This window comes from Magnolia sinica, chromosome 16 (genome assembly GCF_029962835.1).
Source record: "Magnolia sinica isolate HGM2019 chromosome 16, MsV1, whole genome shotgun sequence".
NCBI classification, from domain to species: Eukaryota; Viridiplantae; Streptophyta; class Magnoliopsida; order Magnoliales; family Magnoliaceae; genus Magnolia; species Magnolia sinica.
In genome coordinates this window covers 24,231,571-24,303,659 of record NC_080588.1, presented here as the reverse complement: position 1 = coordinate 24,303,659, position 72,089 = coordinate 24,231,571, and the positions used below count along the sequence as shown (strand labels likewise).

Sequence of the window (72,089 nt, the reverse complement as noted above, 5' to 3'; positions counted from 1 at the left end):
ACCAACTTAGACTAGCACGTGCGGACAGCGACTTTGAGGACGAAACGACCCCTCCTTTCACGGAAACGGACTGGGTACTCCCCTGCCACCAGCCAATGGCGGATGGTCGGTGGTCTGTGGGCCCCACCATGATGTATGCTATTCATCCATGCCGTCCATATATTTTTCCATATCATTTTATGTTATGCGACCAAAAATGAGGTATATCCAAATCTCAAGTGTACCACATTACTGGAAACAGTGTTGAATGAGCGTCGACCATTAAAAACTTTTTGGAGGCCCACTGTGATGCTTGTGAGAAATCCTCCCTATCTAAGTTCATTCATAGGTCACAAAGACCTGGATGAAGAAGAAAAACAAATTTCATAATGATCCAAAACTTCTATAACCTCTAAAAGGGTTTCAATGGTAGGAGTTCAATTCCCCATTGCATTTTACAGTGTGGTCTACTTGATAGTTAGATCTATCTTATTTTTCGTCTCAAGCCTGAATATGAGCTCGCCAAATAGATGGACGGTTTGGATATAACACAGACCTCATGATGGGACCCACAAAAGGCAGTGGGGATTACAATAGGAAAAGAAAAAAAAGAAAAAAAAAAACCAGTAACTTATGGCTACGGTTTTTCTATGGCTACAGATTATAACCGTAGCCATAACCAAAGCCCGACGATCAATTGCAGCTCCCGCGATTCCACCGCAAGTCGCTGTCTGGAATTGGTGGTTCCAACTTCGGTCTATGGATACGAATTATAACGTAGCTATAGCCGTATCCCTATCATATTTGTTTGAGTTTTTTTTTTTTTTACATGGAGAATTTTATTCTACCTACATTTTTCTCTAACACATATTTATATAAATATGTATATATAAGCATATAAAAAAAATTTATCTCTTTTTTTCATTTCTTTCTTTATTCATATAACAAGAATATCTTCTAAACCAAAACTAGTTACTTGACGTACCATATATGATTTTAGGGCTAAAAGTTGGGCAGGCTCAACCCGACCAACCTGATATTGGGTTGGGCTTGGGTAGGGTGTATCAAGTTTGGTCTTGGGGTTGGGCCATACAAACACCAACTCGATAAAACTTGAGTTGGGCTCAGATTGAGGTCTCGGGTTGCCTGACCCAACACGAACCCGATTAATATATAAGTTCCTTATAAATTAATTATAATTGAGTGCAGATAATTTGTGTTGATGGCAAAAGAAATTTCAATGCCTCCCCTCAAGCTAACAAGATATGCCAGATTTCCCTCTCCCAAATCAATTGCTTGATACAAAATGTGACTTGTAATGGAGTAGTTGTCCTATATTTTAGCTTATTTGTTTAGAAAAAAATGCATGGAAATGATCGTGAAATGAAACGAAATCACCGGTATTGAACGTGAAATGTAAGGAAATGACCGTGAAGTGAAGGGAATTGACCGTGAAATGCATGGAAATGACCGTGAATCAACACGGAATCGCCGGGATTGACCGTGAAATGCATGGAAAAATGACCGTGAAGTGGAGCGAATTGACCATGAAATGCTTTTATTGGTCCACATCATTTTCGGTGACTCATCTCACATGTAGACTCCTACATGTCAATATCACATCTGGGGACAATATATACATTGACTTCCTATTCCAGAGTGAAATGAGAAATGGAATCGCCAGGATTGATCGTGAAATGCATAGAAATGACCTTGAAAATTGATGAGGGTCGAATATTACATATCAGACCCCAATTATTACCTGATTTTACATACATGATAATGTTTAACGGAGTATTTTAATTATATTTTTATTACAGGATAAAATCAGGAGCGTTGATGGAAAAAGAGTACTACAAGCATGAATTTGACACTCCGAACTCACCAGAGCAAGGGACGCACTCCAGAGAACTAAGACTGAAGAATTTACATGCCAGGGACCCGACGAAATCAAGCCGTTCACATTAAAATGGCCCGAAAATGGTCCAGAATGCAAGATCACATGGTTTCCGCCATCCGATTGACTCGAAACTTCATACATGGGATGGGGGGCATAAATAAACCGTACACATAAAATTTCAACCATTTCATATCTCGGGAAGTGGTCCAACGGCCAGATCAGCCCTTTAATTCCTTAAGTGGGGCCCACCTGGTCCCTGGATATGGCTCATCTTTGGCATCAACGCTTTAAATTATATGGAGAACCATATGGATGGAAGAGATTTGGTGCATACATCATGATGGACCTCACATGTGCACTGCATGCACACAGTGCGGACGCACACCAGCAGTGCACCCATGAACTAAAGGTCGGTCAGCAGGCGCTGACCGACAAAATTTAAAAAAAAACGGAAACTGCCGTTTCCGGCTTAGCAAAAACGGAAACAGGGACTCGCGGTCCCCTGTTGTGGGCCACCATCACGACTCGACAGTCCAATCTGGACTGTCTATTAGACCATAATGGCCCATATTACCATCGCCTAGGTGGCGGTATTTCAAATGGCAGTAGAGATCGGTTTTGAACCGTTCAAAAGCAAAATGGATGGCAAGAAGCGAAATCACATGGGCCGCATCAGAAGACAGTGAAAACAGTCCATTCTCGACCAAAATTTTGTGCTGCATCCAATGGACGGCTTGGATTTATCTATATAGCAATGAAGTAGGTCCCACCAACGTCACAGCGCGGTCAGTGCGAAAGAAGACGCCGGACGCTGTCCGACTTTTGCAGCGGTTGTGGCCCATCATACTTGATCAGATGAAAAATCTGATCCGTCCATCATGAAGATAACTCGGAAACGTCCTAAGAGACGATATTATTTGGAAACTGAGCAAGGAAAGATGGGCCGTTTTGCATCTGAACTCGGCAGCGAAAAGGAGCACGCACCGACTTCTATTTCTCAACCAACCGGTTGCTATTTTCGTGCATAGCTCTCCACCGCAGCTGAGAGCTATAAAGGAGAAAGAAAAGGCTCGTTTTGAGGGGGTGGCTGAGAGATCCAGAGAAGGGGAAAGAGAAGAAAAGAGAAAAAAAGGCAGATCCAGGGCAAATCCAGGGAGAGCTTGAAGAAAGCAAAAGAGAGAAAGCAAGAGGGAAGAGAGGATGGAGTTTTTCTTTTATAAATATTATTTTTCTGTCTTCCTACTTGATCCCATGAGTTGCTAATCTTTTAGCTAGGGCTGAGATGAAGCCCCTAATTTGAATAACTTTTGTATGTGTTGATTTTATCTGAATCTGATTGGATTGTTTCTTTCTCTAGTATGATTAACCGAAATTTCCGTATTTCTCTATGCTAAGAGTTCAACCAAAGTCTAGTTATAGATGTTGTTTGGAATAATATTCTAGGTGCTTGTGTCTGACCAGGAACAGGTTCCTATAGAGGAAAAAACAGGAATCTACATCTCTCCATGCCTGACCATGGATGGAAAGATGTGATCCATATGCTTTAAGGAATTATACATTCTGTGTGCCTGGCCAAGGACATAGAGTGCGCTTTATTTATTTTGATATCAATCTGAATTAGGGTGAATCATCAGGTAGAATAAGGTTTATGCTAATTAGGGGTGGATTCGAAAGTCCTAGTCTTCTCCTTGATTGAACTTTCCTCATTATTCTTGGTTACTTTTCCATTGATTTTTGTTTAGTTTACTCAATTACTATCTCAAATATTTGTTGGATTAGTTAAGAAGAGTCTTTAATTTTGAATTGTGACAACCAGTCCTCGTGGGAACGATCTCGTAATACGTACCATATCTACATCTGATTCGTATCATCGGGATTGATCGTGAAATGCATAGAAATGACCTTGAAAATCTTTGAACTGGGGGGTTATTTTAAAAATCCAAACATGATGGGAACTTGAAAATCTTGAAAGTTTGGATAAGAAACAAAAAATTAGAACATGATGGGACCCACGACAAGAACACATCATTATGGGCTATTGTGTTAAGCTCATAATGAGCGGGCCAAACTGGAAATTGAGTGGGCAAACATGGAAATAAGCGGGACAAACTAGAATTTTAGCGTGCCAAATTGGAAATTGAGTAGGACAAACTGGAAATTGAGCGAGCCAAATTGAAAATTGAGCAGGATAAACTGGAAATTGAGCGGGCCAAACTGGAAATTGAGCGGGCAAACATGGAAATGAGCAAGATAAAGGAAATTAAGCAGAACAAACTAGAAATTGAGAGGGCCAAACTGAAAATTGAGCGGGAAACATGGAAATGAGCGGGACAAAGGAAATTGAGCGAAACAAACTGAAAATTAAGAGGGCCAAACTGAAAATTGAGTGGGCAAACATGGAAATGAGCGGGACAAACTAGAATTTCAGCGGGCCAAACTGGAAATTGAGCAGCCCAAAGTGAAAATTGAGCGGGCCAAACTAAAAATTGAGTGGGACAAACTAGAAATTGAGCGGGCCAAATTGAAAATTGAGCGAGATAAACTTGAAATTGAGCGGGCCAAACTGGAAATTGAGCGGGCAAATATGGAAATGAGTGGGACAAACTAGAATTTCAGTGGGCCAAATTGGAAATTGAGCGGGACAAACTGAAAATTGAGCGGGCCAAACTGGTAATTGAGTGGCAAATTGGAAATTGAGCGGGCTAAACTGGAAATTGAGCGGGACAAATTGGAAATTGAATGGGCCAAAATGGAAATTGAGCAGGCAAACATGGAAATGAGCAGGACAAACTAGAATTTCAGTGGGCCAAATTGGAAATTGAGCGGGACAAACTGAAAATTGAGTTTGGCCCGCTCAATTACTAGTTTGGCCCGCTCAATTTCCAGTTTGTCTCACTCAATTTTCAGTTTGGCACGCTCAATTTTCAGTTTGGCCCACTCAATTTCTAGTTTGTCTCGCTTAATTTCCAGTTTGGCCCGCTCAATTTCCAGTTTGGCCCGCTCAATTTCCAGTTTGGCCCGCTCAATTTCCAGCTTGTCCCGCTCAATTTTCAGTAAATTTCCTTCACTTCATGGTCATTTCCATGCATTTCACGGTCAATTCACTTAACTTCACAGTCATTTCCACACATTTCATGGTCATTTCTAACAATTCTGTTTAGATTCACGGTCATTTCGATGCACTTCACGATCATTTCTAGGGGTGCACACGGGTCGGTTTGGTCCGGTTTTGGGGTGAAACCGGAACCGAACTGTTCCTGATGGTTCCACAGTTTTTGGAACCGGAACTGGACCGTTAGCACCATAGAACCGAATCGGAACTGGACTGTGAAAAATGGTTCGCTTCCGGATCAGTTCCGCAGTTCTGGTTATTAAATGGTTGGTCAAAAGCTGGCATCCCTTTGACTCTCACCTTGGTTGGTTTTCTCTTCTCCATTGTCATCAGAAGCAAAGCCCAATCACCTCAACAACATCAAATGAACGGTCTCGATGAAGAAGAAGTCGAAGAAGATCACTGCCTTCTACAAACTCAAGGTTCGAATTCTTTGAAAATCTCACAGACTCAATATCAAGATGAAGCCAGGGAGGAGGAAATCAGACAAGTCGTTGGCAAAGATGGATCTGACTTGGAGGAAGAGATCGATGGCCTTAAGAACCAGCTCGAGGCACGTTTCCTTCATTATTGTAGCTTGCAGGAGTATGGTTCCACTCTTAAAGAACTCCAAAACGCTTTGGAATTGGAGATGACCCACATCGAATTCTTGGGTATGAAGGTCGAGGCCATGGGAGTGGAAAACCAGAGGCTCCAGGTTGTGGTGCTTGTTAAATTCAGCGACGCTATCTATCATGAAATATCCATTCAGCGACGCTTATATGAGATTTCTTAGCGAATTTTCATTTTTAACTCCTAGTGCGGGTTTTAAGTTTAGGGAGTGCTTAAATTTGATCTAATGTACAATGTAATGGGTAAGGAACTGCTTACAATGCCTAAACTCATTTCACCTACTGTCTACTGAGTGTCTTCACAATGTCATTTCAACTAAGGAAAATTATGGGAAAATTCAAACTAGAAATTGAGTGGGCCTAACTAGAAATTGAGCATGACAAACTTGAAATTGAGCGGGCCTAACTGGAAATTGAGCGGGATAAACTGGAAATTGAGCGGGCCAAACTGGAAATTAAGTGGGACAAACTGGAAATTGTGAAATTGAGCGGGACTAGCTGAAAATTGAGCATCATTCAAAGCATTCCTCAGAAGATTTATAAAGTATTCTTTTGGGACACCTCCATAGTTTAGTAGTGAAATTAAAGTCTTATTTAGGTACGTTTTCCTTGGCTGGTTGCTAAAAAAGGAGAAATACAAAATGACGTGCGTGGGGTCTGTATTCTCAACCGGACAAAGGGGAAATACAAAATGAAGAAAATGGAGGGTTTTACTGGAAGGTTGACAGTCACAGAGGGGGGAGAAGTAATCAAAGAATTAGATTCGGTTGGCTAGGATGAAGGAGCAGGGAGAAGATAGAAGAAAAATTCAGCGGGACAAACTGGAAATTGAGCGGGACAAACTGGAAATTGAGTGGACCAAATTGGAAATTGAGCGGGCCAAATTGAGCAGGTTAAACTGAAAATTGAGTGGGCCAATCTGGAAATTGAGCGGGACAAACTCGAAATTGAGCGGGCCAAGTGATGTATACTATGACGTTCTTCCCTCCTTTGTACAGTACTTATACACTAACACCATTTTGTTGTTAGTGAGTCCATACATATTTATGTTGAAAGCACTAAAAAATGAGAGTACCAGACTTCTTTAAGCTACCTCAATAGTATGTAGAAAACGGGGACATAAAACACGCATATGAAAAAGATTTTGGTCAGTTGGGGTTCTCCCCAAGTTGATGAAAGAAAGAAAATTGATGGATTCTTGCTTCTTCCAAGTTGCATTTGCAGTTCTACAGACAGTTCTTGGCCTTAGCACCATGATCTGATGAACATTTGCATTGCATGGAGTCTGCAATACTTATCCATTTATGTCGTCAAAGCTGTACTTTTTTCTTTTAAGTTGTTTCTTTATTTCTTAGCATATACTTTGAAGGACAAAAATCCTTCATATCAGTGACCTTGCTTTGATTTTGTATTATGATTCAATAACAGTCACTTGAATGGGTTGCTTTCGAGTTTCAACACTTGATGTAAAAGTGCATTTAGATTTCATAGTTCCCATGGTTGTCATAATTCATTGCAGAACATACTGACATAGGATGGTCTTGGTGGTGTGGGCTGTTTTTCACCTATTTTGCATTTTCTATTTCTCTTGATTTGGTTACATTAGGTCACTCTTTTCTAATCTTGCTGGCTAGAAGATAGTCTCTTCTTTGTTTGGTTGAGCTATCAATGCTAGCAACAAAGAGGTTCATTTTTTTTTACTGGATTTCATGATTTTGTTCATCATCCACATGATTTAGTGATTATGTTGTTGTGGTACGATGCAGTTAATAGAGAAGGTGAAACTCTCATGGTATAAAGCATCAACAAGTCTATTTTTACGCAAACAAGCATATGGTTTTAGTGGAGGTTAAACACATTGAACCTGATTTCCTAAACCTAAACCTTAACGTATTCTCAATTCCCTAAACCTATAACCTATAACCTAAAACCTAAACCTAAATCTAAAACCTAAATGTATTCTTAAATCCCTAAACATAAACCTACACCTAATCCTTATCTCAACTCCCTAACCTAAACCTAAACCTAAACTTGAAAACCCAAACCTAAACCCGACCCTGAACCCGAACTTGATTGATGTAATAATGTAGCCCAATCACATGGCAACAAACAAGAAAATCTTGCTTTGTTGGCAAGCATACTCGAACTCAAGCATTACAATGCATCAATTTCCATCTCCACTATCTCTTATAGCATAGATTATTTGAGATTTTGGATTTATCTCATTTTTAGAGTCATGTCCTAACACAATATGATAATATTAATAGACAAGGTGGATTTGTCACCAACATTATTCGAAGACCCATATAACTTTTCCTTATAAGAAGTTGGGTGGGGCACATGCAGCTTGAACCATCAAAGGAGATAAGGATCACCTCTCATATGTTCTCTCTCTTTTCATTTGTTTTTTCCATAGGATTGTATATATATATATATTAAAACTAGATTAGGCTCAACCTAGACTCAACCTAATTGAACCCAACCAATTTTAACTAGATCTAAGGTGATGAACTCGTCTAGTCTCAATTTCGAGTTTGGCCCGTTCAATTTCGAGTTTCGGGTCAAATTGGAAATTGAGCGGGACAAACTAAAAATTAAGCAGGCCAAACTGAAAATTGAGCGGGATAAACTGAAAATTGAGCGGGCGTCACTCAATTCTTCGGTTCCCTCGTTGAATTTCTAGGTTCCCTCGCTAAATTCCTAGGTTCCCTCACCAAGCACACCGAAAGGATTGCAAATCTAGGGGGTTTCTAATCCTGGGGGTTCCAAATCCAGGGGTTTACAAATCCACACTCCCAAATAGGCCCAAATAGGCCCAAGGATTGTTAAGTAGCTGTAATTTTTGAGGCGTAAACGATCCATGCTGATTAGTAAATATGGACGGACAGATTTGCACCTCACACTGCCAAGTGTACTGGGTATAGATGGCTTTACCATACTCCGATTTTTTCCTCTCCTCTATGTCATCACCCTTTAGATTCACAGTCATTTCGATGCACTTCACGGTCAATTCCCTTCACTTCGAGTTCATTTCCATGCATTTGACAGTCAATCTCGGCAATTCCATTTCCAAGTTTTATCAGGTTGATGTTTGTATGATGGCATATCGAGGGTTTAGAACATATGGAAGCCTAATGGACAATAGGGTATTTTCTCGTATTCCCCTTGGTTTTTCCTCTCTGTTGTTTCGGGATGCCTCTACACTGAGAGAGTTCCTCTTTTTATAAAGAGAATCTGAGAGGATTAGGAAGAGTTGGTTTACAATAGGGATAAGGTCTTTGTATCCAACCTCATCTCTATCCCCTTTCAATTAGATCCCAATTTGAGAGAGGCGCATGCACATAGCTAAAAGGATATCTACTCGGAGATATTCCATGGGAAAACCATGTAGGACCCGCTCAATTTCCAGTTTGGCCCGCTCAATTTCCAGTTTGGCCCGCTCAATTTCCAGTTTGGCCAGCTCAATTTCTAGTTTTTCCTGCTTAATTTTCAGTTTGTCCCGCTCAATCTCCAATTTATCCCGCTCAATTTTCAATTTGGCCCGCTCAATTTCCAGTTTGGCCCGCTCAATTTTCAGTTTGTCCCACTCAATTTCTTGTAAATTCCCTTCACTTCATGGTCATTTCCATGCATTTCACGGTTAATTCACTTAACTTCATGGTCATTTCCACTCATTTCACGCTTATTTCTAGCGATTCCGTTTAGATTCACGGTCATTTTGATACACTTCACGGTCAATTCCCTTCACTTCACGGTCATTTCCACGCATTTTACGTTCAATTCACTTCACTTCACATTCATTTTCATGCATTTCACGGTCAATTCCGGCGATTCCATTTAGATTCACGATCATTTCCATGCACTTCACGATCAATTCCCTTCACTTCACGGTCATTTCCATGCATTCCATGGTCAATTCGCTTCATTTCACGGTCATTTCCAACGATTCCGTTTAGATTCATAGTCATTTCGATACACTTCACGGTCAATTTCCTTCACTTCATGGTTATTTCTACGCATTTCACGGTCAATTTGCTTAACTTCACGGTCATTTCCATGCATTTCACGGTCAATTTCGACGATTCCATTTAGATTCAAGGTCATTTTGATACACTTCATGGTCAATTCCCTTCACTTCACGGTCATTTCCATGCATTTGACGGTCAATCCTGGTGATTCCGTTTCCAAGTTTTATCAAGTTGGTATTTGTATGGCCCAACCCCAAGACCAAACCCAATACGTCCTGCCCAAGCCCAACCCAATGTTGGGTGGGTCACAGGTTGGTCGGGTTGAACCCGCCCAACTTTCAGCCCTAAAATCATATATGGTACATCAAGTAACTAATTTTGGTTTAGAAGATATTCTTGTTATATGAATAAAGAAAAAAATGAAAAAAGGAGAGAAATTTTTTTTATATGCTTATATATACATATTTATATAAATATGTGTTAGAGAAAAATGTAGGTAGAATAAAATTCTAAATGTAAAAAAAATTTAAAAATTTTAAAAAAAAAAATTAAAAAGAAAACTACACGGGATACGGCTATAGCTACTGTTATAATCCGTAGCCATAGCTTTTTGTTTGAATCGGGGATCAATCGTGGATTCCGCAATTCATCCCCAAATCGTACAACAAGCTGCGGTGGAATCGCGAAATCCGTGATTCATCGCTGATTTTTTTTTTCTTTTTTGAAATTTTTGTTGCTCCTGTGGACCCCACCATGAGGTTTGTGTTATATCCAAACCGTCCATCTATTTGGCGAGCTCATATTAAGGCTTGAGACGAAAAATAAGATAGATCTAACTATCAAGTGGACCACACTGCAGTAGGAAAATGAACGTCTACCATTGAAACCTTTTTAGGGGTTACAGGAGTTTTGGATCATTATGAATTTGTTTTTCCTCTTCATCCGGCCTTCGTGACCTTATGAATAGATTGGATGGAAAATAAATGTTATGGTGGGCCCAACAAAAGTTTTAACGGTGAAAATCAATTTCTCCGCTGCTATTTGTGGTGTGGTCCAGTTGATCTTTGGATATGATATTTTTTGGGATAATGCTCCGAAATGATCCCGAAATATGGATGAACGTTCTGGATATAATAAATATATAGCTGTGGGGCCATGTAACTTTGATCTCTTTAAGCCGTTCGTACAACTCTCAGTTGGAGGAGCGTCAGCGCTCGTCTTCGCAGTGAAATGGAGGGGTAGTTTCGTCCTCAAAGTCGCTGTCCGCACGTGCTAGTCTAAGTTGGTAACTAAAGTTTGTATTCCTTCATAAATACCGCTGGATAAAAGGTTTGTCTACAGTGGTCATTTTCTCCTGTAGAGCTGTTATGCATACATAGTTGTAATTGGATGCTCCAAGAGAGTACGGAAATCCATGAACATGCATACAACACTGTACATACACCCCGAATAAAAAACCGTCCAAATCATGGCCCCCACCAGTGACAAATAAGATCAATTGGATGATTTTGTCTCTGATTAATTGAATTTATTTGTTGAATTTGGACGATTCACTGCTTTTCATTTTTAACCATTGATGTGATGGTTACTAATCAGACAATTAGGAAGATCCAGTCCGTGTACTTTTTTGGATTATAATTCATATAAAATGGGTCCCACTATCTAGAACGTTTTGACAAGTGCATGCCTATGGATCTTCGTGCTCTCCAGACTATCAATATTTTTGTATTTTGGAAATGGAAAATTTGTGACTGTACGAACCATTTATGGCCCTATTTACGAGACCAAGCCCACCTTATTTTTCCATGCGAGAACACGCCCCAGCTGTACGGATGGCTTGCCAAAGGTCGAAAATGCCCCTGCTCGAACTCCGAGTTGTACGAACGGTTCAAAAGATATCAAAGTTACATGGGCCCCACAGTTACGTAGCTATTATATCCGCAACGTTCATCCGTATTTCGAGATCATTTCAGAGCATTATCCAAGCAAAAAAAATATATCCAAAGAGCAACTGGACCACACCACAAAGATCAGCAGAAATTTGATTTTCACTGTGGAAACTTTTGTAGGGCCCACCATAACATTTATTTCCATCCAATCTACTCATAATGTCACAAAGACCTGGATGAAGAGGAAAAACAAATTTTGTAATGATCCAAAACTTCTGGGACCCCTAAAAGGGTTTCAATGGTAGACGTTAAATCTTCCACTGCCTTTTACAGTGTGGTCCACTTGATAGCTAAATCTATCTTATTTTTCTTCCCAAGCGTTAGTACGAGTTCGTCAAATAGATGGACGGTTTGGATATAACACATACTTCATAAAAGGACCCACAAAGGCGGTGGAGATTACAACAGGAAAAAAAAAAAAAAAAGCCTGGTATCTATGGCTACGGATTATAAACGTAGCGATAACCACAGCCAATGCTTTTTCAATATGTCCTCTACTATGCATCGAAGGTCTTTCGATATGTACTTCGATATATCGAATGTCTTTCGATTAATCGAAAAAGGTCCAAAACTATCCAGCAACTTTGCATAAAAAATCTTACAATTTTCGATTAATCGAAGTGTATTCGATATGTATCGAAGATATAACTACAGATTATAGCCGTAGCCATAACTGCAGTCCGTAGAAGTCTATGCAAATTTTTTTATTTTTTATTTTTTACATGGAGAACTTTATTCTACCTACAATTTTCTCTAATACATATTTATATAAATATGTATATATAAGCATATAAAAAAATATTTTCTCTTTTTTTCATTTATTTCTCTATTCATTTAACAAGAATATCTTCTAAGCCAAAATTAGTTACTTGATGTACCCTATATGATTTTGGGGTAGGAGAAGATACTTTAGCCAACTAACCTAGTTATTTTCCAAGATTCCATCAGGTCGATGGTCGAAAATCCATTTCATTCACTTTGCGGTCAATTTCAATCAATTCGTGGTCATTTCCATGCATTTCACCGTCAATTCCCTCCACTTCACGGACAATTCCATGCATTTCACAGTCATCCCAAACTATTCCGTGTTGATTCACAGTCCTTTCGAGGCATTTCACGGTCAATTCCCTTCACTTCACAGTCATTTGCATGCATTTCGAAATCAAAACGCTTCAAACCAAGATCATTCCCAGGCACTTCACGGTCATCCCAAATAAATCCGTGTTGATTCACGGTCGTTTCAAGGCAATTAGCGGTCAAATCCCTTCACTTCACGGTCATTGCAATCGACCGTGAAGTGAAGGGAATTGACCTGAAATGCCCTCAAACAACCGTGAATCAACAATTGTTTGGGATGATCGTGAAGTGTATGAGAATGATCATGGTTTGAAGTGAATTGCCGTGAAATGCATGCAAATGACCGTCAAGTGAAGGGAATTGACCGCGAAATGCCTCAAACGATCGTGAATCAACATGGAATTGTTTGGGACGGCCAGTGAAGTGCATGGGAATGATCATGATTTGAAGCAAATTGGCCGTGAAATGCATTTAATCCAGTGAAGTGAAGGGAATTGACTGCGAAATGCCTCAAAACGACCGTGAATCAACACGGAATTGTTTGGGATGACCGTGAAATGCATAGGAATGATCATAGTTTGAAGCGATTTGACCGCGAAATGCATGCAAATGATCGTGAAGTGAAGGAAATTGATCGCGAAATGCCTCAAAATTGTCTGTGAATTAATACGAAATTGTTTGGGACGACCGTGAAATGCATGGGAATGATCATGGTTTGAAGCGAATTGACCGCGAAATGCATGCAAATGACCGTGAAGTGAAGCGAATTGACCGTGAAATGCCTCGAAACGACCGTGAATCAACACGGAATTGTTTGGGACGACCGTGAAGTACATGGGAATGATCATGGTTTGAAGCGAATTGACTGCGAAATGCATGCAACTGACCATGAAGTGAAGCGAATTGACCGTGAAATGCCTCGAAACGACCGTGAATCAACACAGAATTGTTTGGGATGACCGTAAAATGCATGGGAATGATCATGGTTTGAAGCGATTTGACCGCGAAATGCATGCAAATGACTGTGAAGTGAAGGGAATTGACCGCGAAATGCCTCGTAACGACCGTGAATCAACACGGAATTGTTTGGGATGACCGCGAAATGCATGGGAATGATCATGGTTTGAAGCGATTTGACCGCGAAATGCATGTAAATGACCGTGAAATGAAGGGAATCGACCGCGAAATGTCTCGAAACGACCGTGAATCAACACGGAATTGTTTGGGATGACCGTGAAATGCATGGGAATGACCATGGTTTGAAGCGATTTGAGCGCGAAATGCATGCAAATGACCGTGAAGTGAAGGGAATTGACTGCGAAATGCCTCGAAACGACCGTGAATCAACACGGAATTGTTTGGGATGACCGTGAAATGCATGGGAATGACCATGGTTTGAAGCGATTTGAGCGCGAAATGCATGCAAATGACCGTGAAGTGAAGGGAATTGACTGCGAAATGCCTCGAAACGACCGTGAATCAACACGGAATTGTTTGGGATGACCGTGAAATGCACGGGAATGATCATGGTTTGAAGTGAGTTGACCGCGAAATGCATGCAAATGACCGTGAAGTGAGGGGAATTGACCGCGAAATGCCTTGAAACGATCGTGAATCAACACGGAATTGTTTGGGATGACCGTGAAATGCATGGGAATGATCATGGTTTGAAGCGAATTGACCGCGAAATGCATGCAACTGACTGTGAAGTGAAGGAAATTGACCGCGAAATGCCTCGAAACGACCGTGAATCAACACGGAATTGTTTGGGATGACCGCAAAATGCATGGGAATGATCATGATTTGAAGCGATTTGAGCGCGAAATGCATGCAAATGACCGTGAAGTGAAGGGATTTGACCTCGAAATGCCTCAAAACGACCATGAATCAACACGGAATTGTTTGGGATGACCGCGAAATGCATGGGAATGATCATGGTTTGAAGCGATTTCACCGCGAAATGCATGCAAATGACCGTGAAGTGAAGCGAATTGACCGTGAAATGCCTCGAAACGACCGTGAATCAACATGGAATTGTTTGGGACGACCGTGAAGTGCATGGGAATGATCATGGTTTGAAGCGAATTGATTGCGAAATGCATGCAACTAACAGTGAAGTGAAGCGAATTGACCGCGAAATGCCTCGAAACGACCGTGAATCAACACGAAATTGTTTGGGATGACTGTGAAATGCATGGGAATGATCATGGTTTGAAGCGAATTGACCGCGAAATGCATGCAAATGACCGTGAAGTGAAGGGATTTGACCGCGAAATGCCTCGAAACGACCATGAATCAACACGGAATTGTTTTGGATGACCGCGAAATGCATGGGAATGATCATGGTTTGAAGCGATTTGATCGCGAAATGCATGCAAATGACCGTGAAGTGAAGGGAATTGACTGCGAAATGCCTCGAAACGACCGTGAATCAACACGGAATTGTTTGGGATGACCGTGAAATGCATGGGAATGATCATGGTTTGAAGCGAATTGACCACGAAATGCATGCAACTGACCATGAAGTGAAGGGAATTGACCGCGAAATGCCTCGAAACGTCCGTGAATCAACACAGAGTAGTTTGGGATGACCGTGAAATGCAAGGGAATGATCATGGTTTGAAGCGATTTGAGCTCGAAATGCATGTAAATGACCGTGAAGTGAAGGGAATTAACTGTGAAATGCATGGAAATGACCGTGAATCAAAACGGAATTGCTAGGATTGACCGTGACATGCATGGAATTGATCGCGAAGTAAATGAAATGAATGAAATTGACCGCGAACTGATTGAAATTGACCGCGAAGTGAATGAAATGGATTTTCGACCATAGATCTAATGGAATCTTGAAAATAACCAGGTTGGTTGGCTAAAGTAGCTTCTCCTACCCCAAAATCATATAGGGTACGTCAAGTAACTAATTTTGGTTTAGGAGATATTCTTATTAAATGAATAAAGAAATAAATGAAAAAAAGAGAGAAATTTTTTTTTATATGCTTATATATACATATTTATATAATATGTATTAGAGAAAATTGTAGGTTGAATAAATTTATCTATGTAAAAAAATAAAAAATAAAAAAAATAAAAAAATTCATAAACCAGCACAGACTACAGTTATGGCTACTGTTATAATCCGTAGCTATTAGTTATATCGAATACTCTTCGATATGTATCGAAAATTGCAGGATTTTTGAGGTAAATTCGCTGGACAGTTCTGGACCTTTTTCGATTAATCAAAAGACCTTCGATACATATAAAAGGACATATCGAAGCGGCAAGGGCTACGGCTATGGCTACGGTTATAATCCGTAGCTATAGAAAACACCGTAGCCATAAGTTCCTGGCCTATTTATTTATTATTATTTTATTTTTTACTTTTGTAATCCCCACCACTTTTTGTGGGTCCTATGATGAAGTATGTGTTATATCCAAACCATCCATATACTGGACGACCTTGTATTAAGGCTTGAGACGAAAAATGAGACAGATCTAGCTATCAAGTGGACTAGGCTGTAAAAGGTTGTGGAGGATTGAATATCTACCATTGAAAACCTTTTAGAGGTCACAGAAGTTTTGGATCATTATGAAATTTTTTTTCCCTCTTCATCCGGGCTTTTGTGACCTTATGAATAGGTTGGATGGAAAATAAATGTTATGGTGGGTCCTACAAAATTTTTAACGGTGAAAATCAATTTTCCCGCTGCTCTTTGTGGTGTGGTCCAGTTGGTCTTTGGATATGATTTTTTTTTTTTTTGATAATGCTCCCAAATGATCTGGAAATATGGATGAACGTTGTGGATATAATAAATACGTAACTGTGGGGCCACGTAGCTTTGATATCTTTTGAACCGTTCGTACAAATCGGAGTTCGAGGGGTGTCAGCGCTCGTCTTCGAGCACCACCGATCCGCTTGACGGAACAAGCAGGGGCATTTTCGACCTTTGGCAAGTCATCCGTACAGCTGGGGCGTATTCTCGTAAGGGAAAATGAGATGGGCATAGTCTCCTAAATGGGCCATAAACGGGTCGTACAGTCGTAAATTTCTCTTTTGAAAATTCTCTCATGTTTTTTTTCCTTTTTTATTTCACATCAAGAGCCTCCAATAAAGGTGAAAAGAAAAGGAGAGCGGGAGACAAAATTCCCTAGCTTTATGGATGATTTTGGTTTGAGGAATTGTACGGTCTTGATGCAATGTCACATATTAGTATCCTAATGAATTATTATATATACACCAATGGGGGCCATGGTTGGACCATCCAGACCGTTGATCTTATGTTTGTAGTGTAGATGGAGGGCCCAAAATGATCTCCCTTACTAGAATGACATAAAGTATAGATGGTCAAGAAAATCCATACATCACTGGCTGAGAGGAAAGGACAAAGATTTTATCGCTTAGATATTTCAATCTGTAGCTGGATGCACTAAATTAACGGTTTAGATCGACGAGCCATGGGCCCCACATGTATTAAATGGGCACGCTAGGACACTATTTACGCTGTGATGAATCAGCACTCATTTGAAAGATAAAAATAAAAGCGATTAAACGAAAGTCGCTATCTAAAAGAAAAGCTTTTACCAAAAGTCGTAGGCGCGTGACGGCTCAAAGCAAGCCTTTTTAAGCCGTAACCAAGGTTTAAAATATCGTGGGAAACCGGCACGTATGGGCCGATACATGACTGTATCATCTATAGGCGATTGGGCGGGGATTGGATACTGACAAGGTCAGCTACTGAAGTGACGTCACCAAGCTCTGTGGATCCCACCATGATGCATGTGTTGTATCCATACCGTCTAACCATTTTAAGAGATCATTTCATTGCATTACAAAGAGAATGAGATAGATCTAAATTTCAAGTGGACCCCACCATAGAAAATAGTGGGGACAGTAAAATTTACGGTTCAAAACTTCTTAGGGGCCACAGTAATTTCCGATGAAGCTGATATATTTTTTTTTCACTTAATCTATCTCTATGTTAACTTATGAATAGGATGGATCCCAAAAATACATCACTGTGGGCCTTATAAATGTTTCAACGGTGGGTATTACAGCTCCAACGGTTTTCTGTGGTGGGTTCACTTGAAATTTAGATCTATCTCATTCTCTTTGTAATGCATTGAAACGATCTCTTAAAATGGTTGGATGGTATGGATACAACACATGCATCATAGTGGGGTCCACAGAGCTTGGTGACGTCACTTTAGTAGCAATTTGGCTACTGACCTTGTCAGTATCCAATCCCCGCCCACGCGATTCGGCTGGACGCCGAATTCTCGGGATCTCTTGTAACGGTTGACATGACCAGATGGAAATGCATCTCATGGACGTTAGTTGTGGGGGCCACAGTGAGAAGGGTAAAATCGTCATTTCCCGCACGAAATCTACAGGATACGAAATGCCTGTAACCAGGGGACGCGGTTTGGCTGGTGATCCCAACTCCAGCCAGCTAGTTGGTGTCAAAGCTCAGTGGGCCCACCATGATCTATGTGTTTCATCCACACTGTCCATCCTTTTTGCCAGCTAATTTTATGGTACGAGCCCAAAAATGAGGCAGATCCAAAGCTCAAGTGGACCACGCCATAGGAAACAGTAGAGAGAATAATGTCCACCATTGAAACCTTCCCTGGGCCCACAGTGATGTTTATTTGTCAAAACTAACACAGACCTGATGAAGGGAAACACATATATCAGCTTGATCAAAAACTTTTGCAGCCTGGGAAGTTTTCAATGGTAACCGTTCAATCCCCCGTGTTTCTTGTGATGTGTTCCACGTGAGCTTTAAATCTGCCTATTTTTTAACTCATGCCCTAAAATTAAATGGAAAAATGGATCAACAGCCTGGGAAAAAAACATATACATCATTACAAAATGGCTTGACTATTATAAAATATTGTTTTTATATATTTTTTAAATAAAAAATATATTATATATATTAAAAAAATATTTGCAAAAAAACTCATTTTCAAGTGTTTTGGGAATAGTCACACAGTGAAAAAAGAGAAAAAAATTCTTTAGTATATATGAGAATGGTTAAATATTATTATGATTACCCACTTAGTCAGAAATGTATTGGGCTTGTGTGTAACACCCGCGCTCGGGCTCGATCATGGGTACGGTGCGAGGGCGTGGGCATGTGAGGCAGTGCGGCTGTAGAGGCGCTAGTGGCGCACTTCGCACTTCCCTTCGAGTCTTCATGTTTGTTGAACGCAGGCCCACATCAGGCTCGTCCTGTCCTAGAAGTGATTTGCATGTAACCTTTTAGCATACTCAATTTATTTGAGCAGGGGCAAATTACAACAACGTTTCATACATGCTTCAGCCTGTCCTGATTCTATATCATTTACAGTTTTTTATAATTTACAGAAAATCATTATTTCTATATTAGTTTCAACATCGACACTATGGATGATCATATGGGCACATCCCTCGTGTGATCCATTTCTATTGTTGGACACTTTGGACAATTGTTTCATCCAAAACTTTTGTAACCTATTAACAGTCAATCATCACAGTTTCCTATTTTATGGTCTACTTGAGAAATGGATTTGCTTCATTTTTTGTTTCATACCCTCAATTGATACGGCAAAAATGGATCAACGGCGTGGATATAAAATATATACATCAAGGTGGGGCTCATGGTAGTTAGGGGCCGCACCTAATCCACTCCCCCTAGAGACACCCACCACGTGATGTGCACGTAATAACCATCATTGCAGGCCAACCCTTTATTTTTTAGGAGACCCACTGTGATGAGTATCAGATATCAACTCCGACCATTAAATACCACACCAAGACATAGATCTTGGCTTAAAAATTAGGTCTATCCATTATTTAGGTGGGCCACACATAGGAAAATAGTTTGGAGGGTGAGCGTTGCCCTATACACTATTTTTAATTGTGAGGTGCACATGAAATACGGATGGGGCTGGTTTTTGGGCCCTAGGCCTAGTGTGGTGTGACGCACCTAGCTGTTGGGGTGGATTTTATGAAAATACCATGGTGGGCCCACCCAAGCCGGCAACTCCTCTTGCGCTGTGAAGTAACATTGCCTAATTTAGAACCGCACGAAAGATTAAGCCCGAGCCCAGCCCGACCTGGCCCTTGGGCCTCATAGTCCTGTCCAAACTCAGGCCAAGGTAGGCCATGCCTGAAAGCCTGAAGGGCCAGCCTAGCCCAATGACACCCCTAGGTAGAGCCATACACGAGTCGAGTTAGCTCGGTCAGCTCATTCGACTCGACTTGAAAAAGTTCGACTCGCCTGGGAAATTGGATTTGGACCAAGTCGATCTGATTTTTAGAGCTTGAGAAAATTTCAAGCCGAGTTCGAGCTTGCCTAAGTTCGAATCGACTCAGATCAAACCTCAACTCGAATCGGCTTGATGACTTAGTTATTATATATATATATATATATATATATATATATATATATATATATATATATATTAATGCTGCTCGTCGAGTGTTTGATGAAATAACTCAACGAACTATTATTTCAGGGTGTGTACATTCTCTGCGGGATTAGTCTATGGCGAAGAAGGAATGAATATAAAACAAACTACTAAAAAAACTTTACATCATAAAGTTGCTTCCATATTTTGATTTTGATTTTGCTCACCAAGTGTTTGATGAAATGCCTATAAAGAATTGTTATTATTTTGCATTCTATGAGAAATTGAAGATGCATTCAAAGTGTTTGAGAAAATGTCGCACATGCTCGATGTCGGCTCGAATTGGCTCGAGCTGTTGACCGAGCTGAGCTGTGCCAAGCTCGACTTGGATAGACTTGTGTACAAGTCAAACCCTAGGAAATAATGTGTTGTTTGTGTTGTCTGCATCCAACGTTGAAGTTAGGCTGTTCATTAGCCGGCGTAAATGTCAATTCATCCTTGCACAACACACACACACACACACACACACACACACACACACACACATATAGCCACAATGCTCAGCTGTGCACCTATTCGGACTGAACTCGTGCGAACTTTTTTGAGAACTCATCATACGTTTTGTAATTCCAAAATCTGAAATTAGAAGAGTGATTGGACTTGGCTTCGACTTATAAAAGAGAGGCTGCTAATTACACATGACCCCTCCATGTGCTACCACATGCATAGATCCAAGCAATTAATTTAGTGGGTCTCTCCATGTAGATGGTCTGGACCCGAAATGTGGTTAGTCCATTCATCAGATGGGGCTCAATGTTTAAAACAAATGAACAACTTACAAAATTTTTCTTGGTTTTTTCAGCTACCAATTGTTTCATGTACTATATAGCCTTACATCAAGTTGGCAGCTGGTGTATAAATTTTGGCCACATCTTTTTTCTCATAAACCTTAAGTGTGAACAAGATCCATGTAGCCGATCCCAATTAGTTAGGATAAGGGTAACGATTATGTTATTGTTGTTAACAAGGAGCTCACCGGATGAACAACTCCAATAATCGCACGTGTGCCATGCATAGTTGGCAAAACGCAATGCGGAAAAAAAAAAGAAAGAAAGGTTAGAACAATAAAAATTATCTTCTGTTTATCTGTCATCAAGGTATCGTTGTCACGTGGCATCATTCATTAAATTTAATAAGTTCGGATCAAACATTAACAATTGCATGTCCCACTCTCAGTTTGTTTATAATTTTTCTACAGGCCAAGTTAAGCTAAGGTTGAAAATAATCACATGTACTTGGGTCTGAGTCTGGTTAGATAGGTCGGCTTAGATTGAGTATAGAGGATTTCAGGGTGTGGTCGAGTTGTAGCTTAGATGGGATTGGGCCGAGGTTGACTTGCGATGGATGACTGACCCGTGAGCTAAAAAAACAACTTAGGGTAAGAACGGAGCTCAAGAATATTTGGCTATTCTTTGATTGAATGGATTTTATTTTTTTTCCCGTGCGTTTGTTTGTTTAATTAATTAATTAATTAATTATTTATTTATTTATTTGGGTTAGCTTGTTACTACACCCATTGTCAGTTCACACCCCATTGTCAGTTCACACTTCCCTGTTAGCCACCCCTACTAAGGAATCGATACCAAGACCTTAGTGTTGAAACGAGGTATTATTTTTTTTTCTGTGCAATTGAATTGGAACCATGTAGTTAGGCCGGTCATTCCACCCCGGCTCAGGTGAGATCCTGAGTGGACTTGGGACCGGATGAGTCAATCCTAGCCGCTGAGTCTTTTCAACGAATGGCCCACATCTCACACAGGAGTGTTACATTGACACACGTGTCACGATCTAAACCTCAATCCTTCGTTGCCAATAGCATTAACATCTCATAATCAGAGTGTTTGGTTGGCACTATGCACCACATTTTTTTACTACTACAAACGCTCGGGAAAATCAACAAATCCATGGTTGAGAAAAAAAAGTCAAACATTTAGCAGATTGGATCTTCCTCTGTGGTTGGACGCACAAGATCAATGGTCTGGTTCAATGAACTATGGGCCCCACTTATATTAAATGGGCGTATTAACACGAAGAATCCAAAGATCCTCCTAAAGTGTATTTAGTGAGAATTGTGTGGCCTGAAGAATGAATGGTTCGGATCATTATATGTTACAACGTCAAAAGGGTGTTTCAGTGGCACGTTTACTCAGAATTTTACTTGTGGTTTAATCAAATATTTTTTTGGACTAAAACACCTTCAATGACGTGTTTAGATCACAGCCGTAACTGATATGGGACACAGATGCCGATTTTCATTTCTTTTTCACTAGTGGAGAGTTTAAAATTTTGATTTGTATTTTTCAAATGTATATGATGCAAGTGGGCCCCACCGTAATGTGTACGTGAAATCCACTCTGACCATCATATGCATCAGCAAACATTACCCCCAAGGCCCAAAATTCAGCCACATCCACTCTTCAAGTGGACCACACGAGTGGAAACAGTAGGCAGAGATGCCAAACCTACAAACTATTTCCCTTGGTGTGGCCCACACTAATCAAGGATAGACCTAAACATGGTGACCACTGGCATAACATTCCACAAGGCAGCCAATGGTTGGAGTTGATTTCACATAATCATTACGGTGGGCCCTGTAAAAAAATAAAATAAAGGGTGGGCATCTCTCTCCCAATTGTTTCCTTTAGCGAGGCCCACCTGAATAACGGATCATCCTGATTTTTGGGCCGACAAAACTGACGGTTGGAGTGGATTGTACATAGGTGGGCCTAAAAAAAATAAAATCAAAGGCAGGCAGTTAATGTGAAGGATCTTATGAAAAGTGACAAAAAAAAAAAAAACATTTTGTTTGTGGTTATTTTTCATAAGAAGTTTCACTTTAACGGCTTTCCAAGCCGTTTTGGGCCCATTCTGGTAGGCCCCACAAAGTTGGAATGGATATTCAGTTGAAACACCTGAGCCATAGCTATGACTATGGAGAAAATGTATCTTAGTACATCCTAAAGTGGACATGGTGATCAAAGAGGAGGGCTTTCTTGAAACTTTCATAACCCTTTAATTCGTCGGAGTTCTTGAACAACTTCCTTCATTGTAGGCCTCTCTTCCCAGCTTCTCGAAAGGCATCTCCTAACAAGCTGTGCAAATGCCATCAGTTGATCTTTCTTCACTTCTTGAAGAAGACTTGCCTCAGCAAAGCCAACAAGCTTCTCTTCTGTGTATTCAGCAAACTCAGAACCCGACCCCCTAACCTCTCTGTTCTTCTTTCCTGTTAAAATCTCAAACACAACTGCCCCATAGCTATAAACATCGCTTTTTTCTGATACTAGCCCCGTCTCAATATAACATGGATCCGAATACCCAAAGGTCCCCATAACAACGCATTCTATCTCTGTTTCACCCAAGGGTATAGGCAGTGACAAATCAAAACCAATGATTTTGACATTACAATGTTCGTCCAACAAAATTTTTCTTGATTTTATATCCCTATGAATGATTGGTGTCGCCATGTCTATGTGCAAATAGGTAAGTCCATACGCCACTCCTGTAGCAATCTTTAAACAATTTTCCCATGAAATATAGCATGAACTTCCAGCTTTGTGGATACGGTCGGAAAGAGTCTCGTCGGAGAAGAATTCATACACTAGTGTTGGAATTTTGATCTCGAGGCAACATCCGAGTATCTTCAATATGTTCACATGGTTAATTCGGGATAGTAGTGCAACTTCATAGGCTCTGGAGGAGGAAATTAAATCGGACTGTTTTGACTTAGAAACAATAATAGCTCGACCATCGATGGTTCCCTTATACATTTTGTACTCTGAATCTTCATGAAAAAATAGGTCATCTGCATAATTCTTAGTTGCCTTCTCAAGCTCTTTCGCAGAAAAGATGCGGATTGGGCTACTTTTACCTTCGGAAGAAGTAATTAACTCTTCTAATAACTCAGCTCCGTTATTTAAGAAGACCTCATCATCCCATTTTGGTTTCAAGCTAGAACCAAACCAACTTTTGTAGCCTGCGAGAATGACCACAAAATTCACTTTTCAAAGATTAAATCCTATCCTTTTTAATTGTTAGAGTACAGTATATCTATGTACAACTGTATATAATATAGATAAGTATGTGGATGGATACATGTATATCTATTAAGATTTTTTTACAGATCTTCCATCTCTTTCATACATTCTACTTATTTTAAGTGGAATAATGACACAACAGTTCTGTAAAACGTAGTTCCTAAAATTTAACATGGTATCAGAGTTATGATTTGATCCTAGTCATCCATCTCTCTTCCCTTCCAACCTCCAGCACATTGATCATTATTTGTATCTATACTCTAACATTAATAAAATTTAAAAAGAGAAAAGGGTACAAAAAGAAGATCAACTATTAGTTGGGAGAACTTACATTGTCTGAGTGCCATGTTACTTCGGTGACTTCGAAGTGTGTACACAAATTGCCCTTCCTTTTTTCTTCTAAAAATCTCCAAAAAATAATAAAAATAAATAAATAAATGAGAATGAGTTGAAACAGCATACAATGGGAAAGAGATTCAAAGGTTGTTGTTATATGACTTGTGGTGCCTTCGATCGCATTTTTAGAGAAACATATAGGGTTGTGTTTGGATCATGGTAAGTACTCCATTTTAAACTCCATATTTTTTTAAAAATACACATGTAATTGATAAAATGTTTTAAACTCCGTATATCTTAAGATTGGAAAATTTTAGTTTGTGGGCAAACTGAATTAAACAATTTTCTTTTCAATAAAAAACTTTCATTAAAAAAACCTTTTTGAGGCAATTTATATATTTTAATTAAAGTTTTTTTTAATGTTATTCATCTATGCTATCTACACACATATATGGATGTATATAGCCATTTTTTTCATTTCATTTTTAATCTAAATTATATTCATCCTGAACTTTTCATTTACCAAAATTTTGGCATTTTTATTTTTTTTTACCACATTTTTTAATGATCGAGACTGAATTAAACACGAACAATTTTATTTTTTATGTTTTTTTGCCAAATTTAAACTTATTGTGATTGGAATTTGAAGCTGACTTCCTCAGTACCAATTCCAAGGAAAATACAAACTTTTTCCCTTTGATTAAATGGGTGTGTTTGGTTGCATTAAATATCATGAAATTTCATAATTAATCAGTCTAATTCCATGATATTTTGTGCAACCTAACACAGACTATTATTAGACTGGTAACTGCAATTTAGTTTGACAGTGCTACATCCAAAAGCGTTCAAACTAATGGTTTCTTGATCTCCAAGTCAAGGGTTCGCGGAATTGGTGCCATCATAAATAAAAATTAAAAAAGAAAAAGAAAAAAAAAGGTGCTCAAAATGGGAAATTGTAAAATCTCAAACGCCAAGAAGAACAGAAATTGCAGATCAGGGAATCCCTGTTAAATGAACAACGACTTGAGAGAGAGAGAGAGAGACTGGTACTTGTTTCTACTTTTACAAACAGAGAATATAGAAAAGTTCTGTTTATAAAAGTAGAACAGTACAGTAGTCTGAGAGACAAGCACAAAATATACACCGTATCAACAGATCCAGTCTGTAGAATATTTATCCTTTCATTCGGAGATTTTTGGTGCATGGGCCATACAATGGGGCCCATGATATCAATTGTTTAGATAAGGGAACAAAATTCTTGAGTCATTGCTAACTTATCCAAACCATTTGGAACCGTTTGATGTTGTGGGCCTCATAACCACAAAATATACACCACACCAACAGATCCAGACTGTAAAATATTTGTCCTTTTATTTGGAGATTTTTGGTGCATGGGCCATACAATGGGGCCATGATATCAATTGTTTAGATCAAGGAACAAAATTCTCTGAGTCATTGCTAACTTATCCAAACCATTTGGAACCGTTCGATGTTCTGGGCCTCACAACCACAAAATATACACCACACCAACGGATCCAGACCGTAAAATATTGTCCTTTCATTGGGAGATTTTTGGTGCATGGCCATACAGTGGGGCCCATGATATCAATTGTTTAGATAAGGGAACAAAATTCTTGAGTCATTGCTAACTTATCCAAACCATTTGGAACCGCCGGGCCTCACAACCACAAAATATACACAGCACTAACAAATCCAGACTGTAAAATATTTGTCCTTTCATTGGGAGATTTTTGATGCATGGCCCATACAATGGGGCCCATGATATCAACTGTTTAGATCAGGGAACAAAATTCTCGAGTCATTGCTAACTTATCCAAACCATTTGGAACCGTTTGATGTTCCAGGCCTCACAACCACAAAATATACACCACACCAACAGATCCAGACTGTAAAATATTTGTCCTTTCATTGGGAGATTTTTGGTGCATGGGCCATACAATGGGGCCCATGATATCAATTGTTTAGATCATGGAACAAAATTCTCCAGTCATTGCTAACTTATCCAAACCATTTGGAACCGTTTGATGTTGTGGGCCTCATAACCACAAAATATACACCACACCGACAGAACCAGACTGTAAAATATGTCCTTCTATTTGGATATTTTTGGTGCATGGGCCATACAATGGGGCTCATGATATCAATTGTTTAGATCAGGGAACAAAATTCTCGAGTCATTGCTAACTTATCCAAACCATTTGGAACCGTTTGATGTTGTGGGCCTTACAACCACAAAATATACACCACACCAACAGATCCAGACAGTAAAATATTTATCCTTTTATTGGGAGATTTTTGGTGCATGGGCCATACAATGGGGCCCATGATATCAATTGTTTAGATCAGGGAACAAAATTCTCGAGTCATTGCTAACTTATCCAAACCATTTGTAACCGTTTGATGTTCTGGGCCAAACAATGTGGATGCACAAAATGAGCATCATGCCACTGCAGTCATGAATCTAGAGCTGTAAACGTGTACCAAAATCCATGGATTTTTTAAACGATTTTCTTCTTATTGGAAATATTATGTTTGTTTTTTGTTCTTTTATCTTTATCGATTTGTACCTCTTTTGACTTTCATTTATTTTGTTATTTAAAAAAAAATAAAAAAATCTGACTTTCTTTATTTAACATAATCCCTGTCGCCTACTGCGTGGATGATTCTCTTGATCTCGAATTGAGTGAGGCTACACCCCAAGTATATGACCCAATTCACATGATCTTGATCCGTACAGTTCTTGGGCCTTATTAATAGTTGTCACACAATTTCAGACCCGATTGATACCATGATAGAAAAATTCAGTTAGGATTTGGGAACATGCCCAAAAATTGCACAAACTCTACTTTTTGTACGGCTCAGAATGGTTAGGCTTTCAGTTGGATGTTAGGTTGGGTGTGCCTTAGCCCCATACTTAATGTTAATCAATAAAAATAATTTATAATTTCAGTTCAATTTCGTGGTTGTTTGATTTCTTCTTTTTCTAAAAAAAAAAACCTTTTTTTGTTGTTAGTGTGTTTGGTTGCAAAGAATATCATGAAATTTTACACCAAATTAGACTGTTTATTCATGAAATTTCATGATATTTCGGAGCAACCGAATGTGCCCTCAATGTTGGTTAATGGGCTGGCTTTATTTTTAATTTTCTTTGAATGGAAAAATCATGACAGTTTTCTATCAATTTTGAGATTTTTTGGACTGACTAATGATTTTGTTTGGAAATGTTCTTTTTTTTTTTCTTTTTTCTTTTTTTTTGTTTATTATAATTGGTCAGGTGTTTCTTCCTTTGTTGACTATGTAAATGGGTTGAGCTGGGGAAGGTCTAAGGAGAGGAGGTGATGGGCTTATAAGCTTTGGCTGCAATTCAAGAGGTAATGGGTTGTCCGTTTTGATATTTAGAAGATACCTAGATTATCTTATTTCTTCATAACTATGAAATCAAATTTGTCTGGTGTTTTCCCCCCCAGATTTTAATGATATTTTGTGGTTGGTAAAGGTTGATTGATTGCATTTCCATTTCCCAATTGCTTGTCTTGATGTGCTAAGTTGTAGATTGCAAGTATTCCAGAACCCCATCATTTGTAGACATCCCCTGCTGTTTTCCTCTTGTAATTTTCGGTAACAAGTGCACTTTCTGAATGTATTCCACTTCAGTGCAGGTTCTAAAAACTGGCATAGAAGTTAAGCTACAAAGAAAGGCCATTAGTGTGATTGAGGCTCCGATTGCTAATGAGGAAGACGGTGATCTTGAGTGTGAAAATATACAGTGGAATGGTGCAGATATGGGTGAATTTGATGACCTGGGCCCTTCTTTTGCATGCTTCAAGGGCATATTTTTCTTTTCTAATGGCAGTCTTAGTGGCATCCGTTGCAGATTAATTTATATGTTTATAGATGAAAATGGTAGCTTCTAGCATAACTCACAAGTTACGCATGTAGGACCGAAGATGTTAGAAATAGTCTTAGACAAACGTGGGATAGGAAAACTATACCCGGGTTAGTTCAAATCTCACGAAGAAAGTTAATGGATGGGATGTAAATGATGGAAAGAAACATGAGCAATGTTTTTTTGCTTCTTTTTTTGAGAATTTGAATCATGGGCAATGTTATTCATGGTTTTGTTCAGACATGGAATTCCCTTGAAAAAGAAATTGTCCTTGTTACATTGGATATAATAATTTTGTATTTCATCTATAACCTTTACACTATTCCTAGAAGCTTTGTTGGTTTGCCTTTGTCTTTCTTCTGTAATTCTTTTTTCTTTCGATTTTTATATCGTGTCATTTTCAATTGCTGATTCTTGCAGCATCTGACTCTTTTCATTTTAAACATGGATAGTCTTCTCAACTTTTGAATAGTCAAAAGGGTTGAGACATTTCAATCTGATTTTTTTTTTTTTTCTTTTCTTCTAGTATTATGCATCTGAGATGACTATATAAACGGTTTGAATCAATGAAGAGACCCTATGCAATAACCAAAGTTGCATAGGTATCTTGTTGTGGGATTATTGTAAGATAGCTCCTTTTAGATTCTCATTCCTGAACTTAAAAGACTCTTATCCAATCGACAAACTATTGAAGTATTGGGGATGCATTGGAATGTATCCTAACAAAATTTAAAAATAGCTCCTCTTAGATTCTTCTTTTTTCATTCATGAATCTATGTTTTGTATCATGTTCTTCTTTACTTATCAAAGGTATTGAATAAAAATACACCATTTTCTATTAATTATGGGCACTTAAAAGTTTCTTCGTGTAAGTATAGAGAGACCGGCTGAAGCCTTTATACTTAGAAATTTTTTGGTGCCACTTTTCCAATTTGTTGAGTTCAATTCAATGTTGATCCAATTCAATATATTTGGAATTTGTTTACCCCCCACAAAGATCTGCCCGTTCAAAGCTAGAGATGGGTAATTTGTTTCCAATAATTTGCAAGTTTTCTTGTTTATTTAATGAGAAATGCCGACAGCTTTTAGGCCGTTTGGGGGGGAGGGGCGGCGCGTTTGGCGCATGGTATTATATGGGATTAGGTGGGATGGAATTGCATTTGATTCCGTGCCAATTCCACTCAATGTTTGGGAAGAATGGAAAAGCTTGGAATTAGATTAGATGGAATTGCATTGGGTCCTGTGCCAATTCCACTCAATGTTAGCAAGTTGTGTAGGTCCCACCATGATGTGTGGGCTATATCCACACCGTCCACTCATTTTTCAAGATCATTTTAGAGCATGGGCCAAAAAATCAGGTAGATCTAAAGCTCAAGTGGACCCCACCATAAAAGGCAACGAGAATTGAATACCTACCATTGAAAACTTCTTTGGGGCCACATAAGTTTTGGATCTGCCTCATTTTTAGGCCCATGCCATAAAATGAGGTTACAAAACAGATGAACGGTTTGGATATAACACGTGTTATTCTCAATAGTTTCAAATGATGGTGGGTATATCCATTCAATGTACCACCATATTACAAACATGGTAAGGAATTAAGCTTATCTTAGGGTAATAGGGGACAATCCCTGCCATATGTAATAATTAAGTTTTTTGAATCCCATCCCACCTAATCCTTCCCAATGCCATGCGCCAAACACCCCCTTAAAGCCATTGGCAATCGGTTATGGCTGTCGGCGGGCAACACCGACACCCCCTTTCTCGACGGCCATTCGGATGGCGTTTAATATCGGGCAAGGATTACGTTGATGGTTTTTAGCCATCGGTGTCGTCATGTTTTTTGGTAGTGTTCCACAAATGAAGCAAAACATATGACAATGATGAAAGCATTCAAAGAAGCTATTTGACTGAAAGGAATGATCAATGAGTTGGGGGCATGAAGTTGTGCATGTACATTGTGATCGCGAAAGCATGATCAATTTGACAAAGAACTCGGTATACCATTCCCAGACTAAACACATTGATGTTCATCATAATTTTATCTAACAGATGTTAGAGGAAGGCGATATTACTATTGAGAAGATTTACACTAGTGAGAATCCGACAGATATGCCTAAGAAGGTGATTTCTGTAGAGAAGTTCAGGTTTTGCTCGACTTCTCTGAGCTTAGAAAATGAATGAAGACAGAGTGTGCACAAGAAACGACAATGATAATGCTATAATGAAGATAAGCAGAGATGGTAATAGCAAGTTAGAGCAGTGGTGCTTTAGGATTAAAGTCATGGTGGGGATTGTTGTTAGAGTATCTTTAATCTATTGCAGTGTTGTTCAATCGACCGAGGAATTCTTGTGTCGACCGAAGCACGCTGTGATATTCCCAATTGACCAAGATTTGCTTCGGTTGACTGAGAGACTGTTGATGTCTCGGTCGACTGAAGGTGTGACTAAGCGGGACATGAAAGTACGCTATTTTGTTTCTAATTTTATACATGAGTTATATAAACCGGGTTAATACATGATTAGGGTGGATGAGATTAAGAGAGCATAAGAGCCAAGAGTTTTGAGAGGAAGAAAGCCAGGGTTTTGACATCTGTAAGTTGTTCTATCTCTTGTAATTTTTTGTTAGTAGTGGATTGTTGGTCGTTTGGTGTTGTGGTTTTTTACTGCAATGATTTTTTCACTTAAAATTCATGTGTTCTCTGTGACTGTTTGAATTTTTATTTTTCTATTGCGTTGTGTGATTCCGTATATGGTTGCTTCCACACTAGATAAGTCGTGTTAGGGCTTGTTGCGTCCCCAAAATATTTAACGTAAACTTCTCATTTACCAAATTTTTAGCATTTTTGCTTCTTTTTTTACCACATTTTTTAATGATCGAGACTGAATTAAACATGAACAATTTTTTTCCAAATGCCCAAATGCCATTTTGCTATCTATGGCTCGAGTGCACAAATGAAGTGAAAAAACCAACTTTTTAATGAGGAAGTAACCTAAAGAATTTGAACTTTTTGATTGGAATTTGAAGCCGACTTCCTTGGTACCAATTCTAAGGAAATTACAAACTTTTTCCCTTTGATTAAATGGGTGTGTTTGGTTGCATTAAATTTCATGATTAATCAATCCGATTCCATAATATTTTCCACAACCAAATACCGGCTATTAGACTGGTAACTACAATTTAATTTGACAGTGCTACATCCGAACGCGTTGAAAGTAATGGTTTCTTAATCTCCAAAGTCAAGGATTCGAGGACTTGGTGCCATCATCATAAAATAAATAAATAAATAAATAAAAATTCAATTAAAAAATTTGCTCAAAAACAGAAATTTGTAGAATCTAAAAAACAAGAAGAACATAGATTTATTTCACTTACGGAAATTGCAGATCAGGGAATCCCACTTAAATGAAATACAGACTTGAGTGAGAGAGAAGAAAAGATGGCATTTGTTTCTACTTCCATAAACAGAGAATAGAGAAGAGTGGATAGGATTCCGTTCAGCACTCCCTTCTGTCTATAAAAGTAGAACAATACAGTAGTCTGAGAAACTCCCACAAAATATACACCACACCAACAAATCCAAACTGTAGAATATTTGTCCTTTCATTGGGAGATTTTCTATGCATGGGCCATACAATGGGGCCCATGATATCAACTGTTTAGATGAGAGAACAAAGTTCTCGAGTCATTGCTAACTTATCCAAACCATTTGTAACCGTTTGATGTTATGGGCCTCACACCAAACAATGTGGATTCACAAAATGAGCCTCATGCCACTGCAGTCATGAATCTAGAGCTGTAATCGGGTACCTAAATCCACGGATACCAGAACCATCTGACCCGATTCACCGGATCTCCATCCAGTCCCGAGAAATTTACGACTGTGGACCCCACCTATTATCCATTGGATATTCTTGATGCAATACAAACTTAACATACGCACTTAGACCTCGTACGGGCGATAAATTCCAGGACGAAAATACCCCTCCTTTTCATGGAAACGGATTGGGTACTCCTCCTGCCACCCGCTAATGGCGTATCGTCGGTGGTCTGTGGGACCCACAATGATGTATTCTTTTCATCCATGCCGTCCATATATTTTTCCAGATCATTTTATGGTAGGAGACCAAAAATGAGGTATATCCAAATCTCAAGTGTACCACATTACAGGAAACAGTGTTGAATGAGCGTCAACCATTAGAAACTCAGGTGGAGCCCACTGTGATGTTTGTGAGAAATCCTCCCCGTCTAAGTTCATTCATAGGGTCACAAAGACCTGGATGAAGAGGAAAAACAAATTTCACAATGATCCAAAACTGTAACCCCTAAAAGGGTTTCAATGGTAGACGTTCAATTCCCCACTGCCTTTTACAGTGTGGTCCACTTGATAGTTAGATCTATCTTATTTTTCGTCTCGAGTCTTAATATGAGCTCGCCAAATAGATGGACGGTTTGGATATAACAAAACCCTCATGATGGGACCCACAAAGGCAATATAGCAAAAAAATAAAAATAAAATTTCTACAGATTGCCGCGGCCGGTTCAGTGGTAGTGCCACGGCAGTCTATAGATTTTTTTATTATTTTTTTCTTTTTATAGGGAGAACTTTTTCTCCCTTACATTTTTCTTTAATACATAATTATGTAAATATGTATATATGAGTATATAAAAATATTTTCCTATCTTTTAATTCATTTTTTTGTCTATGTATTTAACAAGCATATCTCTTAAACTAGAATGATTTTTATTTTTTTTTACACGCACACACACTCACACTAGTGGAATTTCACCACCTATGGATACTCGAACACTTGACCGGGTGTTGAAACTCCTAATAGTCTACCACCCGAGCGGGGTAAACATGAAAATGAGCGGGGCAAACTAGAAAAACAGCGGGGCAAACTGAAATATGAGCGGGGCAAACAAGAAAAACAGCAGGAGAAACTGAAATATGAGCGGGGCAAACTAGAAAAACAGCGGGGCAAACAAGAAAAATAACGGGGCAAACTAAAATATGAGCGGTGCAAACAAGAAAAACAGCGGGGCAAACTGAAATATGAGCGGGGTAAACTAGAAAAACAATGGGGCAAACTGAAATATGAGCGGGGTAAATTAGAAAAATAGCTGGGCAAACTGAAATATAAGCGGGGCAAACAAGGAAAACAGTGGGGCAAACTGAAATATGAGTGGGGCAAACAAGAAAAACAGCGGGGCAAACTGAAATATGAGCGGGGCAAATTAGAAATACAGCGGAGCAAACTGAAATATGAGCAGGCCAAACTAGAAAAATAGCAGGACAAACAAGGAAAACAGCGGGGCAAACTGAAATATGAGTGGGGCAAACAAGAAAAACAACAGGGCAAACTGAAATATAAGAGGGGCAAATTATCTGATTTTGCTGATGAATTTGGAACTTTGAACATCTTTTCTTTGTGAGTAATGATCTCCTACAACCGGTTGTTGGATAGCTTACAATACAGTCCATCTAACTTGTAAACCTATTATCTGTCTGGGACATGAGGGCCATGCTAAATGAGGGACTCACCTTGAAGAATCATTTGGTGAAAAAACTAGGTCATTGTACATGAAAAAAATAGAGAGTTTAAATCAGAGATGTTGATGGTATGCTTCCATGTACTCATAAACATTTTCCTCGGTTGTAGGTCATCTAATATAAAGAGTTTATCCTTCTCTACTAACCAAATTCCATCGCCAGAGGCAGTCTAGGAGGGCAGCCTGGTTATTTTCAAGTACATGAGTCCAAAAGGAGCAACACTTCTCCAAACTCACTTCATAAGCAGAGCAACAAGAAAGAACCACAAAATTTAACAAATGGTAATTGCAGGATCAATCATATACTGAAGTATTGGAATTCAGCTCTTTGAGAATCTCTTCAGTTTTGGGGTTCCAATTTTCATGTTTGCCCCGCTCATTTTTCATGTTTGCTCCACTGAATTTCATGCTTGTCCCGCTCATTTTCATGCTTGCCCCGCTCATTTTCATGCTTGCCCCGTTCATTTTCATATTTGCCCCGCTGAATTTCATGCTTGCCCCGCTCATTTTCATGCTTGCCCCGCTCATTTTCAAAGAGTTTCAAACAATTTATTAAGAAAATGAGCGCGGCAAACATGAAAATGAGCGGGGCAAACATTAAATTGCGCGGGGCAAACTAAAAATTCAGTGGGGCAAACTTGAAATTAAGCAGGGGAAACTGAAATTTGAGCGGGGCAAACACGAAATTGAACGATATATCGAGATTTGAACGTCAATATTATCGGGACATGCTCTATATATTGAGAAATTATTGAAATTTTAGTGTTGGATGCTGAACATTTAAAAGGCAAAGTCGATATTATCGAGCAACACTTGATATATCGAAGATTAAATCTCGATATTATCGAGACACTCTTGATATATGTCGATACTTGTATCTTAAACCAAGTTTACCTAGTTGAAGTGATTATGTAACTTTAAGTAAAAAAGTTACTTGTAATTGATCTTAAACCAAGCTTACCGAGCTTACTTATCTCAAATAAGCTACTTATCTACTACTGTAGCTATACAAAGTAACAATTTCATTAGAAGTGAAAGAAGAGATATGCCAAGCCAAATGAAAAGAATTTACAATACATAGAAATTGTTTTGTAGGTACCTTAGTGAGCATTCATGCTTTTATGATGCAACGAGGATCTATTGCGTCAGAGAGGATCAAATACTATCAATATTATCTAAGTAGCCTAAAATTGAGCGAGGGAAAATGAAAATTGAGCGAGCCTAGCATGAGAGGGAGCAAGGAAAACTGAAATTAAAGCGAGCTTAGCATAAGAGGAAGCGAGGAAAACTGAATAGCATACTTTGAAATTTTTTTGCATAATTGCCGGAATTGTAAGTTATGATGTATAACATACTTTATAATTTTGGTGGATGATGAAATGAACTTTATACTTTGTCCCACTGTATTTTCAATTTATCTCGTTATGCTCGTCGATCAAGTTCAATGCACATAGAACTCAATGCTTGACAATTGCTCAAGATCTTGAATTTCATGTTTGCCCGCTAAATCTCATGCTTGCCCCGCTCTTTTTCATGTTTGCCCCTCTCTTTTTCATGTTTGCCCGCTCTTTTTCATACTTGCCCCGGTCATTTTCATGCTTACCCCGCTCTTTTTCATGCTTGCCCCGCTCTTTTTCAAAGAGCTTGAAACTGGTATGGATTCCTTCGTTGTAGCTCGAATGCCACAAATCATTCATATCATTAGCTGGCATTTGAACTACACAAACCTAACTTTAAAAGGCTAGTAATGCACAAACCTTAGCATTTTTAAGCATGTATGGTAATCTATTTAGCCTTTTAAGCATGATAGGCTATCCTTAGGTAACTGTTGCATTAGCTGTATACTCTGTACTGATATTTCTCTTTATGGTAGTGTAATAGTGCTTGAGGAGGTTGGTTGGCTAAATTAGCTTCGCCTACCCTAAAATCATATGTGGTATGTTACGTATATCATTCTAGTTTAGGAGATATGCTTGTTAAATAAATAGACAAAGAAATGAACTGTGAGTTAACTCTTACTCATAATCTTCATATGGTTAACTCTACTTGATAATCTCATAGTCACTTTCATGACAAACTACATAAATAATTATGTTCTTTAATTTTCTCCATTGCTTTCACATTTTCAATCAACCGTATGATTGTGAGCTCATAATGGTTTCCTACCTATTCAGATAAACATGAAAATCAAAGCCAACAGTAAAACTTGGAGAAGAATGATATAATCGTCAACAAGATAATATGAATAGTACTATCGGGTCTTGAGTTTATTCAACTGTGATGCATGGTTTGGTGATCCAAGCCAGTCATCTAATGGGTCGCACCATGAACCAAATTTTTTCTAAAATTTTCCCTGTAAGTAAATCATTCTAGTTTAGGATTCTTACTCTTGCTCGAGTGGTAGATTCTTAGGAGTTTCAACACTCAGTCAAGCATTCGAGTATCCATACGTGGTGAAATTCCACTAGCGTGTGTGCATCCGGGTGTTGAAACTCCTAAGAGTCTACCACCCGAGCAAGAGTAAGGATCCAAACTAGAATGATTTACTCGACGTACTACATATGATTTTGGGGTAAGAGAAGCTAATTTAGCGAACCAAGCTAGTTATTTTTCAAGATTTCATTGGGTCAATGGTTGAAAATCCATTTCAGCAGGGTAAACAAGAAATTGAGCGGGGCAAACTAGAAATTGAGCGGGGCAAACATGAAATTAAGCGGGACAAACTAGAAATTGAGCGAGGGAAACTGAAAATTGAGCGGGGCAAACAAGAAATTCAGCAGGGCAAACTAGAAAATGAGCGGGGCAAACATGAAATTGAGCAGGGCAAACATGAAATTGTTGATATTAATTAGTCTTAATCAGTATTAATTGGGCAAACTGAGCGGGACTCCACATTTCATGTTTCCCCTAATCAATTTCTTGTTTTCCCCGCTGAATTTCATGTTTTTCCCACTGAATTTAATGTTTCCCCCACTGAATTTCATGTTTGGCCCGTTCAATTTCATCTTTATCCTGCTCAATGTCGAGGTTCCCTCCTTCAATGTCTATGTTCCCTCCCACATATGGGCTTTTGGTGTATACATATTCCGATGAAAACGGAGGGGTATTGAACATGATGTATTACAAATAAAACATCATTATGGAGCGTAGCAAGCATAATCGAATTGCGTACTGAGTTAGTCAGTACACTCCCATTGTACTAAGTAAACTCAGTTGGGCCCACATTGAATGTATGTAGTATATCCACGTCGTCCATCCGTTTTTCCATCTAATTTTAGCGATTTAGCCCCAAATTAAAGCATATCAAAAGATCAAGTGGATCATACCACGGGAAACAGTGGGCATAATGATTTCCACCGTTGAAACCATAGTGGGCCCAACAGTGATGTTTGTTTGTTATCAAACCTATTCAAAAGATCATACAGACATGAGTTAACAGAAAAAATAATTATAAGCTTGATCCAAAACTTCTGTAGCCCCTAAGAAATGATCAACAATAGAAGTTCAATTCAAAATTTCATTTGGTATGGTCCATTTGAACATTAGATATGTTTAAATTTATCGGCTCAAGCCATGAAATTATCTGTTAAGTTCGCCCCACTGATTGTCTAGTTTGCCTCGCTCAATTTCATGTTTGCCTCACTGATTTCCTAGTTTGCCCTGCTGATTTTCTAGTTTGCCCCGCTGATTTCCTAGTTTGCTCTACTGATTTTTTAGTTTCCCCCACTAATTTTCTAGTTTGCCCCGCTGATTTTCTAGTTTGCCCCGCTAACTTTTTAGTTTCCCCCGCTCAATTTCATGCTTACCCTACTGATTTTTTAGTTTGCCCCACTGATTTTTTAGTTTGCCCCACTGATTTTTTTATTTGCCCCGTTGATTTCCTAGTTTGCCCCGCTGATTTCATAGTTTCCCCCGCTCAATTTCATGTTTCCCCCGCTGATTTCCTAGTTTATCCCGTTGATTTCCTAGTTTACCCCGCTGATTTTCATGTTTGCCCCGCTCAATTTCATGTGTTGCCCCGCTCAATTTCTAATTTGCCCCGCTCAATTTCATGTACGGCTGCAAGTTGGGCGGGTTCAACCCGATCGACCCATGACCGACCCGACATTGGGTTGGGCTCGGGCAGGATATATCGGGTTCGATCTCAAGCTTGGGCTATAGAAACACTAACTCAATAAAACTTAGATTGGGCTTGGGTTGAGGTCTCAGTTTACCTAACCCAACTCGAACCCGATCAATATATTAGTTACTTATAAATTATAATTGAGTGTGGATTGTTTGTGTAGAAGGTACACTAGTGATGTCGGGTCTCATTTGTCCACGTCATTTCCAAGGACTCACGCTAACAAGATATGTCGGATTTCTTTCTCCCAAATAGATTGCGTGCTATGCTACATGACTTTTTAAAGGAGTAGTCCTATGTTTTAGCTTGGTTTTTTAAAGAAAAAAAATGAAGTTCTTTATGATGAATAATCATGTATATAATTAATAAAATCATAGATACAAAAAATAAGTCCTATATTGAAATATAATAAACTAATGTAATAATGAAAATATTAGCATGTATACACCCGACCAACCCAATCAACCCGTCGAGCCCTCTTAGGTTGGGCTTGGGTTGAGAATTCCCAACCCAAGATTGAGTTAGGTTGGGTCAAGGTTTAGGTATAGGAACCTTGGGTTGGGTTAGGGTTGAGCACCAACCCGAACCAACCCGCCCGACTTTCAACCCTAATTTCATGTTTGCCCTGCTCAATTTCATGTTTTCCCCGCTAAATTTCTAGTTTTCCCCGCTCAATTTCATGTTTGCCCCGTTGAATTTCCAGTTTGACCACGAAGTGATTGAAATTGACCACGAACTGAATGAAATGGATTTTCGACCATCGACCCGATGGAATCTTGGAAAATAACTAGGTTGGTTGGCTAAATTAGCTTCTCCTGCCCCAAAATCATATGTGGTACGTTAAGTAAATCATTTTAATTTAGGAGATATGCTTCTTAAATAAATAGACAAAGAAATGAATTAAAAGATAGAAAAATATTTTTATATACTTATATATACATATTTACATAATTATGTATAAGAGAAAAATGTAAGGGGGAAAAAGTTCTCCTTGTAAAAAAAAAAATTTTAAAAATTGCTAGACTGCCGCGGCACTACCAGCCGCTGAACCGGCGGTAGTGCTGTAGCAGTCTGTAGATTTTTTTATTTTTTTTTTGCTATATTACTTTTGTGGGTCCCATCGTGAGGTCTGTGTTATATCCAAATCATCCATCTATTTAGAGAGCTCATATTAAGGCTTGAGACGAAAAATAAGATAGATCTAACTATCAAGTGGACCACACTGCAAAAAGCAGTGGGGAATTGAACATCTACCATTGAAACCCTTTTAGGGGTTACAGAAGTTTTGGATCATTATGAAATTTGTTTTTCCTCTTCATCCAGGTCTTTGTGACCCTATGAATGAACTTAGACGGAGAGGATTTCTCACAAACATCACAGTGGGCCCCACCTGAGTTCCCATCATAGGACCGTCCGTCAGCGCTCGTCTCTGCATGCCAGCCAGAGGAAGGTAGGGGTATTTTCGTCCTCAAATTCGGTGTCTGTACGAGGAGGTCCAAGTGCGTATGTTAAGTTTGTATTGCTTCATAAAAACCACTGGATAAAAGGTGGGGTCCACAGTCGTAAATTTCTCATTATTTAACATAAGTTAAAAGGTAACTTATTTGGTGGTATCCAAACGGGCATGAGGGAAACATTTGGGAAAGAGAGCTCCAACTTTAATTTTTATGGGACTCACCATGATGAGTATGTAAAATTTACCCCAACCATGGGATGTCACACCAAATGCTAGGCCTAAGGCCTAAAAATCATTTTCATACTTGATTCAAGTGCGCCACACCAAGGAAAAGAGTTTGGAGTGTAAGCTTTTCCTAATACACTATTCCCAATCATGCGGTTCACTTGAACTAAGATTTTCAGGCCCTAGGTCTAATATGGGGGTGACACACCTGATGGTCGAGGTGGATTTCACATTAATGATAGGGTGGGGCCCACCATAGACACTACCCCTTTGACATGGAAATGACTCTTCCCGGGCATTTAACAACACTCTTCTCCTAACATTATTAACATTAATTAATGCTTAAATTAGGAAACCAATTGTACTACAACTACACACTATGAGATTGACGGCTCTACCATTATGTGTGATGGACATCCATACCATGCATTTGGTAGGTCCCTCCAGGTTGTGGGATGTCTTAAACATCAAGGGTATTTAGAACTCAGGTCAGCCACACCATCTGAAACCATAACTATGCCTAAAACATATAAAAGCACTTGGTGAGGCCCACCTGAGTTTTAGAATGGCCTAAAATCTGGTGCGACCACTCATCCAAGTAGGGCACACAATAGATGGGCTGAATGTCTCAACCACATCTCACTGGGCCTTATATATACAATCATGAAAGTTTTAATGGGCAAGCATCTACTCTCAACTGTTATTTGGGGTGTGGCCCACTTAAGTCATAGATTGGCTTGATTTTAATGGCTCACCATAGATGGATGCATTTGATTAATGGGATGGATGTCCGTCACACATCATGGTGGGGCTCACAGAGCAGGTCCACTGCATGGTACCATCTCCACACACACAATTAGTTATACGTCCAACTAGTTTGATTAATTAATGCTAATTAATGTCCGGTGACAGTAGTTGTTTTCCATTAACTTTGAAAGGGTAAGTAACCCAGGTGAGCTCCACCATGGTGTTAATGTAAAATTCACCCTGACCATCAGGTGTGTCCCCGTGTTAGAGTTAGACACTTGAAATCAATCCCATCCTTGGTTCAAGTGGACTACCTGCCAACTGTTTCACATATGGGCCTGATGTTTGCGCCCCACACCTAGCTTTTGGTGGGGCATCTAATGGTTGGACTGGATTCCACATACTCATTATGGTGGGCCTTATAAAAATCAAGGGTGGACATCTCTTCCAATTATTTTCCTTAGTGTGGCCTACCTGAATCAAAGGTTAGCCAGGTTTTTTGGATTTAGGCCCAGCACATCTAATAGTCGGAGTGGATCTCACATACACATCACTATAGACCCCCATAAAAAATAAGGGCGGTGTTGGTAGGGCTGAAAGTTGGGCGGGTTCAACCTGACCGACCCGTGACCGACCCGACATTGGGTTGGGCTCAGGCAGGATGTATCAGGTTTGGTCTCGAGCTTGGGCTATATAAACACCAACCCAATAAAACTTGGGTCAGGCTTGGGTTGAGGTCTCGGGTTGCCTGACCCAACCCGGACCTGATCGATATATATATAAGTTACTTATAAATTATAATTGAGTACGGATCATGTGTGTTGAAGACACAAGAAATTCCAATGTTGTCGGGTCTAATTGGTCCACGCCATTTGTAATGACTCAAGCTACCAAGATACGCGGGATTTCACTCTCCCAAGTATATTGTGTGCTACATAACATGACTTTTAAAGGAGTAGTTGTCCTATATTTTAGCTTTTCTTGTTTAGAAAAAATGAATCTCTTTATAATAAATAACTACATATATAATTAATAAAATTATAGGTACAAAAAATAAAACGTGTATTGAAATATAATAGACTAATGTAATAATTAAAATATTAGCATGTATCCACCCGTCTAACCCGACCGAGCCCCCGCTTGGGTTGAGCTTGGGTTGAGAATTCCCAACCCGAGGTTGGATTGGGTTAGGGCTGAGGTATAAGAACCTTGGGTTGGGCTAGGGTTGAGCACCAACCGGCGGACTTTCAGCCCTAGGGGTTGGTCTCCCCTGTTTCCAGAAAACAACAATAATTCCCGGGAGAGGAGTCCTTAGGTCCAATAGGTTAGACCTTAAGCTACAGTCCACGCATATGATGCTTCCAATGTACTAAAGTGTATATGCTAACCAACTTTTCAACAGGTTGGCCCCACCACGAGGATTGCTTAGTACAATAATCAATAACATCTACCCATCAAATGGACCATATAAGACCATGTTTAGACATAGGTAAATCGCAGAACACAAGTTTAGTCCACTAAATGAATTGTTGTTGCAAAGTTTTTAAAAAGTAATGCTCATGAAGTCTATTAGATAGTTGGATGTCATATACCCAGGAAAGGTTAGAAGTTTTCTCTCGATTGGACCTTAACCCATAGTCCAGCCCACTCAGCTTGAGACCTCATTCGATTGGACCCTAACCTATGGTCCAGCCTATTGAACTTGAGACCTCATTCAAACGGGAATTTAATCTATATGCCCACCCTAGATTTTTTACAGGGCCCACTGTGATGTGTACGTGCAATATCCACTTCAATCATTAGATGAGTAATTCTATGCTCTGTCCAAAGCTATTAAATATATATAGATGAGTAATCCCGAGCATAATCCCATGCTCGGTCCAAAGCTTTAAAAAATCAGACTGACACGTGACCATTAGATGCCACACCAAAAGTACAGCGAACACTCGGTCCATATGCTGATTCAAGTGGGCTACGCCAAGGAAATCAGTTTAGAGGGGAAGCTTTCTCTGTGCATTGTTTGCAATCATGTGGCCCACCTGAACTACAGATGAGGCTGGATTTCGGTCCCTGGTCTAACATGGGGTGACACACCTTATCATTGAGATGGATTTCACATTAACACCACGGTGTGGCCCAACCAAGCTGCCAAAACTTTTCTAAGACCCTTACTAAAATTTACAAGTAAAATAACTCCTGTCCTAGAACAAGCGTTAATTAATCAGGACTAGTTGTACCACTAGTTGTGTGTGAGCATTTCTCATACGCACAAGTGCATGTGTTAAGGAAACAACTTTCCAAATGTTTAGTCCATGCCTACCAGAATGGCCCAGTAAAAGACCCATTTCCCTCACCATATTACTGCCAGAAGGGTACGGAGATAATACGTGAACCCTTGTCTGTTTCGGGGAAGAAAAAGAAGACGAGCATGACTGAACAAAGTCACATGGCCGAGCTCACATCAGGCTGCTGCCATGCGGCCTTCCACATTTGTGATGGCCGGCCGGGAACAGAGTTTCGCTAGCTCACCAGTGTTGGCCATTAGTTATCATGGCTTTTGGTGAAATTGCGACATATACAAGAGGTCCAGGGTATGCGGCTGTGTTCTTCCCCCACGCATATTGAAAAATCCATTTATAAAAATAAAAAAATAAAAAATAAAAAACTACTGAGACAACATTAAGCACTTAGCAGTTTGTAGTGCCATGCAAGTAATAACCCTCCATCACTTCTTCATATGAGGTCCACATGAGGTGATGTTTTTGTCCTTAAACTTGGCGGAGACCAGAGATTTTCATTTAACTTGGCAGAGATGAGAGATTTTCATTTTGGGTGAGAGCCACACTTGGTTGTGAGCCCCAACATGACCACATCATCCAGGCCGTCCAATTGTGGGCCATTCACAGTATTCGATATAGGGCGTTTAAATGTTGTGGATAACCTTATCATTTTTGCATAGGGGAAAAATGGACACCTCTCATATCCACCAAGTCAAGGGCAAAAGTGTTAGTTAACATGTTTAACAGTCTAATATAATGGTTGACAGTCCTTTTAACTGTTAACTTTGCCAAAAGTTAAGCTCGGTGGGGAGGAGGTTATTTGGCCTATAGCAAAAGGAAAATTTCACGAGTGCTTCCAGTGGCATGGCTTCCTGCAAACGACACCAGTTCAAGACCACTGTAGTAAACTCCTGTTTCCAATGAATCATTATTGAGCCATTGAACTAAACATTTTCTGCTGTGCTTGTGGATTTATAATGGATTGAATCAGATGATTTTTTTCTTAAAGTCACTAGAGGACAAATCAAGATAGGGCCAGGAAGACTCAAGACAAGATCTCTTCTTTTTCATCTTTTATTTTGTTCCTTGGCATCATTTTTTATTTTTATTTTTTGGGAATTCGGGTTTGTTGTAATGCTGGAATACAAGTTTCAACTATCAACATGAAAATGTAGTTGCAGCAAGCATGCCAACCTGGCATGTGTGACAACAGAATGTTGCATAGTACATGCAGCAGCATGCCTGCCAATCTTTCAAGTGTTCTATCTCAGAGTGTAGGCCGCACCATGAAAATGAGGCCAAGAGAGACAGGTCCACCACATCATCCATTTTTTTAGGTATAGGGGCAGCCCAACTGAATGAATCCGCTTTTCTGTGCTGTCTTCCGTTTACCACTCACCACTCTGACTTAATAAATGCATACCAAGTTTGGTGTGGATTGTGTGCTAAGCAGCATCCAGTTGGATTTCCCATGTGCATTAGCCCATGAACAACAAAATGCCAATTTTGTCAAACAAATTAAGAAATTCCAATCTTCATTCCAATAAAAATGGTCCAAAGCCACATTCCACATTATTCTCTCACACATGCAGACTTAGTTTGACTGGGCCACACACCCACACACAGCTACAATCGTAATCTGTAAAGCTCAGTCATGTTCAATGTTTATTGTTGAGCCAAGTGAAAATGAGAAGCTAGTTACCTTCTTTTGCCATCATTTTGGGTCAGCAAAGAAGCTGTTGATTGACGGCATTATTTCAGGGGATTTGTTGCGCACAAACTTCCTAAGACCATGCTCAGCATACCGCTCCCCCTCAGCAAAGTTATCCAGTACTCCAGCAGACCTGTTTTCCTTGTTCACCCTGATTGATGTGATAAGCACAAAAGTGGGGTGAAATGGGGGGTCAGGAAAACAGAACAAAAACCACAATTATCATCAATTGAATCATTCATTTCAATCAAAGATTCAAAGTATGAGTTAGCTGATAATGAGATTGGGAACTGTTACCAGCACGAATTTTGAGCGATAAATACACCCATTCTGCTTTTGGTTATACAATGTACCACTACATGATTAATATGATAAAGGATATAAACAGTGGCACCCTTGATAGTAACTAATGCAAGGTGAAATGACTGCAAGAAGCATGAGATAAAGATGCAGGCCCTGAAAGCGCAAACAACAGTCCCTGTGGCCCATTTGGTTCACATTAAATAGGACTTAATTCTTCAATCGCTCAAGGGGTTCTAGGGTCACTTGGTCTCTAACATGGAGACTAGGTGTGGCTTATGTCTGCATGCTGGTGTATTATGGTGGGTGTTGCAACTGTCTCACTTGCTTTTCAGCAGCAACCAATAGATGCCTGAAAATCTGTTGCACAGTTGCATGTTAGGGAGCCGAAGGATTCAAGCAGCTGGGGGTGTCGATCATGTACGTGCCCATGTATGCCTGTGTTCGCTTTCACCTGAGTGTGTAAAGAGAGGTGAGGCAGCAAAGTTCCTCCTGGTGAAATGATTTTTTTGCCCCTTTCCACTGTGAGCCCCACCTCTGTGACGCACACAAGGCACTTTTTCTTTCAACCATGTCAAGGTTACACGAGATTTCTGCAACCCCTTGTTACAAGCAATTCGTGTCCTACGTTGAATATGAGAATAGACCCCAAAACAAAATTGCCCACCTAACCGTCCCAAAATCAGTCAATGCCACCCAATTACTACCCCTCTACCCCAACAACTACCTCTAAAACAAACCATAAAACGGACTCTATTATTTTTTAGATTGCCTGGCCCTACTTTAGCCTGCTTCCTGTACAGGAAATAATCCCACCAAAACCTTAATGTCTGTGTATCAGCCCTATCATCTCCAACCTGGCTATTCTGAGCATATTGAAGATCCAAGGAACCATGTATGCATCAAGATCACAAACTTCTCAAGGACTTGGGAATCAGATGCCTTACATGACAGGCTAAGATTACATGAAAAATATGTTAGATTATGAGCCATGAACAACAAGCACAAATTTGCTTCGCTACGATGAAAGTGAAACAAAAGGAATCAAACCGGAAGTTGGTGGTACCATGTGGAAGCCCAATTCAGACATGCCGGAGACACTCTGAGAGTACTTGGGAGAAGATGAAGTGTCAACTGATAGAGATAATCCTACCCATTGACCATGAGGTCATGTTCAAAGACAGTATCTCATGACCGCCAAGGAAACCTCATTGTGGAAGAATATATAGAGAACTATGCGATCTGATGGTTCAACTCAAAATGTCAAAGATTGAGCAAACTATAGTGGCTTGATACTGCCGTGGTCTATGAGGTGGGATACAAAGGGAGACAGCAGACCAAGTGTAGATGAGGCTTATCATATGTCCTTACGATCCAAGAACAAATTAAGAAAGACGCCATCAGACACTTTTCAAGCTGAGGGGTATTTAACATCACAATCCACTTCCATTCAGAATGGCTACGCTCCACATACTCTTCACACCATGAGACAGTATGAGGGGTCTGAACACTCCAATAAATAACGGTGGTACTTGGCATACCATTTCTAACACACAAACTAATGGCCACAAAGGAGGCGGTAAAATGACTGAGATTTGAGAAAAGATGGTAAAAACATCTCTTGTTAAAAGTGTGGAGGTAAACCTCACTTCGTGGTTGCATGCCTGTCCAAGAACTGTGGAGCAATGTTCGAAATATCGGTATCGCGCAATGTATCGCACCCTTGGGATACAGATACGTATCGGTTATTGCACAGGATATATCGTTTGTATCGCGTCATTTATCGCACTTTTTGGAAAACATGGGGAAACATTGGGAAAATGGTTGAATTTTTCAACGAAACTTAAAGGATTATTTTTTTAAAAAAACCTTAATATACACTTTTAAATCATAAAATCTCAAAAAAAAAAAAAAAAAAAAAAAAAAAGGTGCACATAATAGGTTTCCTTTGTATAGGGTCTAAGCTATGCGCTGTCCCATTGAACTAAGACAACTATATTCAGTTTCCACCCCGTCCATCCGTTTTTCCATATCATTTTAGGACATTATCCAAAAAAATGAAGCAGATCCAATAATCAGGTAGACCATACCATATGAAACAATGGTGATTGACCATTAGTGGACCACAAAAGTTTTGGATCCAGCTGATAATTGTTTTTTCTCTTCATTCAAACTTATGTGAAGTTATCAGCAGATTGGATGCCTAATAAAATATAGGGAAAATTAAGGTGCACCCTAAGAAGTTTTATAGTACCGTGTTCAACTACCACTGCTTCCTTGAGTATAGTCCACCTGATAATTGGATCTTCTTAATTATTGGGATCACGTTGTAAAATGATCTGAAAAAACGGATGGATGGAGTGGATACAAAATACACATGTCAAGTTGGGCTCCACGATAGGGCTTTATGGTCTTGGGTGAGGCCGGGGTCTCACCTAAAACCATAAAATTATGGTTAAATGGATGGACGGAGTAGACACATAATACACACGGATGGACGGAGTGGTCATTAATCATTGTTTCATGTACTGTGGTCCACCTAAAACTTTTATCTTATTCATTTCTAGTACCATGGCATAAAATAAGCTAAAAAAAACATATGAACAACGTGGATATATAATTCATACATCGAGGTGGGCCCTACGGTCAGCAGTCCCACCCACATTGCTGGTTCCGGGGACTCACCCAAGCTGCGGTCAGACACGGATTAGGCGTTATCTAGGTAACAACTCTTTGGGTGTTACCCTTACCATAGGGCCCACCTTGATGACATTTAGTATATCCACTATCCATTCATTTTTCCAGAAAATTTTAAGACGAGTTGCTAAAAATTAAGCATATCCAAATCTTCGGTGGAACGCACCACAAGAAACAGCGATGATTGAATATTCACCATTAAAAACTTCCCGAGGCCCACTTCAAGCAGATCCGTAATGTTTATTTTCCATCCAACCCGTTGATAAGGTCAAGAAGAAATGAATGAAGGGAAAATACAAATATTAGCTTCATCCAAAACTTTTGTGGCCTACAAAAAGCTTTTAATAGTTATTTACCACTTTTTCCAGTGGTGTGGTCCACTAGAGATTTGGATCTGCATAAATATTGGGATAACATCCTTAAATGAGCTAATAAAACAGATGGACGTCGTGGATATGGATAAAAATCATCAAGGTGAGCCCCACACAATAAGGTTAACACCCACTAAGCTCTTATCCAGGTAACAGCTAATCCACTCCCTCCGCCCGTGCATAGTAAGAGATGGATGGACCTATCAGGGACTGTATGGGGCCCACCATATTAAGTATCTTTTATCCATGTCGTCCATCCATTTTGACAGGTCATTTTAGTGCATGATTTGAAAAAAGAGGCAAATTGAAGGCTTGAGTAGACCACACCAAGACCACACCACATTAAACAGTGGTGATTAAGTTATTTGCCATCCAACCTGTTCAAAACATGGTAGGGCCCATCGTGATGGTTATTTGGCCATCCAAGTTGTTCATAAGGTCACATGGACCTGAATGAAGGTAAAACTTGAATATCAGCTTGAACAAAAACTTCTATCCCTATCAAAAAGTTACCAATGGTCAGCGCTCATCTCCATTGCTTCCTGTGGTGTGGTCCATTTTAGCCTTAAAAATTCCTATTTTTTGCACTCATGCCCTAAAATGATCTTCCATAATGAATGGACGGATTGGATAAAACATATACATCAAGATGGACCCCACAAAGCCCATGATACGATCGTCCATCTTCAGATAGCGCGGCGCACCCGCGTTCGTAAAATGATTTAAAAGACAATTTTCGAAAACCTGCAAACAGTTCCGAAACCCTAAAATCTCTCGAAAAAATCCCTAAAATCAAGGGAAATCTCTCAATTAAACCCAAATCTCTACGGCTTTCACAGATTTCTTGCCGAAATCTCCTATACAATGTAAATGGAGCATCTGTTCGAAGAAAATCAAGGGAAATCAAGATTTCGTGGAGCTTACGACACACCGCTATGGATCCATCGAGTGGCCCACCATATTCTGCTTCCGATCACGCAATGTTATTCTATAGGTACCGAAATCCTCTGGATTAAATGATTTTCCCTTTTTTTTTTTGGTGATATCACAAAAAATTGTGCGATATGGTGCGATATATCGCACGATACATAGAAATCTATATTTTTTTTAAAATTTCCAAGGGGTTTACAATGGGTTTTGTTTCGCTGGCCAGCGACAACGATAATATCAGCCGATAATATCAATATTACAAACACTGTTGTGGAGAGACAATGAAGATTAATTAAAAGAGGAACCACACAAAGGAGGACGTGATTGACGGGCTCGACAGAGTCACTCTTGTCATGAGAAGAATTCTAATGATGCCTAAGGAGGACAAAGAGGAAGATCTATTGCCAACCATTATCTTTCATACAAACGTTCAGTGTGAAGACAAGGTGCACAAGCTACTGACTAGTTGTAATTTGAATATAGCTTCCCAAGAATTGGCCGAGAAGCTAAGTTGAAGGTGGAAACGCACTGACTTCCCTAGGTATAGGAAAATTTACGAAGAATTTGTATTGTGTGACATGATGGAGGCCCTGCGGCCCACCATAAGGCCCAGCATGTGCTGATTTTGGGCTGTCTGTTGCAAGATTTGGAGCTTGAATGGCAGAGATCACAATACCACTTTCGAAAGATACGAGCAGCTGATGTGGAAGATATAATTGAAGATTTTGGGGAATTTAGTACATTTGTTTTTACTATTTTAGGCCAAATCGTTGTAGGTGCGATTATTATTATATTGAATAAATTATGGGTTGATTTAAAACCAATTGAAATTGATTTGAAATCAATATTAATGGTTGAGAGATCTTCATTGAAGATTCTTACGAATTGTCTTTAGGGGGTAGGAGGTCGGGCATATTTCACATTTTCTGAGTTTGTGAGTTAAGTATTTGTAAGAGAATAAGTTTTGAAAATTAATGAAGTTATTTCTCCCTCCACTCAAATATTTCTTGTCAATGTACTCGTGACCATTTCTTTGCAACTCGGGTATCAAGATCTCATTGACTCAATAACCATGGATGTACAGTTGACAAATGCACCACAGAGACTACACAAACACCTATATATTGTTGCATAATTGGAGGAAGACTATATTGGAAAGATGCATTACATTGCATTAGATGGAATTAACACCATTATCACAAAATGATTATATGGAAATACCATAGTATTTTGACCATCCAATCCCACGTTTGGGATCGAATTCTTCCTTCAGTAAAAACATTGGTTTACGTGAAACCAACATTTGGTGGACGCTAGAATTGTAATCAACAAACCAGATTTCACAACTGATGCCAGTCAGGCAATCATCTATGTTCATATGCAACTCGAGTGTCATATGTAAATGGCGCATATGGATGGACAGCATGGATAAAACAAATGTATCAACATGGGGCCCACAAATGTAGTGGACCTTGAAATCCACTAGAAATCCCGCTACATCCTCCTACTAGGACTAGAAGGTCAAATACCTAAATTAACACAATCCTTTCCATCGAATTCCAAATGTTAGATGGAATTTATATCCCACCAAATGCAATTCAATACCACATAATTCTACGTACCAAACACGCCCTTAGGGATTGTCTTTAAGGTATATAAGAGGTTGGGCATTCCACATTTTCTAAGTTTGTGAGCTTTCTTAAGAATTTGTAAGAGAACAATTTTGAATATTAGTGAAGTTATTTCTCCCTCTCTACTCAAATACCTTCTTGTCAGTGTACACATGCCCATTTTTTTGCAACTTGGGTGTCGAGATCTCATCGACTCAATAACCAGGTTCCACCACATGATACCTAAGGAAGTAGGTCATATACTATTCAATCAACTAGGGATGTACGTCGATGAGTGCAATACAACGACTATATATATGTATGTATGTATGTATGTATGTATGTATGTATGTATATATATATATATATATATATATATATAATATTAGAGGAAGATTAAGGGCTATAAAGGAAATATGCCATCAGGGAAATAGTGTTCTCTTGCTATCATTTTGCTCCGGCTCAAGTTGACTAATCAAGAGCTAAAAGATGAAATGCAAGCTTTAAATAAGCATTCAAGTCAAAAATCTCAACCGTCAACAAAGTGGAAAAACCACGAAGACCCCGGCAACAGGAGTACATCTGAAGTAAATTACGGGCTCCAAAGGAAAGAAGCCACCAAAGCATTAATTATCCTCTCTTGCTCTCACTTTGCTTGTTAGGAGTGAGTTGGTACAAGTTGACGGCTCTAAAAGGGCAACTGGATGGCCCAGAAGGAGAGAGTTTGAAATATTTACATTATTCTGGATTTTCTATATATTTTTCCAGAATTTTTCGAGCAAAAAAAATAAATAAATAAAAATCAACCATTACAAGGTTCGTAACAATCGTTACACCCCTGTATCAGTCGTTACGGCGGATACCGGTATCGGTAATAGTGGTGATCGTTGCAACAACCATTACCAATACAGAACACCTTGTGTACAAGACTTCCTCCTTGAATGGGTTGTGTCATACTCACTAATATGATTGAAATGATGATTAGCCAATATATGACCAACCCTCACCAGATAGGAGATAATATAGAAGTTTACAACTTCATTGCATATTTCATTATTGTCCACCACCCTTCTCTCGTCGACAACGAGGTCGTGAGCTATGTTTTGTCTTTCTCCTTACACCAGCAATACCATCCAAGAATTTCTTATTTTGGTCCCCTTAAGCCTGGTAGCTCTAAATCTAAATCTTTAGAGTCACTTCATTCCACCCTAATGAAACTTTTTTCAAAATCAAGTTCAAAAGTGTCCATCTTAAATCTACCTCAAATGAAAGCAAACTAGATTCTTCCTTCTAGTTGAGATCTTGTGTCCCTTGAAGAATGGAGTTTTTCACCAACTCCAAACTACCTACATGGTCCCTTTTTTTTTTTTTGAAAGATCACTGATCTGTATTAGAAGTAGAAAAAAGATACAAAAGGGACGGGGTCACTAAGCGAGCCACCTAAGAGCCAATAAAAAGAAAATTACACCCCTTGAGATTATCTACATTAGAAGCCCATTCTATGATCCTTCTTTTGACCTTCCGCACTACCATTTCCACCGAATTGGAGACATCCTTGAAGCATCTCCCATTCCTTTCTTCCCAAACCGACCACCAGATGGCCATGAGGGCTATTCTCCACTACATTTTCCTCCATTTGCCTAAACAGACTCCATGCCATGCCTTTAGGAGCAGGGTTGTAGTTTCAGGGAAAGACCACTTGATACCGAAAAGGCCAAGCATCTTTGTCCAGAATTGGCTGATGAAGGGACGATGAACAAAAAGGTGATCGACCGTCTCTTCATTCGCCATGCAGCATAGGCACACATTTACTAAATACATCCCCCTTTTTCTCAAGTTGTCAACTGTGAGGACCTTTTTTTTCCCACCAACCAACCGAAGGAAACGATATATAGGGGGAACCGGATAGCTCCAAATGTGATTGGTCCAAGATTCTTGTTTGGGAATAGAATTAATACCCAAAAATTGGTACAAGGACTTAACCGAGAAGGATTCCAAATCAAAGTGTCGTCGCTGGTGTGATCCGGCTTACTACTGGAGATCCGCTCAAGAAGGGCTGCATACTATCTCCCAATCCTGTAAAGACCTTCTGCATTGCACATCCCAAACTGCCTCTCCACCAAGAAGAGAATAGCAACTGGCTACTGTTGAAGATGGGTTACGAGTTATGCGGAAAATGTTTGGGTAATCGTCTTTCAAAGCTTTATCACCCACCCATATATCTTCCCAGAATCGAACTTGATCTCCTTTATCGATATCAAATCCAATGCCTTTGAGGACCTCCTTTTTCAATGATAGAACTTCCCTCCAAAGAGTTGAGGCTCTATAAGAGGAAGAATCCCTTGTCCACCAACCTCCCTCAGATATACCATACTTGCTTTTAAGTAACATGTTCCAAAGATTCCCGCTTTTTGTCCCTAATCTCCAGATCCACTTCCCTAAGAGAGCCCTATTCATTCTCTTGAGATCTTTTATCCCTGCGCCTCCCTCTTGAAAATGTTTGCATACCTCTTTCCATTCTACCAAGTGAAATTTCTTCTTCTCCTCATTCCCATACCATAAGAAGTTGCATCTCAATTTCTTAAGGCTGGCCAAAACTGACGAAGGGCACTTGAACAAAGACATGAAATACAATGGGAGATTCGAGAGGGCCGTCTTTATGAGGGTTAACTGGCCCCCTAAAGATAGATATTTACATTTCCATCTAGCAAGGTACTTCTCAAATCTGACTATAATAACCTCATACCATAGAGAACGTGGGGGCTTGCCGATGCACAATGGAAGACCAACAAAGGAGGTCAGGAAACGGCCAATAGAGCAATCGAATAGGTCGACATATATTATGATGTTTTCTTCCTCTAAGTTTACCCCATACATCTTGGATTTAGACATATTCACTCTCAAACCGGATACTGCCTCATAGCATCGAATCGTAGTACAAAGATTGCTCACCTTCTTCTCCTGACATGCATCACTGAATAGCAAGGTATCATCCGCAAACTGAATGTGGGTGATAGGAGTGTCCATGCCCTTAATACAGACACCGTGTAAAATGCCTTCTTCTTGACCTTTGGATAACATTCTGGATAAAGCCTCCCCTATAATTAGGAAAAGGAGACAGGGGGTCCCCTTTCCGCAAGCCCCTGGAACTTCTGAAAAAACCTTTTAGGGATCCATTCAACAACGCAGAGAAGTGAGCAAAACCGATCCACTCCTATCCACCATTTCCATTTATCACCGAAACCCATCCGCGATAGCATATACTGAAGAAATCCCCAATCCACATGATCATATGCCTTTAAAATGTCGAGTTTGCATATAATTCCCTTTGTTCTGGATCAATGGATGGAGTTTGAACATTCATACACTATCAAAGCACTGTCAATGATTTGTCTACCCGGGATGAACACGTTTTGATTTCCTGAAATAACCTTCCCTATCACCTTCTTTAAGCAGGACGCCAAACCTTTAGCCAGGATCTTGTACAGCCCTCCAATTAAGCTCATCGGTCTAAACTCTTTAAGGCTAGCTGCCCCGGCAATCTTGGGAATAAGTGCAATAAAAGACGCCCCAAGGCCTTTTGATAAACGCCCTCTGTCATGGAATTCTTTGAAGAAATCCATTACATCCCCCTGGATGACTTCCCAAAATGCCTGGAAGAAAATGATAGGAAACCCGTCCGGCCCCGGGGCCCTATCTCCTCCCAAATCATCTATCCCTCGCTTCACTTCCTCTATCGAAAAGGGAGCCTCTAAATCTGTAGTGTCTGCTTCCGTCAATCTGTCTACATGAAGGAAATCCAATCCGGGTCTGTCCCAATGTTCTCCCTGAAACAATTTGCTGAAGAAGGAGATTGCTTCTGCTGTGATTTGGTCTTTATCTTCGATACGAGTATCATTCACCATAATGCTGCTAATTTTGTTATGTCTAGCACGAGCACTCGTAACCGAATGGAAAAAAAAAAAAAAGTGAGTGTTTTTATCACCCTCTCTAATCCACTTTGACTAGGATTGTTGTCTCCACAAAATTTCATCTTCTGCTGCCCTAGCTGAGAGATCTTGAATGAGCTGGATTCTTCTGGACAACTGTTCTGAGGTTGTTGCTCCTTCTTCCACTCTTGCATCGATTGACTGAATCTCATTAAGAATCGATTCTGTTTCCATCACCCTTTTACCCAAGACCTCAACTTTCCATTACTTTATCTTTTCCTTTAAAGATCTCAATTTGCAGCTCAACCTATAGCCTGCATATCCTTGTGCCTCGAAACCGATCCACCATTCTTTTATTAATTGCGTGAATCCTTCTATCTTCAACCAGGAGATTTTGAATCTGAATGGTTTAGGACCCCAATTCTAATCAACTGCTTCTAAGATAAGCGGCCAATGATCAGACGTAGTTCTTGGAAGAACTGACTGGGACACATAAGGGATAGCCTCTGTCCAGTCGGGGGAGACCAGGAATCTGTCCAACCTGGACAAGATCGGATTTGCCCTCCCATTGGTCCAAGTATATCTGGAACCAAGCAAAGGAAGGTCCACTGACTCCTAACTCTCTATCCAGGAAGAAAATTTTCGCATTGCTGAAGTGACGCTACTATCGTTAGATTTTTCTTCGGCATATCTAGGAATATTGAAGTCTCCACATATGCACCAAGGACCCTTGAATTTGAGGCTAGTGTCCTTCAGTTCCACCCAGAAATCCTTTTGCCTGTCTTCATGATTGGGACCATAAATTGTAGTAATGAGACATCGAAAATCAGTTGCAATTCTTTCAGAATGATCAAAACTAAGAAAACTCCTATCCATCTGTTCTCAAGATCCCACAAGGACGATTTCCAAGCCACAGGAATACCTCCCGCACTGCCCTTTGCATCTAAAGCTACCCACTTTGCGTCTTTAGCCTTCCACAGGGATCCCATCAGACTAAGAGAGAAGTTTTGAACCTTAGTTTCCTAGAAGCAAATAACATTTGGATTGTTTCTCCCACAGGTGTCTTTTAGAAGTTTTCTTTTCTGCTTTAACCCTACCCCCCTAACATTCCAACATAAAATCTTCATAAGGAAACTGAGCTGCCCCGTTTACCTGCTTTCCCTGTTCCTGTCTTGGCCCCCAAAGTTAGACTGTTGCTGGATGAGAGACTGAAGTTCCCTATTACTGATCGATTTGGAAGGACGGATTCTAGGTGTTCTTCATTCTGACAATAATCAACCGCGAGTCTCCACACACTGAAAAAGGGCTATATAGTCTTCCGGGCAGTCTCCAAAAGATAAACATAAGGATCTTCCTACGTGACCGATGGCATTTCTTATCCACTTCTTTTGTATCGTGTCGATCAGGTTGGCCCTTTGAAATTCTGTTTCCTCCTTCGTCAACTGATATGCTTCCCTGTCTTCTGTTGATGTACCCATCAGAGTCTGAAGTGGCTCGGCTTCAATTATGTCACCTCCAATCTCTTCATTAAACAGAGTAATCAGTGCTTTCTCCAATATGACGCTTCTAGAAGAGAGGAGAGGACAGCGGGTCACTATAGGTGTCCTGATAATCAGAGTTCCAAGAATGATTGCCTGCTTCTATTGGATCATCTCCCACATTCAAAGAGCATTTTGAACCGAACTTGGCCCCTAGATCATCTCCAAATATGTGAGGAGCCGCCGCCTGCATCACCTGAGCTAAATCTGAGACTGGGGCTTCGACGTCGAGCGCTGCACCATCAGCTATTGACAGAGTCACTTCACGATTAAAAGGGGTGAGAAAAGGTTCGGTTAGAGGGTCAACACCTAAGGACTGGTTTCAATGGAGGGGTGGGAGGTTCGACTGTTCCAGACCTCTCGACTGACCGCGGACAAATATCCAACCCGACTAAAAGCTCCCTAGCCTCTTCCGAAGCAGTTGTAGAGGCTTCACGCCTGCCACGCGTCCCACTTATACAAAGCTGGAGCTGATGCTTGGGCTCCCTCGAAATCTTCCCCTGACAATGGTGACATGTCCGCATCTCATCCACCCACGTGGGCATCGACCCTCTGTCTATATCTCGCAAGTTGCCAGGCACTCCTCTTCCTTGAAAGTGCATCTGACGGTTTGGTTCCCTTGAGATCTCGACCTCCCCGTACTAACGTGTCTGCATCTCATTTGTCCACGTGGTCACCATGAGCTCGCAATGCGATTGAAAAGGCATACACATGCTTCGAACGCCGAAAGCAGATCCACGTGGCTCTTGATTACTGGGCTCGGTAACGCGTGTCAATTGGTCTCGTAACCCAAGTCTACATGTCGCACTATTAGAATGGTCTTTGGCTTCAAAACAGCTGTAAACGGCTATAGCGATGTGATCGGGGTACGAATCTTCTGGTGTTCCAGTGGAGTATGGGCTTTGTGCTCCTGCAATGTCTTCCGTGGCTACCGGAACTAGGTTCAGACGAGCAGGAAGCTCCCTGATCCTCCAGAGATCTCCCCATCTAGAGATAGGGTCGTCTTTCCTCTCTCTTTGGACTGGTAAGCTTAGAACTCTGTCGTCTATACTCACCTGAATCTCAGTGGGAGCAAGTCTCCCTTATTCCTTCTAATCCTTGCTCTAATGACCCCCATTTCCTCTCCCAACTACGTTTTAAGGTCCAGTTCAATAAACTGTCCTAAAATGGTTGACGCTGCTAGGAAGAATTCATCGTACCAGAGCTCCAGAGGAACTGACCAAATGAGGACCCATATGTCTTCCATTCCAAAGAGGGAAAACTCGTCCCAAGTCTGCATTCTAACCACCGGTTCGTCCTTGTGTAATGTCCCTGCCCGGATTAGGATATCCGAATTGACCCTCGGACACACCTTCACCCAGAGCTCGTTGTACCCGATGGGCTTGATGGAATACTATTGTGGCTGTAGCCTACAACATTCGTCAATCCATCTCCTAACTTGCGGAATCGAGACTCCTTCCTTAGTGGTTGCCACAACTGAGTCCTATAGTTCCCTTTTTTATTGTTCCAAACAAGCTTTGACTATGGTTAACGCCAGTTTCAGCACCACTTTTTCCTTTTCCGCTAGCATTGCCTAACTCATCTCCTTTGTGTCGCCTTCACCCATTGAGCAGCTGGTATCATCCCTCTGTTTTGCCTTTGATTGAATCAGCGCCTCTTTGAAAGATAGACCTAACTTCTGACAAGTCCGACTTTGTTGGCAGACCGGAACCGAATGCATATTTGGATTATGACTCCCTTGAATTCGTTTAAGTTCAGGTCCAAATCTCACCCTCTGGACCAAAAGCTTCACTCCCCCAAAGCTTTCTCCATGTAGCATCCCGACCGCCCTACTCAGTTCATCCTCTGAGTTCATCCTGACAGGGACGAAATCCCTAAAATTACCATTAAACCTATCCCTTGGCCTTACCACGTCCATTACAGCGCCTGCTCGGCCAAAAAATCTAGCGAAATTAATGGGTAGCCACCCTTCTGGAAAACCTTTCACAAATAAAGTTGGGTAATTTGCTACATCTCTTCCTTTTCTTACATTATCTTTAGGTATCCTTTTTTTTAGTGTGAACTGGTTGCCATATTCCTTCGGTAGATCGCTACTGAAAGGATTCTGCATCTTTGAAGGTTTCTCCCTCCACCTCTTTGGTGGCTCTCTCAATCCTTGTTGTCCTTTAGCCTCTTCTCCACTCGCTCCTCCTCTCACTTCCATGTTCACTCCTCCACCTACATGGTCCCTTTCCCATGCCTTGATCAATTCTTTCAGCTTTTTCAATTTAGCATTAGTTTGTAGGCAATCCATACTTCAACAAAGATCTCCACCAACCCCTAACACTGTTAGCAAAGGCCTCCTCAAGCCACCATAGCTCAAATTATAAAGGACAAGGACCCTTAGACCCCTTGTTAGTATCCAGTATGTTAGATTGTGTTCCAAGGTCGAGCACGGGATACCAATTTGGGAAATAAGGATGGCATCCTTTCAATTGACTGACACCAAGAAATGGTCAAGACTGGACATGATTAGGTTCACTCTACCTATTTTGTCTTTCTCCTGACACCAGTAATGCCATCAAAGAATTTCTTATTTTTGTTCCCGTTAAGCCTAGTAGCTATAAATCTTTAGAGTCACTTCATTCCACTCTAATGAGCCTTTTTCAAAATTCAAGTTTAAAAGTGTCCATCTTAAGTCAAACTCATATGAAAGCAAACTAGATTCTTCCTTCTAGTTGAGATTTTGCATCCCATGAAGAATGGAGTTTTTCACCAACTCCAAACTACCAACATGGTCCCTTTCCCATGCCTTGATCAAATCTTTTAGCTTTTTCAATTCAATGTTAGTTTGTAGGCAATCCATACTTCAACAAAGATCTCCACCAACCCCTAACACTGTTAGCAAAGGCCTCCTCAAGCCACCATAGCTCAAATTAAAAAGGACAAGCCTTGTTAGTATCCAGTATGTTAGATTATGTTTCAAGGTCAAGCACGGGAAACCATTTTGGGAAATAAGGATGGCATCCTTTCAATTGACTAACACCAAGAAATGGTCAAGACTGGACATGATTAGGTTTACTAAATTGTTAGCCATGTATGATAACAATCCAAGGGAAGATCAATCATCTCTAACCTGTTGATCTAATCGGAGAAGTCCCACATGTAAGGGGTAACTCTAGCACCTCTCCTTCCTTCAAAAGGGAACCAAATCACATTGATATCACCACCCAAACGCCAAGGAGCATCCCATTTCAACTTCATGAAGGGGTGCTCCACCCGAAAAGCTACTCATTGCTTTGCTCAAACAGCCATAAATAGAAGACTAAAAACCTAACTGAGGAATCCCATGTGTTGATTAGGCCTGCTGCATCTCAGATTTAATTTTCTTGAGCTCCCATAAATCGAGCCAACCAGCTAGATTCCTACTTTGATTAAACCTACTGCATCCCGGATTTAATTTTCCTGAGCGCCATAAATCAAGCCGACCGGCCAGATTCCTACTCATATTATAAGGAGTCTTTAGATAATTTTTTTGGCTTGATTGGGTGTCGGATTAGATCTGAGGGTACCAATTTCCCATAGTGCCAACGGTGTAAAGTGAATGGATGGTCAATTTAGGGATACAAGGAGCTGATTTAAACGGTTTGATTTATTAAATTTTTATGGCATGATTATATGATGTGTGATAGATCATGATCATCACTGATGGTTATTTAAATTCCATGCTTGTACGGTTTATAAGACTTAATTTAAAGAGAGGATATTGTAGGTAAGAGCCCCTAAACAGGCCTAAAAAATTCCAGCAAAAGTGGGTTGTAAATTTAATAAAATTGCAACTTTTTGCCACAGTTCAGGTTTGTCAGAAACAGACAAGTTTTATCAGCTAAACTGAAACGAAGTGTCTTTCATTCCTGAAACTGGGACCATTTCATTCCAGAAAACAAAATTTATCGCTATGCATTTCCTAACAAACAATTGCATATATGGCATGTTGCTATATGCAGGGCCTAAGTGCCATATGGCAAGTTTAGGATGCAAAACTGCCCCAACTAAGATTGTGTTTTAATGTTCAATAACTGCCAAAATACAATTGCAAGTTCACCACCTGCATTCAAAAGATTTGACTCCCTTGCTACAAGTGTTGTACAGGCCTAACAAGTGAGATTGACAAAAATAAAATAAAATAAAAATTGGAACCTGAAAAATGAGTCAGAAAAGTGTCATGTGCCAACAAAATGCAGCATACTCAGGGATATGTGGCATCACATGCATGGCATGTGATTGTTTACGACATCAACATCATCTAAGACTTATCTGAACTAATTGGGGTCGGCTACATGAATCCTTTCCTGCCATTCCACTGTATCAAGGGCATGTGGTTATTTACAATGAAAACTGGTATTAGAAAAAGGTTAATCCAAGTTACCTAGATTTACAACTATCGGTTAATGTTTACCATGCAGGGAAGTTGATGGAAACCCCAAACTTTACCAAGAATTAGCATGCTACACAGCATAGTTTACCATCGCATGTTGAAGATGGTTCTAGAGCTTATGCAGGTGAAAAAGATTGTTCAATTGGAAGTTTACCAAGTGCCCTGCTCTAGAAGGTCAAATGGGATGGGAATGTAATGTCACACTTAGGAGGCTTGTCTGCGAGCATGTATCTGCATGCAGGATGTATGTCTATGCATGTATTCATGCAATCAAACAAGAAAATACGACAACCAGATATGTTAGAAGAGAACACAAAAGAAAACGAAGTAATCGCACTTTCTTTTGAAGACTATTTATAACCCAAACAAACAAAATCTTCAGATGGTAACAAATTAGGGAAATGAAATACATGGCAGCAATAAGAAATGAATCCATATTGCAATGCAACGACTACTTGTGTAGAGTCATGATCTGTACACCTCAGAATGCTTCAGACTTCAGGTCCACCCTGTTGCACTTCGATGCATGGATAGCACAATCAAGGATCTGACCATCATTTTTTTATGAATGATTTGGCTATCAATTTCTTGGCTGAGATAATAGACTGATCAGAGGGCCCTGTGCATCCATTCAATGCCTTCAAAATGGAATATCCTGATTATTTATAACTAGAAAGGTCCAATAATCAATCTCAATCTAAATCATCCATTAGTAGGCCGAGCTTGGATTGTCTATCGCTCAAGAATCACTTCCACTCTAAAATCCCAAACATCCAATCCCGTCATCATCACCAAAACCTTGTCCCAACTAACTGGATTAGCTACAGGAATCCTGTTACAACATTCCACTCGATAACAGACCATAGCCTTAATGAAACCATAGATCCTCAAGAATGGTAAAAATCCAATCCGTGGCTAGGAAAATACTCAATTATATCGATCAAAGCCAAAAAGGGAAAGACATGGCCAAACAAGAAAAGCCGACACTCGGATGGTTAGGCACTCAATATGAATATGACATCCACGCCACTCAAGAGCGGGTGAATCAAATGCGCGGTCCAAATTGATGGCCAGATTTACACATCTCCAAAAGCACTGGAGTGCACATGAAGTTAAAGTACTCTCACGTTCACTAGAACATCATCAATATGCACGTACAGATATACAAGGGACTGACCTGACTTCAGGGTTGGTGACGATGTTGCGTACTAACTGAAATCCACAGATTCCTACAGCAACCCCAACAGCAGCAAAGAGCGGGTAGACCTGGATTGCACCAAAAAAAAAAGAGGACTAAATAAAGATGTTTTCAGGAACAGATGGAAAATACTACAATGACAGATTCAATACAAGATGTCTTGCTGCTGATGGAGAACAACCCAACAAAATTAAAAAAAAAAAAAACCCATCTAAGTCCTAGCTATCAAATTGACGGTCAAAATCGAAATGGCTCCAAAAGGTCCAATTTCGACATGCAAAATCAGAAAGTGATACTCGCTCTTTGGAGGGTCCAGATTGCCTGACATATATGCACCATGTATAGTATCCTCGACAATGTTTTAAATATCAGCGTTGGGGTGTGCCAGCCGCCCAATTACCGACACGATGCTGGCAATACGGAACCATATCGGCCAGTATCAGCCCAACATTAACCAACACAGCCCTAATCGGGCAGTATTATATCAGATATTTAAAACCGTGATCCTCAAGAAAAGGGTACGATGATCTCCTTGATCCCTATCTTTGAAAAAGTGGGGTCCATGGTGATACAGATGTTGATCCGAAGGGCCCCGAACACAGAGAAAGGCCACCAGGAAAAAAAAATAAAAAAACAAAGAAAGGAAGAAAGGAAGAAAGGAAGAAAATCTCCCCAAAAGGAGAATCAAACTCGCCTAATCTTTCGCCTTTTTCAATAAGGTTAGGATTCATCGATGAGGATGATTTTGAGGAATCCCCGCTCCATGGTGCGGGGCCCACCTGATAGGCCCCGACGGCAAAGAATGAGAGAGAGATGGTTTGCCCTAGAAACTCCTTCGAAATGGAAGTACAGCGAAATAGCAAAGAAGAATGGTTAAATAATGGTATTACCTCAGGCCTGAGCCATCGATTAACACTGGAAGAAGCCATCCACGCCTATGCGACCGAAAACAAGGAAGCAGTTGCGAACCGATGAGTCGCAGATCTCCTGAAAGCAAATACCAGAGGCAATAAGAAAACCAGCAGGCTGTATTTAAAGGACGTGGTTTAGCTGGTGACCACAGCATCAGCCACCTAGATGATGTCAAAGCTCCGTGGGACCCACAATGATGTGTGTGTTTTATCCACGCGGTCCATCCATTTTTTCCGGATCATTTTAGGGCATTAACCTAAAAACTACGTAGATCCAAAGCTTAAGTGTACCACACCATAGGAAAAAGTGGGATTAAACTCTTACCATTGAAACCTTCCTGGGGCCCACAGTGACGCTTATTTGTAATCCAACCCGCTCGTAATTCACACAGAATTGGAATGAAGTGAAAACAAAAATATCAGATTTATCTAAAACTTCTGTGGCCTTCAAGAAGTTTTGGACATAAGAGTTCAATCACATTGTTTCCTATGATGTGGTCCAGTTAATTTTTAGACCTGCCTTATTTTTTATCCAATGCCCTAAAATGAGCTGTAAAATGAATGGATGGTGTCGGATGAAATGCATACATCAGGTGAAGTCCACAGAGCTTGGACACTAGCTAGGTGGCTTATGTTGGGGTTCACCGGCTGGCCCGCTGGTCAAAGGGCGTCCCGCGTCCGCAGTTAAAGCAGAACCAGAGCCTATTTGAAGGCTGCTGAATGCGCCTGTCTGTCTGATGCACGACATCTCTCGAAAGTAAAGTCGGGTTTATATCTGCATGGACGGGAATTGCCTACAAAGTAGGGCACGTTTGGACAGTAAATTACTTTACATAAGCTAATTAAGTTATCTCGGTTCCTATTTACTTAGCATATGAATGTTTGGTAAGCTATTATTTTCAAACTTGATTATGTTGGGCTCACTTTGAACTGTCCATCATGTGGGGCCTACTTTTGACGTACAATATCCACCCTGTGAGCCCAGCTTCAATGTGGGCTATCCATCATGCCGGTCTCACCTTGAATGTGGATCATTCTCATCATGTGGGGCCTACTTTTGACGTACAATATCCACCCTGTGAGCCCAGCTTCAATGTGGGCTATCCATCATGCCGGTCTCACCTTGAATGTGGATCATTCTCATCGTGTGGGACGTTGGATGCAGGTCATCCATCATGCAAAACCCAACTTCAAAGTGGGATCATCCATTATGCGTGACCCACCTTAGATGTATTGGACCATTCATTATTATGGGTTACCTTCTATATAAATTATCCTCATGTGGGGCTGACTTTAATACGGATCATCCATCATGTGGAGCCCACCTTTGATGTGGACCATCCATTGCGTGAGCCCCACCTTTGATGTGGACCAGCCATCATGTGGAGCCCACCTTGTATGTGAGTCATTCATCATTAGGAGTTGGGAATGCCTCATGCACGAGCGGTGCCCTTTCTTCCTCAGCTTTCCCTTTATTATGCTATTACAGTTGGAGTACGATATTGACTTAGAAGTTGTGAACGCCCTCTTGGGTACGAAGACAATGCGAAATGATGCACTCACTTTCTTGGCTTTTCCGTCTGTCAGTTCTAGTTTTGATTTCATTTAGATGCAGGGTTGATTCAAATATAAAAGTGCGTTTGACTTGGAGTTGCCACTAGCCAAATGAAACTTGGAATATACAGCTGACTAGAAACCGTATAATCATTTAAAGGTCAAACAATCGTAAGATTCCCCAATTTAAGTGACTCATGCGGTTGGTCCGCAACTGTTGATTCTGAGTAAGGGACTCAGTGACAGGAAAAAAAAAAAGGATTAGAGAATTTAGCATAGTTTCAGCATTATTGCATCTAGCCATGCTTCATGGAATTTAAGACTTTAGGCAAGCAAAAAGAGAAGATAAATGACACCTGACCTTACTGCAAAAGGTGTACAACCCCAGGTAAGCAAATAAAATAAAATAAAAAATAAAGTAGATAGGAGAGAAGGTTGTTGTAACGTCTCGGAAAAATCCGTACGAAGACCCAAGTACCACCTCAGGCAGAAATCGCTAAGGACCGAATCCTTTAGAAATTAAACGAAAATTAACTAAGTGCTAAACTAAATTATCTGGGGAATTAGCTTAAACCACTTTAAATACGAACTGCAAGACCCAAAACGAGTAGAACCGCTAACGCTACGTTACTTAGAAACCTAGGATCAATCTTTATACCCAATTGCTCTCGGGAGCACATTGAAACTTCGTATCGGACCTGGACCGCATGTCGAAAGTCCGATGACTGCGAAACTATTTGGTTATGACCGCCTTACTGGGCTTGACGACCAACTTGGAAATCAAGTCCAAATAGTATCAAGAAACGCACAACTTGAGCCCGGAGCGAAGTGTGTGAGAAAAGCGAATATCTTTAGAAAATGAACTGAAACTTAAGTGAATTCAGCCGTTCGCTTGCAGGCAAATTTTAAGGTTTCAGACCTTTAGATTCTGACCCAATTACACCCTCGGATCAGGAAAAATTTCTAACACATGTCAGTGCACTTGTGGCCCTGATCGAGAACTGGTGACCGTTGAACTGAAATAAGTCCTCCACGGTCGATCCACTGATCCGATCGGACCGAAGTCTTAACCTGGCCGAGATCCAATGTCAAGGAACTTTCCCTAGACCGTATGCAGGAAATGGGCCTCCAGATGAGCCCCGTTAGACCGAAACAGCTGACTTTTGGTTATAACCTAAGTATACCATGGCCCTGGGGCCATTGAGATCAGTTTTGGGCCTATATAAGGAACTTAAACCCTCTCTCTCTCTTATCATATGAATTTTTTAAACCCTAGGAGAGAGAAGAGAGAAAAGAGAAGGAAAGAGTGATAAGGAGAGAGAGAGTGAGAGATAGTTGTTGGGATTCGATCCCACCGCTCTATGTGCTGAATCATCCTATCTGTGTCGCTACACCGGCAATTTTGATTCCGTTGTTAGGTAAAAAATCCTAACCCTAACCTGTTTTAGGTATCCAAATAGAGTAAATGGTGAAGTAGCTAACTTATTTCATGCCATAGGTTGTCGTTGTGCCGTAGACGAAGACTTAGTGTTCGAACTGAGTTCGATACGAGTCTACCTACGAAAGGTGCGGACTATAAACGTTTATATTATGGTTTTCAAGGCTCTCAATGTTAGTAATGATTTATGACTGACTTGATTGCTGTCACATATACTTAAATACGATAGTTTCCGAGTATTACACCTATATATGAACTATGTTGAATATAAATGCATTTTATGTGTTTGTTGAAATGACTGAATGAATATGGAATTATGATTTGTACTTACCATGCTTAGTGATTGAGAATACATGATCGTTGTATGTGTGGCAACTCCTTTGTGAAAAGATTCGCCATAATATAGGTTATAACTAATATATTACATGTATGTTGTAATGTGTAGTCTAAGTGTTTGATAAAATGTCTGAATGAGAAATTGGTCGATGAAATGTAATTATTAAAGATGTTAAGATGAGATTCTCAATTACCTTAGCTATTCGAATTGTTTTCTTCATATAATTTACATTAGGCTTAATGATTCATTTATGAAAGGTGCATGTATGATGTCATGTTCACTATGTGTTTATAAAATACTTAAATGATTGCAATACTTGAATTGTCTGCACAATCCTATTATGACTACTATATGAATAAACCTAATTAAGAACTTGGTTGACACGAGCATGCACCGCACTGCATGTGCTTTAGCGAGGAAGTGCATGTTTAGGGAGGTTGTCATGCGCGATCGTGAGACGATGTCGCTGAGGGAGTGTAGGCGAGGGCATGCATTATTACCGCATACCATTCTTGCATTAACAAGAGTACTTAGGATATGATTGTTGTACTGCCTTATCATTATTACTTGATTGAATTGATAACACGTTAACCTTTGCCTTATAGCTCCACTGAGTTGATCACTCACTCCCACTCTAGGACGGTGTTTTAAAATACTAACCAGACCCTGTTGTAGTTGCAGATGATGGTGAGGCTTGTGAGGTGGAGCCAGATTTCTATGATGACGAGGAGGAGTTCTCCTATATTCAATTATCAAGCGGGTCTAGGTAGACCATGTTCTGATCGACGAGGTTACAAGGATGTTGACTAGAGACTATCACACTTGTTATTCTGTATTTTGTATCACCCATGTATATTCATTTTGTCCCTTTTTTTGGAAGTATACATGTATATCTTTAACCTGGTAACGTGCTCATACTCTGGAGACCTGCAATAGTTTATATGTTCCATATAAATTTATCACTGTCTTCCGTTTGCTTAAATTTAATCGTCTTATGCTGATTTAGTGTAATCTCATTCATGTTTAATGTGCTAATACAAACAACATTTAATCATCACTATTTATGTTGCATAAGTGATGCGTTGGAACTCGGGAGTTGGGCTCCTGCTTGACCTTCGATTTTCAGGGCGTTACAAGTTAGTATCAGAGCATGATTTGGATTAAACTGGACCTAGGTTATGGTAACACGACGCACACTGACGTACTTTGACTTAGGAGGGTGTGATAAAACATAGGAACAATCATAGGATTCCCAGCTTCGCTAATCGGCGAAATTGACCAAGATTGACCGTTGAAATCGAGTTCGTAGGCCTCAGTGATCATGTGAGATGGCCCCAAATTCCTTCTAGAGCGTCAATCAACAAGATTAGACGAAGATTTGAGGCATTCCACACTCAAAGAACCTAAAAAGAGCGAATATACATGAGATGGGACTCGAAAACGCCTCAAACGGACTCGGGTGCTCAAACGACGCAAAACGGGGGGATCCGAGGTGGGTCCCGTGCACATCCGGTGTCCCCTTGGGGGGAGGCATTGCCCCACTATCCAGCGACCGGCGATGCATCGCCACCCGCAGGCAGCGGGCCTGCCTGGCCGACGAGTGTAAACGGTTGTGGGGCCCATGAAATCATGTGGCACTCCTCCTATTACCCCTGTTTGCTTATTTCCTTTCACTTCTACCCTTCCAAGCTTTCCAAATCTCTCTAAACCTCACATTCCTCTCTCAAATCTCCCTCCATTTTACTATCTTCTTCATTCTCTTTACTACATACTCTCTTTCCCTCATCCTCCTCAAAACCCTATCTTCTAATATTTCCATTTTCCCTATTTCTTACTCATTTGGGCACAAAGTCCATAACTTTGTGTCTCATCTTTCAAAAGCCTCCAAATCCACCTTCATTATAAGGCTATTTGGTTTCTATGACTCTTTTTGAGCTTGCGGCTTCCATTCTCTCTCTCTCTCTCTCCACAACTCTTTCCCTCATGGGGAAGAAGAGAGCTCCTATGGATGAAGCTGGGCCTAGCCCCCCAACCCGTCCAAGGAAGAGATCAGGCGCAGAGCCAAGTATGAGCGTTGCACAAGAGCTGAGGATGAAGCCAGAGCTTGATCCCCAGGTTCCCATTGAGAGAGCTCTACAGCTTGGCAGGTAGATTTCGGGGCCGTAGGGTTTTCTTCGAAGCACATGTGGAAGAGAAGCCGTTTGGGCTTTATTCGCTGATGGATCGCCTATCGGACGCCGAATGGGGGCCTATATTTAAAGGCAAGTCACGTGCAACTGTGGACACTGTTCGAGCCTTCTACGCGCATATACAGGACCCATCGCTGGAGCCTCTGCAGTTTAAGATTCTCGTGGCAAGGCGGGAAGCAGTAGTCGATGTCGGTCTAATAGCTCGGATCATGGGCATAACGCGTGGTGAGGTACATGCTAATGAGAAGTATTTCAGCTGTGTGCGTGAAAGAGATCGCCGCACGCGATTTCTTTGTGGCCGATTGGTCCACTGGAACCGCAGTAACTGCCTCCCAGCGACCAAGATGACTCCTGATTTCCGCCTACTCCACCATATATTCACATACAATGTGTATCCCAGGTGGAGCAACCGCACTGAGTGCACAGGCACTTTTTGTACCATGTTGGGCAGGGAGATAACTTGTGTTTGCCTACCTTTGTCCTACGTGAGATTGTCCTGACAGCCCGTTCTACTAGGACGGCTAATTCACTCCCATTTGGTCGACTCATATGCAAGGTTGCTCGTGAGTTCGGCTACAGACTTGGTCCTGATGAGTTTGCGCCTATCCACTTCATCAACGACACCACACTTGCCAACATGAAGATTGGGCCGTGACATCCACGTGATGGGTCTGAGGACGAGGAAGACAGTGATCAAGAAGAGGGAAGTGATGAGGAAGAGGAAGAAAATGAGATAGAGGAAGTAGGAGAGCAAGAAGAGGAGGATGAGGCCCAGGACACTGACGAGGGCTCTCCTCCTGCTACACAGGAGCATGACCATGATCGGGCTGCTATATAAGCCCGCCTGGCTCAAATCGAGGAGGGCCAGGTTGTTCGGCGACAGGAGGTCAAAGAGACCCGAGCCAAGCTTGAAGAGAATTAGGTCTTCGTAAAATAGAAATTTAGCAAAGTGTCTCGCACCTTGATGGCTATCTTGTACTGTATATAAGACAAGGGTGCACCTCCACCATCACCTGAGTCTAATGACTAGCTGTGTGGTGTGGTCGTCTATTGGGCTTTCTTTGGTTTCTTGCTTTCTATGTACTAGCTTTGCTTAATCATGTGTTTATGTAGTTGGTGTGAAACCTTTACTGTTTTAGCTCACATGCATCTTCAGTCATGATTCATGTAGTACTATATCTCATGTATTATGACAATTTTAGTTAGCTGAAATGCATGGACCTCCTTTAACATGAGAATATACAAGTATGATTGGATATATGGTTCTTATGATCCGAATCTTACGAGTGTGTACCTTATGTTGTGTATAGGCGATGCCACCTAAAAGCACTCGGCCCATGACGCGCCTAGCACTGGCAATAGCCACACGGACCCCAGCTTGGGCCCAGATCACGATTCTTTGCTGGATTCACAACTGGCCACTAGCCTCACCAATGGGCCGACACTTGTTACACCACCTGTTGCACCACCCGTTGTACCATCGGTTCTTGAGCAGAATCGTGCGTCTACCTCGACGCCCCACGATCCCCGGACTCCTTTTCCTGATAGGTTGGAGCAGATGATGCTCCTTATGTAGCAGGAGCAGCAGATTTGGACCACAATAGTAGGGGCCCTTGCCCAAAATATGAATGTGGATCCACCTGCACCACATGTGCATCCTGCTCAGAGTGCTAACGGCCTGTTTGAGCAATTCTAGCACTTCCGACCTCCCACCTTCGCGGGTACTCATAGACCCGAGGAGGCCGAGTATTGGCTGGACCGCATCTCTAAGATGCTGAAGCCACTACATTGTACTGAGGTAGAGTAAGTTGAGCTAGTCACGTACATGTTCGAAAATGAGGCCAGTCTCTGGAGGGACAGCATCCTGCGGACCGTGGCCGCTGATTATGTATAGACGTGGAAGGCTTTTGAGACGCACTTCCACGAGAAGTATTTTCCTCTCACCTACCGCAATGGGAAGGAGGGAGAGTTTCTGAGCCTCCAACAGGGAGGGATGACAATTACGGAGTTCGAGAACAGATTCACGGAGCTAGCTAGGTACGCTCCGTTGATATTAGCTGATGAGCCGATGCGTATGCGGCGATTTTCTGAGGGTCTGCGACCCGAGATACGCTCGAAGATGTACTGCGCTAGCATACCTCACTATGCTGAGCTAGTGAGCATGTCTCTACGGGCAGAGCAGGATAGGGATAGGCTTTCCCGCACGCGTGCACCCATGGGTCAGAGGTCTCGACCAGATCTGTCAAGCCGATCGTTCCTCGGTAAGAGGCCGCGTGCAGATTCGCCTCCTAGGCTTGCGGCACCACCGACTCAGTTGGGGAGAGCAAACTTGTGGTGTACCTACTGCAAGAGGTCAGGCCACACGGATACATATTATTTCACCAGGATGAGGGATAACGGCTTCTCGTCGCCTCAGAGGATCAACCGTCAGCTTCCTCAGGCTATTTCAACCCCACCTCTACGGTCAGCACTAACACATCCATCTTTTCGGCCACCTACGCCTCATTTTAGGCCGCCTCAACGGCCTATGGTACCGCAACCAAACCGTTCTCAATAGGCTCGGGTGCATTCACTTACAGCTGAAGTATCCGAGACATCCGACATAGCATCGATGGCTTTTGAAGTCATGACCCATATCCAATGTACTCCTGTCTTTTCATTGGTGGACACTAGGTCCACTATCTCTATCATATCATGAGTAACAATCAAGCGACTAGCGTTGAATATAACTCCTACGAAGGGAGTGAGGATCCTTACAGCTACAGGGACTTTTTCAAATGTTAGCAGAATTTGTGAGGGTTGCTCGATAGATTTACAAAGCAGGTCGGTATTCATCGACCTGATTGTTGCCCCACTATGGCATTACGACGTTATTCTCGGTATGGATTGACTCACCGAGATGAAGGCAGAGATTGATTGTAATACCAGAGTGGTGACAGCCCATGAACCTTATGACACGACCTTTACCTTTCCAGTTCAGGTCAGTTGGCCCTGCCGCGAGAGTTGTTATGCTTCCTTATTGGAGAATGTTGATGGTCCGACACTTGAGAGCATGCCTGTAGTTCAAGATTTCAGGGACATATTCGAGATGATCCCGGGACTACTTCCTTGGCACGAGATTGACTTTACCAATGACCTTATGCCTGGTGCGACACCCATTTCATTACCGACATATCGCATGCCTTTATGTGAGATGGAGGAACTAAGGAGGCAGACTGATGATCTGTTGGATGCAGGCTTCATACGACCGAGTGTGTCTCCTTGGGGAGCACCTGCGTTATTTGTAAAGAAGAAGGACGGGTCGCTGCGATTATGTATTGATTATCGCAGGTTGAACCAAGTAACGGTGAAGAACAAGTATCCTTTGCCCAGGATAGATGATCTGTTTGATCAGTTGAAAGGGGCGCAGTACTTCACCAAGATCGATTTGCAGTCGGGGTACTACCAGTTGCGCGTCAGAGATGAGGACGTGCAAAAGATAGCTTTCAGAACCAGTTTTGGGCACTATGAGTTCCTTGTGATGTCGTTTGGACTTACAAATGCACCGGCCGTGTTCATGGACTTGATGAATAGGGTGTTTCGGCCGTATCTGTTCCAATTTGTCATCATGTTTATAGATGACATCCTGATATATTCTAAGAATTGGAAGGAGCACGAGGAGCACCTGCGAGCAGTCTTCGATACCCTCAGGAAGAACCAGCTGTTTGCATAGTATAAGAAGTGTGACTTCTGGAAAGAAGAAGTCAAGTTCCTGGGACATGTGGTGTCCAAGGAAGGTATAGCGGTGGACCTTGCTAAGGTAGCCGCAGTTCAGGACTGGGAGCAGCCTGGTTCGATCACTGAAGTGAGGAGTTTTCTTGGCCTGGTAGGTTACTATCGACAATTCATTCAGGACTTCTCTAAGATAGCTAGACCTTTATCTCAGCTAACTCGGAAGAATCTTAAGTTTGCCTAGAATGAGAAGGCAGAAGCAGCTTTTCAGGAGCTGAAGGATAAGTTGACGTCCGCCCTTGTACTTGTATTGTTAGAGTACGAGGTCAAGTATATGATATACACCAATGCGTCTCGCATTGGTTTGGGTTGTGTCCTTATGCAGAAGGACAGGGTTTGGGTTGTGTTTGCCTATACATCACGACAGTTGAGGAAACACGAGAAAAATTACCCTACACACAACCTCGAGCTAGCGGCCGTCATATTTGCACTGAAGCTCTAGAGACATTACCTTTACAGAGAGGAGTTCGAGCTCTTTTGTG

The 72,089-nt window shown here is 40.7% G+C and overlaps 2 protein-coding genes across 6 annotated transcripts; both read right to left on the bottom strand.

Annotated features, from left to right (window-relative positions):
- Positions 1-22,919: 22,919 nt before the first annotated feature.
- Positions 22,920-31,824, bottom strand: LOC131229515 (wall-associated receptor kinase-like 1). Of its 5 annotated transcripts, none has more exons than XM_058225491.1 (3): positions 31,699-31,824; positions 24,411-24,478; positions 22,920-24,018 (listed from the first exon to the last, which is right to left on the bottom strand). In XM_058225491.1, the coding sequence occupies exons 2-3, from the start codon at positions 24,424-24,426 to the stop codon at positions 23,048-23,050; spliced, it is 987 nt and encodes a 328-aa protein (XP_058081474.1). In that variant the 5' UTR covers positions 24,427-24,478; positions 31,699-31,824; the 3' UTR covers positions 22,920-23,047. The 5 variants fall into 5 exon arrangements, with proteins under 5 accessions (XP_058081474.1, XP_058081472.1, XP_058081473.1 ...); XM_058225489.1 differs by having other exon boundaries at positions 24,411-24,486; positions 31,699-31,774; XM_058225490.1 differs by having other exon boundaries at positions 24,411-24,475; positions 31,695-31,741.
- Positions 31,825-44,224: 12,400 nt separating this feature from the next.
- Positions 44,225-62,455, bottom strand: LOC131228599 (uncharacterized). The gene is made up of 3 exons (XM_058224365.1): positions 62,298-62,455; positions 61,387-61,475; positions 44,225-44,568 (listed from the first exon to the last, which is right to left on the bottom strand). Exons 1-3 carry the CDS (start codon positions 62,334-62,336, stop codon positions 44,421-44,423), a joined length of 276 nt encoding a protein of 91 aa, XP_058080348.1. The 5' UTR covers positions 62,337-62,455; the 3' UTR covers positions 44,225-44,420.
- Between the last annotated feature and the right edge of the window lie 9,634 nt (positions 62,456-72,089).

Coding starts and splice junctions, on each gene's coding strand:
- LOC131228599 (XM_058224365.1), bottom strand. CDS start 62,336: ATGGCTTCTTCCAGTGTTAATCGATGGCTCAGGCCTGAG. Junction 61,476..62,297: donor ATCGATGGCTCAGGCCTGAG/GTAATACCATTA, acceptor GGTGCAATCCAG/GTCTACCCGCTCTTTGCTGC. Junction 44,569..61,386: donor GTCACCAACCCTGAAGTCAG/GTCAGTCCCTTG, acceptor CACATCAATCAG/GGTGAACAAGGAAAACAGGT.